The 72,089-nt window shown below is 41.2% G+C and overlaps 1 protein-coding gene across 1 annotated transcript; it reads left to right on the forward strand.

Annotated features, from left to right (window-relative positions):
* The first annotated feature begins 541 nt into the window (after nucleotides 1–541).
* Nucleotides 542–33,688, forward strand: LOC120063527 (immunoglobulin lambda-1 light chain-like). The gene is made up of 6 exons (XM_039013895.1): nucleotides 542–572; nucleotides 1,275–1,574; nucleotides 29,208–29,270; nucleotides 29,708–30,010; nucleotides 30,340–30,435; nucleotides 33,499–33,688. Exons 1-6 carry the CDS (start codon nucleotides 542–544, stop codon nucleotides 33,648–33,650), a joined length of 945 nt encoding a protein of 314 aa, XP_038869823.1. The 3' UTR covers nucleotides 33,651–33,688.
* The last annotated feature ends 38,401 nt before the right edge of the window (nucleotides 33,689–72,089 follow it).

A 72,089-nucleotide genomic window follows, 5' to 3' on the forward strand; every position in this document is an offset into this window, starting at 1 on the left:
TAGTACTATCTTATCTTATTTAATAATGCATTATTGGGTTTTACTGTCATCCATAGCTGTCTTTTACATTTAGTGGTCATTTCTCCAGGTTCTCCCCAGCTAGTTATCAAATATTGTTGGGATAATCATTCTTGGTTTATCGCAGATTGCCCTTTACAGGATAAAACAGGCATTCTTAGAGTTATCTATTAATTAGTTGTCATCTTTCATTAGTGCTGTAATAATCATGAAGCATCAGGTTAGGCAATATTTTAGGAGTGTACTACATTTTAGGATAGCAGTGTGTTGTTATTTGCTCAGATCACCTCGTCATTACTTATAACTTTGGAGAACTATAAACCTTAAATGGTATAGAAAAACGTTAATAACAGAAAATGAGTGATAGCAGATCGTCTAGCCAAAACCAACGGTTTCCATTCATAAGACTGAAAATATATTGCCATTGGTGTCTTACTTGAACCTTTTCTCTATTCAACCTTTTCAAACCTGAATTATAGGCTTATGTTTATCACCATCTTGTGGAGAAAGAGACAGGGGAGCAATGTCAGTATTAAAGGAGCAGTCTGGGATTGGTACATAGAGGTCAACAGCAAAAGTTAGCATGACTTAAAACAAGAAAACACCTAGAATGTATCACTAAGCTAGCAATGATACATCTGGTAGAAAGACTAGAATGGTTGAATTGACAGTGAATGTGTGCGTCCCAATAATATCTACTTTCTCCTTAAGTGTTCACTATTTCCCACAAGCATTGAATGAGTTGAGGCATGGGCCACCATATTTTGTTCAAAGCAGTGACGGGAAGTGAACAAGTGCCCTCTTTGGGAGGAAGGAGAAATAAGTAGATAATATAATTGGAACATACCCCTTGTCAACAACCACAGGAAATCACATCACATTGGAGGAGCAGTAAAAAACCACAAGGCCCAACTGAAAGTGTTTCGCCTCACATCATCTCTGCTCCAACTAAACACAATTATCTTCAGGTTCAATAGAGGACACATCCGAATCATCATAGACATGTTTCTAGGCTTTGTGGTCATTCTTTATTCACTTTATTTAAGTAAGTGTTTGTCCATCCATCACTTACAATATTTTTTTTATCCTTCAATGCACCCTGGCAATGGAGCAACTGGAAATGACTTGTGGAAAATGTTCTCTCTGTCTGAATTTAGTCTATGATTGATGCAAAGATTGTGGACACATAATTACTCATAACTTTTGCTAATGTATGTTTGTCTGAGTGTGTTGTTGTTGTCATTCTGTCATTGCAGTGTCAGTGGCAGGGCAGAAATTGGACCAGGAGATATCATGGACTAAGACACAGGGACAGGCTGTCTCCTTCAGCTGCAAAGACAATGACCAGTGTACAACGTTTGTCTACTGGTACCAGAAGAAAGAGGGAGAACCTTTTACCTTGATTCTCGACATCCAAAAGGGTAACTGCGCTGTCGATGCAAGTTACAACCATCCTCAAAAAAATGACTTCTCAGCAACGAGAATGAATAACAACTGTGATCTAAAAATCCAGTCAGTTAAAGTCTCCCATTCTGCCACCTACTACTGTGCCTGCTGGAACCCACAGTGACAACCAATCCATTCACCCTTTACAAAAACGCTGTGGTTTTAGTCAATCTGTGAATTACTTTAAAAAAAATACAAGTTTTTTTAACAACAAGAAGTGACATAATCAGAGGAACCTTTTTAGATGACACTCCCAGATGGTGTTTCACCTCTCATCTTCATATTCGACTATATCAGGTATTCCCAAACTGGGGCAATGCAGATGGTGGTACGCCAAATTAAAATGTGATTCAAATTTTCTTATTTTTATAATATTGTATTTATTTTTCTTCATATTTTCAAACAGTCCCTTTAGATTTTCCAACGGGGCTATACATTTGGGTGAGGTTTTTTTCTCGCCTGAGTAGCATTGTTTCACTGCCAAAAATAAAATGAATCCATCTAGTGTTCAACAAAATAACAACACATGTCACACTCTGGCCTTTGTTATATTGATTTTCTTTATTAGTTTAGTTAGGTCAGGGTGTGACATGGGATGTTTGTGTGTTTTTGTCTAGTTTAGGGTGTGTGTATTGTTTAGGGGGGTTTGTAGTATGTATGGGGTTGTGTTCAGTGTAGGTGTTTAGGAAAGTCTATGGTTGCCTGATAAGGTTTATTGTTGTCTCTGATTGGGAGCCATATTTAAGGCAGCCATAGGCTTTAGGTGTTTGTGGGAAATTGTCTATGTTGAACGTTTGTAGCTTGTGTGTGCACTAACGTTTGTAGCTTCACGGTCGTTTGTTGTTTTGTTTTGTAAAAGTGTTTGTTTCGTGTTTCGTCATCTCTAATAAAAGAAGATGTCCTCATATCCCGCTGCGCCTTGGTCCGCTTATTATGACGATCGTGACAACACAATGTCAAATACAGGTAGCCTAGTAAAATAATTAACATCCAATCACATTAACCGTTACACTCTGGTGGGAATTCCACTAACGGTTCGAATGTGGCCAAATGTAGCTGCAGCTCATTCCGTTTACTCAAAAATTGATAAATGGTTAAAAAATGTAGGGCCCGCATCCATAGACACACACCAGCTCTACTGGTAGTTCTGCTACTACCAGCAGTACAACACGTGCACCTGTTGATGAAGACACAATTTGTTCTGCTTCCACGAGCACATCCAAGGCTAGCATTAGTAATTCTACATTTGTTGTTAGCCCAGCTAGTACGGACACAGACTGTTGTGAATCTGATGCTACCGAAGAGCCCCCTTACCCAGGAAAGCACAGAACAACAGACAGGGATGTTGGACCATCGAAGAGGTGCAAATATGATGAGAACTAAATTGATTTGGGGTTCACTTGTATTGGGAGTAGTGCCTTTCCTCAGCCACAGTGTGTTATTCGTGCAAAAGTACTATCTCACAACTCGATGAAACCTTCACTGTTGCGCAGACATTTAGAAACAAAACATGCCAATTTGAAAAATAAGCCACGGGAGTTTTTTGAGCGAGAATTAAAACAACTTTCGAGTAGTAAGACATGTATAAAAGCAACAGATACCATTAATAATACGGAGCTAGACGCGTATTATATGGTGACCTACTGAGTGGCTGGGACAAGCAAGCCCCATACTATTGTGGAGGACTTACATCTTCCTGCTGCCACGGATTTGTGCTGCGGGAAAAGACCAAAAAACTACACAGACAATGCCTTCATCAAACAACACTGTTTCCCGACGCATCAGTGACATGGCAGGAGATGTTTTTGAAACAATTACTGCTTTGCATACAAGCCAGTGAATTGTATGCGTTACATCTGGATGAGTCAACAGACGTGGCGGGCATAGCACAGCTCCTGGTATATGTCCGTTACGTTCATGGGGGGTCAATTAAGGAAGATGTCCTCTTCTGCAAACCACTGGAAACCAGGACAACAGGAGAGGATATTTTTTATGTACTGGACAGCTTTGTGACATCAAATGCACTTTGGTGGTCAAGATGTGTTGGTATCTGAACTGATGGCTCAAAAGCAATGACAGGGAGCCATAGTGGAGTGGTAACGTGCGTTCAAGCAGTTGCTCCCGATGCCACTTGGGTACACTACAGCATCCACTGAGAGGCTCTTGCTGCCAAGGGAATGCGTGACAGCTTGAAAGACGTTTTGGACACTATAGTGAAAATGGTTAACTTTGTTAACTTCTTATGGCTGCAGGGGCAGTATTTAGTAGCTTGGATAAAAGGTGCCCATTTCAAACGGCCTCGTACTCAATTCTTGCTCGTACAATATGCATATTATTATTACTATTGGATAGAAAACACTCAAGTTTCTAAAACCGTTTGAATTATATCTGTGAGTAAAACAGAACTCATTTTGCAGCAAACTTCCTGTCAGAAAGTGAAAAATCTGAAATCGAGGCTCTGTTCCAAGGCCTCCCTAATCGTTTGCTTGAAATCTATTAGTATACATGCACTTCATACGCCTTCTACTAGATGTCAATAGGCAGTGAGAGGTGAAATGGGGTCTCTAGCTCTTTCTATGGTCAAAAGAGAGAGCTTGTAATGACAGGACCCCAATTTCCTTTGCTCAGGAAGACGCGGAAAGGACTTCCGCATTGGCTTCTGAAAAGCTTTTGTTATAGACGGCTAAAATCTCCGCCTTTGTTTGTATTTGATAAATGTGACAATATCATCGTAAAGTTTTTCAATATAGTTTAATCAGATTATTGAAATTTTTTCGGGAGTTTTGGCGTGTTCCGTTCTCTGCGTTTGTTGACGAAGGAGAGCTTAGCGCCACTTGGCTAGTTTTGCTTGCTCATTCGAGAGGGAAAAAGGACATTCTAAATCCAAACAACGATTGTTCTGGACAAAGGACCACTTGTCCAAGATTCTGATGGAAGCTCAACAAAAGTAGGACCCATTTATGATGTTATTTCCTATTTCTGTCGAAAATGTGTTGTTGTGTTTTCCGCCTTGAGTTTTGGCGCTGTCTCGCTATAACGTAAGCTGTATGTCGTAATGAAGTTATTTTTAGAATTCTAACACGGCGATTGCATTAAGAACTAGTGTATCTATCATTTCCTATACAACATGTATTTTTTAGTAACATTTATGATTAGTTATTTGGTCAGAATAGGTGAGTGTCAGAAATATATCCGGACATTCTGGGAAAAAGATGCTAAGTTTTCACAATGTATAACCATGGATTTCAGCTCTAAATATGCACATTTTCAAACAAAACATAAGTGTATTGTATAACCTGATGTTATAGGACTGTCATCTGAGGAAGTTTGTCCAGGTTAGTGAAAAAATATATATCTTTTGCTGTTTTTTTGCTATCGCTAACTTTTGCTGCTGATAAATGGGTTGTGTTTTTGGCTATTGTGGTAAGCTAATATAATGCTATATTGTGTTTTCGCTATCGCTAACTTTTGCTGCTGATAAATGGGTTGTGTTTTTGGCTATTGTGGTAAGCTAATATAATGCTATATTGTGTCTTCGCTGTAAAACACTTAAAGAATCGGAAATATTGGCTGGATTCACAAGATGTTTGTCTTTCATTTGCTGTACACCATGTATTTTTCATAAATGTTTTATGATGAGTATTTAGGTATTTCAATTTGGTCTCTGTAATTGTTCTAGCTGCTTCGGTGCTATTTCCGATTGTAGCTGCAATGTAAAACTATGATTTATACCTCAAATATGCACATTTTTCGAACAAAACATAGATTTATTGTATAACATGTTATAAGACTGTCATCTGATGAAGTTGTTTCTTGGTTAGTTTGGTTGGTTCTTGGTTAGTTTGGTTGGTTTTGTGCATGCTACCTGTGCTGTGAAAAATGTCTGTGCTTTTTTGTATTTGGTGGTGAGCTAACATAAATATACGTGGTGTTTTTGCTGTAAAACATTTAAAAAATCGGACATGTTGGCTGGATTCACAAGATGTTTATCTTTCATTTGCTGTATTGGACTTGTTAATGTGTGGAAGTTAAATATTTCTAAAAAATATCTTTTGAATTTCACGCCCTGCACTTGGACGGGCTGTTGTCATATTGAGCCCGACACCGGCCTGCAGCCATAAAAGGTTAAAGCAAGGCCCCTGAACTCTTGTGTATTTTCTGCACTATTTAATGATATGGGCAGCAACTATGTAGTGCTTTTACAACATACAGAAGTGCACTGGTTATCAAGGGGCAAAGTATTGACACATATTTTTTAATTGAGAGACGAGCTTAAAGTTTTCGTAACTGACCAAAATTTCGCCTTGTCTGACCGCATGAATGATCTGAATCTAGGATTACAGGGACCCTCCGCACCTATATTCAATGTGCGGGACAAAATTGAGGCTATGATTAAGAAGTTGGAGCTCTTCTCTGTCTGCATTAACAAGGACAACACACAGGTCTTTCCATCATTGTATGATTTTTTGTGTGCAAATGAACTCAAGCTTACTGTAACGGTAGTCCTCCTCCTCTTCAACCGAAAAGGAGGAGTAGTGATGGAACCAAGGCGCAGCGGGTTGTGAACACATAATTTATTTAAAGACAAGACGAAAAAACACGAACTTCACAATAACTAACAAAACAACTAACGGAGTAGACAGACCTGGACGACGAACTTACATAAACACGAAGAACGCACGAACAGGGAAAATAGACTACACAAAATGACGATGTACAAAACAAACCGAACAGTCCCGTATGGTGCGACAAACACTGACACAGGAGACAACCACCCACAACTAACACTGTGAAACAACCTACCTAAATATGACTCTCAATTAGAGGAACGCCAAACACCTGCCTCTAATTAAGAGCCATACCAGGCAACCCTTAAACCAACATAGAAACAGAAAACATAGAATGCCCACCCAAACTCACGTCCTGACCAACTAACACATACAACAAACTAACAGAAATAGGTCAGGAACGTGACATAACCCCCCCCATAAGGTGCGAACTCCGGGCGCACCAGCACAAAGTCTAGGGGAGGGTCTGGGTGGGCATCTGACCACGGTGGTGGCTCAGGCTCAGGGCGAGGTCCCCACCCCACCATAGTCAATCCCAGCTTACATCTCCCCCTTAGAATGACCACCCTCATATTACACCCACTAAAACTTTTGGGTAACATCGACACAAGGGGCAGCACCGGGATAGAGGGATAGCTCAGGACAGAGGGATAGCTCAGGACAGAGGGATAGCTCAGGATAGAGAGGTAGCTCAGGATAGAGAGGTAGCTCAGGATAGAGGGGCAACTCCGGACTGAAAGGCAGCTCCGGACAGAGAGACAGCTCTGGACTGAGGGGCAGTTCTGGATAAATAGCCGCTCTGGGCTGAGGGACAGCTCATGACTGGCTGACGACTCTGGACGCTCATGGCTGGCTGACGGCTCTGGACGCTCATGGCTGGCTGACGGCTCTGGACGCTCATGGCTGGCTGACGGCTCTGGTCGCTCATGGCTGGCTGACGGCTCTGGACGCTCATGGCTGGCTGACGGCTCTGGACGCTCATGGCTGGCTGACGGCTCTGGACGCTCATGGCTGGCTGACGGCTCTGGACGCTCATGGCTGGCTGACGGCTCTAGACGCTCATGGCTGGCTGACGGCTCTGGACGCTCATGGCTGGCTGACGGCTCTGGACGCTCATGGCTCACTGACGGCTCTGGCAGATCCTGTCTGGTTGGCGGCTCTGGCAGATCCTGTCTGGTTGGCGGCTCTGGCAGATCCTGTCTGGTTGGCGGCTCTGGCAGATCCTGTCTGGTTGGCGGCTCTGGCAGATCCTGACTGACGAATGGCTCTAGCGGCTCCTGACTGACTAACGGCTCTGACGGCTCGGGACAGACGGGCGGCTCTAATGGCTCGGGACAGACGGATGGCTCAGACGGCGCTGGGGAGACGGATGGCTCAGATGGCGCTGGTGAGACGGATGGCTCAGATGGCGCTGCGGAGACGGATGGCTCAGACTGATCCTGTCTGGCGGAAGGCTTTGGCTGCTCCTGTCTGGCGGAAGGCTCTGTAGGCTCATGGCAGACGAGCAGTTCATGCGGCGCTTGGCAGACGGACAGTTCAGGCGCCGTTGGGCAGACGGCAGACTCCGGCCGGCTGATACGCACTGTAGGCCTGGTGCGTGGTACCGGAACTGGAGGCACCGGACTGGAGACACGCACTTCAAGCCTAGTGCGGGGAGCAGGGACAGGGCACACTGGATTCTCAAAGCGTACTATATGCCTGGTGCGTGGTACCGGCACTGGTGGCACCGGACTGAGTGCACGCACCTCAGGACGAGTACGGGGAGAAGGAACAGTGTGTACAGGGCTCCGGAGACGCACAGGTGGCTTAGTGCGTGGTGCCGGAACTGGAGGCACCGGGCTGGAGACACGCACCATAGAGAGAGTGCGTGGAGGAGGAGCAGGGCTCTGGAAACGCACTGGAAGCCTGGTGCGTGGTGTAGGCACTGGTGGTACTGGGCTGGGGTCACGCACCTCAGGGCGAGTGCGGGGAGGAGGAACAGGGCTCTGGAGATGCACTGGAAGCCTGGTGCGTGGTGTAGGCACTGGTGGTACTGGGCTGGGGCGGGAAGGTGGCGCCGGATATACCGGACCGTGAAGGAGGACACGCGCTCTTGAGCACCGAGCCTCTCCAACCTTACCAGGTTGAATGGTCCCCGTAGCCCTGCCAGTGCGGCGAGGTGGAATAGCCCGCACTGGGCTATGCAGGCGAACCGGGGACACCACCTGTAAGGCTGGTGCCATGTACGCCGGCCCGAGGAGACGTACTGGAGGCCAGATACGTTGGGCCGGCTTCATGACATCCGGCTCGATGCCCAACCTAGCCCTCCCAGTGCGGCAAGGTGGAATAGCCCGCACTGGGCTAAGCACGCGTACTGGGGACACCGTGCGCTTTACCGCATAACACGGTGTCTGACCAGTACGACGCCCTCTCACTCCACGGTAAGCCCGGGGAGTTGGCTCAGGTATCCAACCCGGCTTCGCCACACTCCCCTTTAGCCCCCCCCCCCCCCCCCAAGAAATTTTTGGGTGAGCCTCTCGGGTTTCCAGCCACTCTGCCTTGCAAGCGCCTCATAATGCCGCCTCTCCGCTTTTGATGCCTCCAGCTCCGCTTTGGGACGGCGACACTCCTCTGGCTCTGCCCAGGGTCCTTCTCCGTCCAGAATCTCCTCCCATGTCCATTCCTCCTTGTACTGCTGCTGCTGTTGCTGCTGCCCGTTGCCACGCTGCTTGGTCCGGGTTTGGTGGGTGTTTCTGTGACGGTTTTCTTCCAGGGGTGAAGGAGAGGACCAAAGTGCAGCGCGGCTAGTGTTAAACATGTTTAATAACGAACAAGTGAAACACTACAAACAACAATACAAAATAACAAATGTGCAAAAACCGACACAGACCTATCTGGTGCAGACAATCACAGAGACAGGAAACAACCACCCACAACGAACACTGTGAAACAACCTACCTAAATATGACTCTCAATTAGAGGAACGCCAAACACCTGCCTCTAATTAAGAGCCATACCAGGCAACCCTTAAACCAACATAGAAACAGAAAACATAGAATGCCCACCCAAACTCACGTCCTGACCAACTAACACATACAACAAACTAACAGAAATAGGTCAGGAACGTGACACTTACGGACAACGTCAAATGTGACATAGCTAAGCACCCGAGTGAGTTGGGTGCGCAATTACGCAGGTACTTTCCTGAAAGGGATGACACAAACAACTGGATTCGTTATCCCAACTGAATTCGTTACCCTGGTCAGGGGGGGACGCCCTGACCATAGTTTCCTTTGTATGTTTCTATGTTTTGTTTGGTCAGGGTGTGATCTGAGTGGGCATTCTATGTTGTATGTCTAGTTTGTCTATTTCTATGTGTTTGGCCTGATATGGTTCTCAATCAGAGGCAGATTTTTGTTGCTGTCTCTGATTGGGAGCCATATTTAGGTAGCCTGTTTTGTCATTGTGGGTTGTGGGTGATTGTCTATGTTAGTTGATGTTGCATGTCTGCACTCGGTTTCATTAGCGTCACGGTCGTTTGTTATTTTGTATAGTTTGTTTAAGTGTTCTTCGTTTAATAAGTAGAAGAATGGATTCACATCACGCTGCGTTTTGTGGAGAAAGACACAGGGGAGCAGAGTCAGTATTAAAAGAGCAGTATGGAACTGGTACATAGAGGTCTCCATCAAACGTTAGGAGGACCTTGAACAAGGATACACCTAGAATTAATCACTTAGCTGGGAAGTATTCATAAATCTGGTACGAAGACTATAATGGTTGAATTTACACAGTGAATGGGTGCGTGCATAATATAAACTTTCTCCCTTCATTGAATACGTGGAGGCATTGGCTAGTGGCCTTTCCACCATATTTCTTTCAAAGCAGTGAAGGGAAGTAAACAAGTGCATACTTTGGGAGGAAGGAGAGATACTATAATTGTAACATAGCCCTTGTCAATGACCACAGGAATGACATCAGATTGGAGGAGCAGTTAGTGACAGTGTTTCACTCCAACTAAACACAATTATTTTCAAGTTCAATAGAAGACATCTCAGAATCATCATAGAAATGTCTCTGGGCTCTGTGGTCATTCTTTACTCACTTTATTGATGAACTGAATCTTTTCTTCTTACAATGCACCCTAGTCGTGGAGCAACTGGAAATGACTGGCAGAACATAGTTTCTCTGTCTAAATTTATGTCTATGACTGATGCATAGATTGTGGACACATGTAATTGCTTTTAAGTTTTGCTAATATATTTTTGTCTTAGTGTGTTGTTGTCAATTGTCATTGCGGTGTCAGTGGCAGATATCATGGATTAGGACAGGCTGTCTCCTTCAGCTGCAAAGACAATGATCAGTGTACAACGCATGTCTACTGGTACCAGAAGGAGGGAGAACCTTTTACCTTGATTCTTGAGCTGCGAAATAATCAAGCTGTGAATTAATGAAAAAGGTATTTTGCATGACAGGAAGTGACATTGTCAGAGGAAATGTTTGAGACGACACACTCCAGCTGGTTTTTCACCTCTCATCTTCATAATCGACTATATGATCCAAACCAAACTTCAGTAAAGATCTGTTAAATCAGTCTGATGTTCAGTGTTATATGTAACGTGTAGCGTTTCACTTCCCCAATTCTTAAACACATATTCACTGAACATGGACTGTGGTATAATAATATTCTCTCTTTTTCTGGGTAAGTGGTTAACCAACCGGTGTCCATATATTTGAATGTAGTAACTCTACTATAATTTTTTTAGTGATCCACTTCTGTTTTACAGTGGCTGCTTCAGGACAGCGGCTGCAACAGGACCAGATATCAAAGACTAGGAAAGAGAAACAGAGTGTCTCCTTCGGCTGCAAAGTTACTGGTCGGTGTGCGGGTAACCTGGTCCACTGGTATCAGAAGAGAGATGGTGAACCCTTTACTTGGATTCTATACTTTGATTTTGATTACAATTCCGTCACTTCAGATACTTCTCATCCTCAGAGAGCAGATTTCTCTGCCGTGGGTAAGTCTGACTCCATTGAGCTGAAGATCCAGTCAGTTAAAGTGTCCCATTCTGCCACCTACTTCTGTGCCTGCTGGGACTCGTCATCCCACAGTGAGAACTGATCCACACAGCCTGTACAAAAACTCTGTGGTTTTAATCAGGCTTTGTATTCATGAAAAGGTTTCTATTCCAGAGTAAGTGACATAATAAGAGGTGAGAGTGTAGTGTCTTCTTCAAATCCAAAGTGAAATGCAATTATAAAAGGAATTGTAAATAAATAATAAGCAAGATGTCTTGCCAATGAGCAAACAGTGTCTAAACTGCATCTTCTTGATGTGTCCTGTATACATACATTGTGTTCAGAGGTTGGACAGAGGTTTGTATGCTTTTTAGGTATATATGGGTATAGCGGTCTGAATAACTTGTTTACATAAATATTAGGATCGTTTGCTATGAGACTCAAAATTGATCTCAGGTGCATCCAAGTTTCCATTTATCATCCTTGAGATGCTTCTACAACTTGATTGGAGTCCACCTGTGCAGAATTCAATTGAATGGACATGATATTGAAAGGCACACCCCTGTCTATATAAGATCCCACAGTTGACAGTGCATGTCAGAGCAAAAAACTAAGCCATGAGGTCGGAGGAATCCATAGAGCTCTGAGACAGGATTGTGTTGAGGCACAGATCTGGGGAAGGGTACCAAAAATTGTCTGCAGCATTGAACGTCCCCAAAAACACAGTGGCCTTCATCATTCTATCGTGACATTATTTATATGCATGCGGAAAGCCTCTGTTGTGAAACCATTGGATTCAGTTTTCCATTCAGCAATATGTTTTATTACTGGGGAAGGTTTTAGAACTCATCATTGTATTCTTTACAAACATGTGGGATGGACCTCTCTGTCAGTAAGAAGAGAGCTGCACAACCTTTTAATGATTTACAATGCCGTTTTGCAACCCTTTGGTCTCCACAGAATTGGGAAAATCTGCTTTTAGTTTTTTTGCTCCTTGTGTCGAACAAAATGCAGAATTCCTTGCAATTAGATATTCTGGTGCCTTTCAGGCAAATAAAAGGATTGATTGGAGACATTTACGTTACAGAATGCGATTGCTTTTCTTAAATATATTTAATGTTGTGTTATGTGTTTTATTATAGTGTTTTGTAGGGCTGTTGTGTTATGTATTCGGTTTTATTTGTAAAGGTCAACAGGGCTCTCATGTAAAATAGTTTTACCTCAGTGTGACTCCCTGTTTAAATAAAGGTTCATTAAATTCTTAAATGGAAGAAGTTTGGAGCCATCAAGTCAATGTCCTTGAGTGGCCTAGCCAGAGCCTGGACTTGAACCCGATCGAACATCTCTGTCGAGACCTGAAAATAGCTGTGCAACGACGCTCCCCATCCAACTTCACAGTGCTTGAGAGGATCTGCAAAGAAGAAACTCCCCAAATACAGGTGTGCCAAGCTTGTAGAATCATACCCAAGAGGACGTTAAGCTTTAATCGCTGCCAATGGTGCTTCAACAAAGTACTGACTAAAGGGTCTGAATACTTATGTAAATATGATATTTTTAAAAACATTTTCAAAATGTCTAAACTTGTTTTTGCTTTGTCATTATTGGGTATTGTGTGTAGATTGACGAGGAAAAAAAACGATTAATTCAATTTTAGAATAAGAATGTAACGTAACAAAATCTGAAAAAGTCAAGGGGTCTGAATACTTTCCGAATACACTGTATACATCTGTTGGTCACAGATACCTTTTAAAAAACTGGAGTTGCGTGGATCAGTAAACCAGTCAGTATCTTGTATGACCACCATTTACCTCATGCAGCGTGACACATCTCCTTCGCATAGAGTTGATCAGGCTGTTAATTGTGGCTGTGGAATGTTGTCCGACTCCTCTTGAAAGGCTGTGTTAATTACCTGGATATTGGAGGAACTGGAACAGAGGTCGTACAGGTCATTCCAGAGCATCCCAAACATGCTCAATGGGTGACATGTCTGGTGAGTATGTGGGCCATGGAATAACTGAGACATTTTCAGCTTCCAGGAATTGGGTACAGATCATTGCTGAAACGTGGGGTGGCAGGTAGCCTAGTGGTTAGTGCGTTGGGCCAGTAGCCGAAAGGTTGCTAGATCGAATCTGTGAGCTGACAAGGTAAAAATCTGTCTTTCTGCACATGAACAAGGCAGTTAAGCCACTGTTCCCTGGAAGGCTGTCTTCGTAAATAAGTATGTGTTCTTAATTAACTGACTTGCCCAGTTAAAAAAAAAATAATAATTGAGAAATAAAACACACAAAAAACAAACAGGTGGTGATGGTGGTGTATGAATGGCACGACAATGGGCATCGGGATCTTGTCATGGTATCTCTGTGCATTTAAATTGTCATCGATAAAATGCAATTATGATGGTTGTCTGTAGCTTATGCCTGCCCAAACATAGCCTCACCGCCACCAACGTTCACAACGTTAACATCAGCAAACAACTCGCCCACAGGACACCATACACTCTGTCTGCCATCTGCCTGGTACAGTTGAAACGGGGATTAATCCGTGAAGAGCACACTTCTCCAGCCTTCCAGTGCCCATAGAAGGTCAACATTTGCCCACTGAAGTCAGTTTCGTCACCGAACTACAGTCAGGTCATGACCCTGGTGAGGACAACGATCACGCAGATGAGATTCCCTGAGTTTCTAACAGTTTTTGCAGAAATTATTCTCTTGTGAAAACCCACAGTTTCATCAGCTGTCCAGCTGTCCGGTCTCAGACGATCCTGCAGGTGAAAAAGCCAGATGTAGAAGTTCTGGGCTGGTGTGGTTACACGTAGTTCATGTGGCTCAGTTGGTAGAGCATGTTGCTTGCAATGCCAGGGTTGTGAGTATGAGTACAGAAATGTATGCACAACCCTTCTGTGAGTCGCTCTGGATAAGAGTGCCTGCTAAATTACTAAAATGTAAAAAATGACAATGTCTGCAGTTGTTAGGCCGGTTGACATACCGCCAAATTCTCTAAAAGAATGTTCTATTTGGCTTATGGTAGATAAATGAACATTCAATTCTCTGGCAACAGCTCTGGTGGACATTCATGCAGTCAACATGCCAAATGCAGCCTGCCTCAAAACTTGTGGTGTTGTGTTGTGTGACAAAACTGCACATTTTAGAGTTGCCTTTTATTGTCCCAAGCACAAGGTGCAACTGTGTCATGATCATGCTGTTTAATCAGCTTCTTCAAATCAAATGTTATTAGTCACGAATACAACACGTGTAGACCTTACAGTGAAATGCTTACTTACAACAATGCAGTTTTAAAAAATTAAAGTAACAAGTAATTAACGAGCAGCAGTATTATAACAATAGCGAGAATATGTACAGAGGGGTACCAGTACAGAGTTAATGTGAAGGAGCAACGGTTAGTTGAGGTAATATGTATATGTAGGTGGAGTTATTAACCTTTACTGCTCCAACGTTCCGCCAGCGGAACTCCTCCCACATTCCACTGAAAAGGCAGAGCGCGAAATTCAAAATATATATTTTTTAAATATTTAACTTTCACACATTAACAAGTCCAATACAGCAAATGAAAGGTACACATCTTGTGAATCCAGCCAACATGTCCGATTTTTTTAATGTTTTACAGCGAAAACAGCACGTATATTTATGTTAGCTCACCACCAAATACAAAAAAGGACAGACATTTTTCACAGCACAGGTAGCATGCACAAAGCCAACCTAACTAACCAAGAACCAACCAAACTAACCAACAAACAACTTCATCAGATGACAGTCTTATAACATGTTATTCAATAAATCTATGTTTTGTTCGAAAAATGTGCATATTTCAGGTATAAATCATAGTTTACATTGCAGCTACAATCAGAAATTGCACCGAAAGCAGACAGAATAATTACAGACACCAACGCCAAATACCTAATTACTCATCATAAAACATTTCTGAAAATTACATAGTGTACAGCAATTGAAAGACAGGCATCTTGTGATTCCAGACAATATTTCCGATTTATCAAGTGTTTTACAGCGAAAACACAATATAGCGTTATATTAGCTTACCACAATAGCCAAAAATACAAGCAATTTCCCAGTAGCAAAAGTAAGCGATCGTAACAAACAAGCAAAAGATATATAATTTTTGACTAACCTTGATTTTCTTCCTCAGATGACAGTCCTATAACATCAGGTTATACATACACTTATGTTTTGTTCGAAAATTTGCATATTTAGAGCTGAAATCAATGGTTACACATTGTGCTAACTTAGCTACTTTTTCCCACTACGTCCGGATTTTTCCTGACACTTTTTCTGACACACATATTCTGACCAAATAGCTATTCATAAACATAACTAAAAAATACATGTTGTATAGGAAATGATAGATCCATTAGTTCTTAATGAAATCGCAGTGTTAAAATTCTAAAAATAACTTCATTACGATATGCAGCTTCGGTATAGCTAGAGTACCCAAACGTTGGGCGCCCACGACTAGTTCACATGTACGACAGATATATGAAATAGCATCATAAAATGTTTCTTACTTTTGCTGATCTTTCATCAGAATGTTGGACAAGGTGTCCTTTGTCCAGAACAATCGTTGTTTGGATTTAGAACGGCAACTTTCCCTCTTGATTTAGCACGCGCACTAGCCAAGTGGCACGGATCTCTCCATCGTCAACAAAGTCAGAGAACGGAACACGGCAAAACTCCCGAAAAAATTTCAATAATCTGATTAAACTATATTGAAAAAACATACTTTACGATGATATGGTCACATGTATCAAATAAAATCAAAGCCGGAGATAGTAGTCGCCTATAACGACAGCTTTTCAAAAGGCAAATCCATGTCCCTCTTCGCGCCTTCCTGAAAACAGGAAATGGGGGACACGTCATTCCAAGAGCTGTAATTCGAGTCCAGATCAAGTTACACACTCCATTTCTTCTCTCACTCCTTGTCGACATCTAGTGGAAGACGTATGAAGTGCATCTAAACTAATAAATAACAAGGACTTGAATAGGCAGCCCCTAGAACAGAGCCTCAATTTCAGACTTTCCACTTCCTGTCAGGAAGTTTGCTGCAAAATGAGTTCTGTTTTACTCACAGATATAATTCAAACGGTTTTAGAAACTAGAGAGTGTTTTCTATCCAATAGTAATAATAATATGCATATTGTACGAGCAAGAATTGAGTACGAGGCCGTTTGAAATGGGCACCTTTTATCTGGCTACTCAATACTGCCCCTGCAGCCCAAACAGGTTAATTCTGTGAATAACACTTTTATCTTTTATCAATGTTTATTATGAGTATTTCTGTAAATTGATGTGGCTCTGTGCAAATTAACGGGATGTTTTGGAGGCAAAGTCAAATGTAAACTGAGGTTTTTGGATATAAATATGAACTTGATCGAACAAAACATACATGTATTGTGTAACATGTTGTCCCGGGAGTGTCATCTGATGAAGAATATCAAAGGTTAGTGTTGATGGAATGTATAGATTTAAATGAATGACTAGAATATTCCACCCTGAACCCATATAATTGTATGAAATTGATTAATAGTCAGTAAAATTATAATAAATGATGTGTGTAGTTTTAGTCATAATTTGTGTAGTTTTAGTCAGAATTAGGGTAAAACAATATAAACTGTACAATATGTCTCTAAAGTGTCTTAAACACAGACTGTCTGAGCAAGATTCGGTGCCGACCTTGGCTAGGGGCCACTGAGAGATTTGGGAAAGGACAGGGAGTGATTCTCACGGTTCCTAATCTTTGTCGGCTGGGTAGCAGGACAGTGTGTGCGTAGGATACCTAATGTTTGTGTGCAAATGTATGTGCGTATGAATTCTGTTTGTGTGCAAGAGTATGTGCGTAAGGAGCTAGTATAAAATTAATGGTTTTGTACAACTAACCAGCGCTCTCGTAAAAAAAAATCTGACTGTCGTAGCTGGGCCTCCGTTTGATTCATTTCAACCAGTTTCTTACAAATTCTGGGTTTCAGACTGAGTAGTTAATTGAATTGGGTTTATGAACATTGAGAACATAATTCTCGTGACAATTTGGTCCTTTGAGCCGGATCTCAATACCTGCCTCTGTCGTCCCAAGGAACTGCTGAAAACTGTGCACGGGCGTATCCAGGAACCGTAAAACCTGACCTCTGAATTGAGGGATTATTTCAGGCCAGTGGTGAACTGGTACACGACAGAGGTGGTGTCGAGATCCAACCTACATTGCTTTTCCCAGTCTACGAGACAACGGTCAGTAAATCTTTATTCACGAATTCTGGGGAATTGACGCTCATGCTACATTCAGAAATATATTTGATTGTTTTTGTGTAGTTTAGGTGTTGATTTTAAAATTCTCATAGGGCACTCTGACCCGGTGACTTATCTTTAGAATTTTGTGTAGAGAAAAGTTTTAAAGGCAACAAAGTATTCTATGCAAATGGAAGGTAGGAATTGGGTGTAGAGCCACCTAGGCAGCAGTAGAAGGGGGTTCATAATGACACCGGGTATCTGCAGTACCAATATAAACTAGAGAATATTGAGATCTAACTGAGACCTGATTAACTTCTCTAGGGTAGGGGGCAGCATTTTCACGTTTGGATGAAAAGCATACCCAAATTCAACTTCCAGCTACTCATCCCCAGGAGATAAGATATGTATATTATTAGTAAATTTGGATGGAAAACACTCTGAAGTTTCTAAAACTGTTTGAATCATGTCTGTGAGTATAACAGAACTTATTTAGCAGGCGAAACCCAGAGGATAAACCATTCAGACATTCAGATGTCAACAGTCCTGAGAAATAGGTTGAGGTTATTCCTTTGTGTAATGAAGAAATACGGCATTCTTGAAGTCGAGTCACTCCAGGTGTCCTGGACATGCGCTTCAATCAAACAGAAGACATGATACATTTCGTTTCAATCCTGTATTGAACACAGATCATCCCGTCTTCAATTTTATCGATTATTAACGTAAAAAAAAACAAAGTTGTATTACAAAAGTAGTTGGAAATTTTTTGGCAAAGTTTACAGGTAACCTTTGAGATATTTTGTAGTCACGTTTGAGCAATTTGGAAGCTGTGTTTTTCTGGTTCAAATGCGCCAAATAAATGGACATTTTGGATATATATCGACGGAATTAATCGAACAGAAGGACCATTTGTGATGTTTATGGGACATATTGGAGTGCCAACAACAGAAGCTCGTCAAAGGTAAGGCATGAATTATATTTGTATTCTCATTTTGTGTCGTGCCTGCAGGGTTGAAATGTTTTCTCTCTTTTGTTTACTATGGTGCTATCTTCAGATAATAGCATCGTATGCTTTCGCTGAAAAGCCTATTTGAATTCTGACATGTTGGCTGGATTCACAACCAGTGTAGCTTTAATTTGGTATCTTTCATGTGTGATTTAACTTCTACTTCATCACAATCCCGGATCCGGGAGCACCCCCATCAGTAAAAAAGCTGACTAGCATAGCCTAGCATAGCGTCACAAGTAAATACTAGCATCTAAATATCATTACATCACAAGTCCAAGACACCAGATGAAAGATACACATCTTGTGAATCCAGCCATCATTTCTGATTTTTAAAATGTTTTACAGGGAAGACACAATATGTAAATCTATTAGCTAACCACGATAGCAAAAGACACAACTTTTTTTTCCCACCATTTTTTTCCTGCATAGGTAGCTATCACAATTTCGACCAAATAAAGATATAAATAGCCACTAACCAAGAAAAGAACTTCATCAGATGACAGTCTGATAACATATTTATTGTATAGCATATGTTTTGTTAGAAAACTGTGCATATTTCAGGTATAAATCATAGTTTACCATTGCAGCCACCATCACAACTCTCACCAAAGCAACTAGAATAACTACAGAGACCATCGTGTATTACCTAAATACTCATCATAAAACATTTCTGAAAAATACACAGCATACAGCAAATGAAAGACAAAGATCTTGTGAATCCAGCCAATATTTCAGATTTTTTAAGTGTTTTACAGCGAAAACACAATATAGCATTATATTAGCTTACTACAATAGCCTACCACACTACCGCATTCATTCATCAAGGCACGTTAGCGATAGCAATAGGCACGTTAGCGTTTGCGAATAAACCAGCAAAAGATATTAATTTTCACTAAACTTCATAAACCTTCCTCAGATGACATTCCTATAACATCAGGTTATACATACACTTATGTTTTGTTCGAAAATGTGCATATTTAGAGCTGAAATCAGTGGTTATCCATTATGCTAACGTAGCTTCTTTTTCCCAGAATGTGCGGATATTTCTATTAGACTCTCACCTATTCTGACCAAATAGCTATTCATAAACATTACAAAAAAATACATGTTGTATAGGAAATGATAGATACACTAGTTCTTAATGCAATCGCAGTGTTAGAATTCTAAAAATGTCTTCATTACGACATAAGGCTTATGTTATAGCGAGAGAGTGGCCAAAACCTGGGCGCAAAACTACTAGTACACAGTTCGACAGATATATGAAATAGCATCACAAAATGGGTCCTACTTTTGGTGATCTTCCATCAGAATGTTGGACAAGGGGTCCTTTGTCCAGAACAGTCCTTGTTTGAATTTAGAACATCGTTTTTCCCTCTTGAATTAGCAAGCACACTGGCCAAGTGGCGCGAAGCTCTCCTTTCTGAACAAAGGCACACAACGCAACACGCCTAACGTCCCGAATAAATGTCTAAAATCTAATAAAACTATATTGAAAAAACATGTATCAAATAAAATCAAAGCCGGAGATAGTAGTCGCCTATAACGACAGCTATTCAGAAGGCAAATCCATGTCCAACTTTGCGCCTTCCTGAAAACATGAAATGGGTGACACGTCATTCCAAGAGGACGTATTCCATCTCAGACCAAGATAAACACTCCATTTCTTCTCTCACTGCATCTTGACATCCAGGGGAAGGTGTATGACGTGCATGTATACTAATAGGTATCATGCCCATTTATAGGCAGGACCCAGAAGAGAGCATCGATTTCAGATTTTCCACTTCCTGGTCAGGAAGTTTGTGCCAAATGAGTTCTGTTTCACTCACAGATATAATTCAAACGGTTTTAGAAACTAGAGAGTGTTTTCTATCCAATAGTAATAATAACATGCATATTGTACGAGCAAGAATTGAGTACGAGGCCGTTTAAATTGGGCACGTTTTTCCCCCAAAGTGACAACAGCGCCCTCTGTCCTCATCAGGTTAAAGTGACAATGCATAGATGATAACAACAGAGAGTAGCAGCGGTGTAAAAGAGGTGGGGGATCTAGACCTGGAACTCCGGTACTGCTTTCCGTGCGTTAGCAGAGAGAACAGTCTATGACTAGGGTGGAGAGAGTCTTCGACAATTTTTAGGGCCTTCCTCTGACACCACCTGGTATAGAGGTCCTGGATGGCAGGAGGCTTGGCCACAGTGATGTACAGGGCTGTACGCAGTACCCTCTGTAGTGCCTTGCTGTCGGAGGCCGAGCAGTTGACATACCAGGCAGTGATGCAACCCGTCAGAATGCTCTCAATGGTGCAGCTGTAGAACCTTCTGAGGACCGATGCCAAATATTTTCAGTCTCCTGAGGGGAAATAGGTTTTGTCATGCCCTATTCACAAATGCCTAGGTGTGCATGGACCATGTTAGTTTGATAGTGATGTGGACACCAAGGAACTTGAAGCTCTCAACCTGCTCCACTACAGCCCCGTCGATGAGATTGAGGGTGTGCTCGGTCCTCCTTTTCCTGTTGTCCACAATCATCTCCTTTGTCTTGATCACGCTGAGTGAGAGGTTGTTGTTCTTGCCCCACACGGGCATGTCTTTGACCTCCTCCCTATAGGCTGTCTCGTCACAGTCGGTGATCAGGCCGATCAGGCAAACTTAATGATGGTGTTGGAGTCCTGCCTGGCCGTGGGGTCATGAGTGAACAGGGAGTACAGGAGGGGACTGAGTAAGCACCCCTAAGGGGACCCGTGTTGAGGATCAGGGTGGCTGATGTGTTGTTACCTAACCTTACCACCTGGGGGCGGCACGTCAGGAAGTCCAGGATCCAGTTGCAGAGGGAGGTGTTTAGTCTCAGGGTCCTTAGCTCAGTGATGAGCTTTGAGGGCACTATGGTGTTGAACGCTGAGCTGTGGTCAATAAATAGTATTCTCACAAGTTGACTTCCTTTTGTCCAGGTGCAAAAGGGCAGTGTGGAGTGCAATAGAGATTGCATCATCTGTGGATCTGCTGGTGCAATATGCAAATTGGAGTGGGTCTAGGGTTTCTGGGATAATGGTGTTGATGTGAGCCATGACCAGCCTTTCAAAACGTTTCATGGCTACAGACGTGAGCGCTACGGGTCGGTAGTAATTTAGGCAGGTTACCTTAGTGTTCTTGGACACAGGGACTATGGTGGTCTGCTTGAAACATGTTGGTATTACAGACACAGACAGGAAGAGGTTGAACATTTCAGTGAAGACACTTGTCAGTTGGTCAGCGCATTCTCGCAGTACACTTATTGGTAATCCGTCTGGCCTGGGGCCTTGTGAATTTGACCTGTTTAAAACCTGTTTGGGCTAGGGGGCAGCATTTTCATGTTTGGATGAAAAGCGTGCCCAGAGTAAACTGCGTGCTACTCAGTCCCAGTTGCTAATATATGCATATTATTAGTATGGATAGAAAACACTCTGAAGTTTCTAAAACTGTTAGAATGATGTCTGTGAGTACAACAGTACTCATATGGCAGGCAAAAACATGAGAAAAATCCAACCAGGAAGTGGGAAATCTGAGGTTTGTAGTTTTTCAACTCTTGGCCTATCGAATACACAGTGTCTATGGGGTCATTTTGCACTTCCTAAGGCTTCCACTAGATGTCAACAGTGTTTAGAACCTTGTTTGATGCTTCTACTGTGAAGTGGGGGCGAATGAGAGGGGATTGAGTAAGGTCTCTCCCAGAGAGCCACGAGCTGAGCATGCACGTTCACGTGAGAGCGAGCTCTGTTCCATTGCATTTCTGAAAACAAAGGAATTCTCCGGTTGGAACATTATTGAGGATTTATGTTAAAAACATCCTAAAGATTGATTCTATACTTCGTTTCACATGTTTCTACGAACTGTAATATGACTTTTTGTCTGACCTTTTGCCTGGACCTGCCCGCGCGTCGTGAGTTTAGATTGTGTACTGAACGCGCTAACCAAAAGGAGTTATGTGGACATAAATGATGGACTTTATGGAACAAATCAAACATTTATTGTGGAACTGGTATTCCTGGGAGTGCATTCTCATGAAGATCATCAAAGGTAAGTGAATATTTATAATGCTATTTCTGACTTCTGTTGACTCCAACATGGTGGATATCTTTTTGGGATGTGTTGGTCTCCGAGCGCCGTACTCAGATTATTGCTTGGTTTGCTTTTTACGCAAAGTTTTTTTGAAATCTGACACAGCGGTTGCATTAAGGAGAAGTATATCTTTAACTTCTTATGGCTGCAGGGCGGTGCCGGTACACTTATGACAACAGCCACTTCAAGTGCAGGGCGCGAAATTCAAAATATATATATATTTTTTAAATATTTAACTTTCACACATTAACAAGTCCAATACAGCAAATGAAAGGTACACATCTTGTGAATCCAGCCAACATGTCCGATTTTTAAAATGTTTTACAGCGAAAACAGCACGTATATTTATGTTAGCTCACCACCAAATACAAAAAAGGACAGACATTTTTCACAGCACAGGTAGCATGCACAAAGCCAACCTAACTAACCAAGAACCAACCAAACTAACCAAGAAACAACTTCATCAGATGACAGTCTTATAACATGTTATTCAATAAATCTATGTTTTGTTCGAAAAATGTGCATATTTCAGGTATAAATCATAGTTTACATTGCAGCTACAATCAGAAATTGCACTGAAAGCAGCCATAATAATTACAGACACCAACGTCAAATACCTAATTACTCATCATGAAACATTTCTGAAAAATACATAGTGTACAGCAAATGAAAGACAGGCATCTTGTGATTCCAGCCAATATTTCCGATTTATTAAGTGTTTTACAGCGAAAACACAATATAGCGTTATATTAGCTTACCACAATAGCCAGAAACACAAGCAATTTCCCAGCAGTAAAAGTTAGCGATCGTGACAAACCAGTAAAAGATATATAATTTTTGACTAACCTTGATATTCTTCATCAGATGACAGTCCTATAACATCAGGTTATACATACACTTATGTTTTGTTCGAAAATTTGCATATTTAGAGCTGAAATCAGTGGTTATACATTGTGCTAACTTAGCTACTTTTTCCCACAACGTCCGGATTATTTTCTGACACTTTTTCTGACACACATATTCTGACCAAATAGCTATTCATAAACATAACTAAAAAATACATGTTGTATAGGAAATGATAGATCCATTAGTTCTTAATGAAATCGCCGTGTTAGAATTCTAAAAAATAACTTCATTTCGACATACAGCTTCGGTATAGCTAGAGTACCCAAAAGCTGGGCGCCGACGACTAGTTCACATGTACGACAGATATATGAAATAGCATCATAAAATGTTTCCTACTTTTGCTGATCTTCCATCAGAATGTTGTACAAGGTGTCCTTTGTCAAGAACAATCGTTGTTTGGATTTAGAACGGCCTCTTTCCCTCTCGATTTAGCAAGCACACTAGCCAAGTGGCACGAATCTCTCCATGTCAACAAACGGAAGAGAACGGAACACGGCAAAACTCCCGAAAAAATTTCAATAATCTGATTAAACTATATTGAAAAAACATACTTTACGATGATATGGTCACATGTTTCAAATAAAATCAAAGCCGGAGATAGTAGTCGCCTATAACGACAGCTTTTCAAAAGGCAAATCCATGTCCCTCTTCGCGCCTTCCTGAAAACAGGAAATGGGGGACACGTCATTCCAAGAGCTGTAATTCGAGTCCAGATCAAGTTGCACACTCCATTTCTTCTCTCACTCCTTGTCGACATCTAGTGGAAGACGTATGAAGTGCATCTAAACTAATAAATAACAAGGACTTGAATAGGCAGCCCCTAGAACAGAGCCTCAATTTCAGACTTTCCACTTCCTGTCAGGAATTTGCTGCAAAATGAGTTCTGTTTTACTCACAGATATAATTCAAACGGTTTTAGAAACTAGAGAGTGTTTTCTATCCAATAGTAATAATAATATGCATATTGTACGAGCAAGAATTGAGTACGAGGCCGTTTGAAATGGGCACCTTTTATCTGGCTACTCAATACTGCCCCTGCAGCCCAAACAGGTTAATTCTGTGAATAACACTTTTATCTTTTATCAATGTTTATTATGAGTATTTCTGTAAATTGATGTGGCTCTGTGCAAATTAACGGGATGTTTTGGAGGCAAAGTCAAATGTAAACTGAGGTTTTTGGATATAAATATGAACTTGATCGAACAAAACATACATGTATTGTGTAACATGTTGTCCCGGGAGTGTCATCTGATGAAGAATATCAAAGGTTAGTGTTGATGGAATGTATAGATTTAAATGAATGACTAGAATATTCCACCCTGAACCCATATAATTGTATGAAATTGATTAATAGTCAGTAAAATTATAATAAATTATGTGTGTAGTTTTAGTCATAATTTGTGTAGTTTTAGTCAGAATTAGGGTAAAACAATATAAACTGTACAATATGTCTCTAAAGTGTCTTAAACACAGACTGTCTGAGCAAGATTCGGTGCCGACCTTGGCTAGGGGCCACAGAGATTTGGGAAAGGACAGGGAGTGATTCTCACGGTTCCTAATCTTTGTCGGCTGGGTAGCAGGACAGTGTGTGCGTAGGATACCTAATGTTTGTGTGCAAATGTATGTGCGTATGAATTCTGTTTGTGTGCAAGAGTATGTGCGTAAGGAGCTAGTATAAAATTAATGGTTTTGTACAACTAACCAGCGCTCTCGTAAAAAAAAATCTGACTGTCGTAGCTGGGCCTCCGTTTGATTCATTTCAACCAGTTTCTTACAAATTCTGGGTTTCAGACTGAGTAGTTAATTGAATTGGGTTTATGAACATTGAGAACATAATTCTCGTGACAATTTGGTCCTTTGAGCCGGATCTCAATACCTGCCTCTGTCGTCCCAAGGAACTGCTGAAAACTGTGCACGGGCGTATCCAGGAACCGTAAAACCTGACCTCTGAATTGAGGGATTATTTCAGGCCAGTGGTGAACTGGTACACGACAGAGGTGGTGTCGAGATCCAACCTACATTGCTTTTCCCAGTCTACGAGACAACGGTCAGTAAATCTTTATTCACGAATTCTGGGGAATTGACGCTCATGCTACATTCAGAAATATATTTGATTGTTTTTGTGTAGTTTAGGTGTTGATTTTAAAATTCTCATAGGGCACTCTGACCCGGTGACTTATCTTTAGAATTTTGTGTAGAGAAAAGTTTTAAAGGCAACAAAGTATTCTATGCTTTGTATGGAAGGTAGGAATTGGGTGTAGAGCCACCTAGGCAGCAGTAGAAGGGGGTTCATAATGACACCGGGTATCTGCAGTACCAATATAAACTAGAGAATATTGAGATCTAACTGAGACCTGATTAACTTCTCTAGGGTAGGGGGCAGCATTTTCACGTTTGGATGAAAAGCATACCCAAATTCAACTTCCAGCTACTCATCCCCAGAAGATAAGATATGTATATTATTAGTAAATTTGGATGGAAAACACTCTGAAGTTTCTAAAACTGTTTGAATCATGTCTGTGAGTATAACAGAACTTATTTAGCAGGCGAAACCCAGAGGATAAACCATTCAGACATTCAGATGTCAACAGTCCTGAGAAATAGGTTGAGGTTATTCCTTTGTGTAATGAAGAAATACGGCATTCTTGAAGTCGAGTCACTCCAGGTGTCCTGGACATGCGCTTCAATCAAACAGAAGACATGCTACATTTCGTTTCAATCCTGTATTGAACACAGATCATCCCGTCTTCAATTTTATCGATTATTAACGTAAAAAAAAACAAAGTTGTATTACAAAAGTAGTTGGAAATTTTTTGGCAAAGTTTACAGGTAACCTTTGAGATATTTTGTAGTCACGTTTGAGCAATTTGGAAGCTGTGTTTTTCTGGTTCAAATGCGCCAAATAAATGGACATTTTGGATATATATCGACGGAATTAATCGAACAAAAGGACCATTTGTGATGTTTATGGGACATATTGGAGTGCCAACAACAGAAGCTCGTCAAAGGTAAGGCATGAATTATATTTGTATTCTCATTTTGTGTCGTGCCTGCAGGGTTGAAATGTTTTCTCTCTTTTGTTTACTATGGTGCTATCTTCAGATAATAGCATCGTATGCTTTCGCTGAAAAGCCTATTTGAATTCTGACATGTTGGCTGGATTCACAACCAGTGTAGCTTTAATTTGGTATCTTTCATGTGTGATTTAACTTCTACTTCATCACAATCCCGGATCCGGGAGCACCCCCATCAGTAAAAAAGCTGACTAGCATAGCCTAGCATAGCGTCACAAGTAAATACTAGCATCTAAATATCATTAAATCACAAGTCCAAGACACCAGATGAAAGATACACATCTTGTGAATCCAGCCATCATTTCTGATTTTTAAAATGTTTTACAGGGAAGACACAATATGTAAATCTATTAGCTAACCACGATAGCAAAAGACACAACTTTTTTTTCCCACCATTTTTTTCCTGCATAGGTAGCTATCACAATTTCGACCAAATAAAGATATAAATAGCCACTAACCAAGAAACAACTTCATCAGATGACAGTCTGATAACATATTTATTGTATAGCATATGTTTTGTTAGAAAAATGTGCATATTTCAGGTATAAATCATAGTTTACCATTGCAGCCACCATCACAACTCTCACCAAAGCAACTAGAATAACTACAGAGACCATCGTGTATTACCTAAATACTCATCATAAAACATTTCTGAAAAATACACAGCATACAGCAAATGAAAGACAAAGATCTTGTGAATCCAGCCAATATTTCAGATTTTTTAAGTGTTTTACAGCGAAAACACAATATAGCATTATATTAGCTTACTACAATAGCCAACCACACAACAGCATTGATTCAGGCCAACAATAGCGATAACGAATAAACCAGCAAAAGATATTAATTTTTTCACTAACCTTCTCAAACTTCTTCAGATGACAGTCCTATAACATCATATTACACAATACATATAGAGTTTGTTCGAAAATGTGCATATTTAGCGGCACAAATCATGGTTATACAATGAGAAAAGTAGCCAAGCTGCCAACAATATGTCGGGAGAAATCTTGGGAGAGGCACCTAATCTAATCAGTAACTAATCCTAAACTTGACTAAAAAATACAGGTTGGACAGCAAATGAAAGATACATTAGTTCTTAATGCAATCGCTGTGTTAGATTTTTAAAATTAACGTTACTACGACATACAGCGTGCGTTAACTTCTTGACACTAGGGGGGCGCCATTTCGACTTTGTAAAAATTCGTTCCCAAATTAAACTGCCTCGTACTCAATTCTTGCTCGTACAATATGCATATTATTATTACTATTGGATAGAAAACACTCTCTAGTTTCTAAAACCGTTTGAATTATTTCTCTGAGTGAAAGAGAACTCATTCTGCAGCACATTTCCTGTCAGGGAGTGAGATTTCAGAAATCGAGGTCCCTGTTCTGAGGTCAGTTTATAAGTCCCCATGTAAGCCATCGGGCTACATGCACTGCATACGCCTTCCTCTAGATGTCAGTAAGCGGGGAGAATTTGAATGGAGTGGATTGCGCAATCTGGTGCCCTATATAAGACCGTGGAACGGAAGTACCGTTCTTTTCAACGGGGCGCCTGGCGCATCAGGGACATCACAATGGCCTCCTGCAAAGCTTTCGTTTTAGCAGTTCTGTATCTCCGGTCATGTTTTTATTTGTTATAGTTGTTAAAGACATCATAAGGTAGTTAATTTAAACCGACTTATAGCAGTTTATATCAGTTTATTGCGATTTTCCTGGATTTCTTTGTGATTCGCTTTCACGAGTTGGACACCTCTCCAGTGGGTGGCTATCGTTAGCTGCCATTTCAACATGAGAAGAGGACAACTTTCAACCAAAAGACGATTGTTCTGGAGAAAGGACACCTTGCCCAAGATTCTGATGGAAGCTCGGCAAATAGTAAGCAATCTTTATGTTGTTAATTCGTATTTATGTTGACAAATGTCAAATAATAATTCCGCCATGAATTTCGGTGCGGTCTCGCTTTAGCGCACGCTGTATGCTGAAGTAACGTTAATTTTAAAAATGTAACACAGCGATTGCATTAAGAACTAATTTGTCTTTCATTTGCTGTCCAACTTGTATTTTTTAGTCAAGTTTATGAATAGTTTTCGATTAGAATAGGTGCCTCTCCAAGATGGCGCCGGACAGATTGCTTGAAGTTTTGATGATTTAAAAAATCATCTGCCTCCCGTGTCTGCATCGGGGTCTAGCCTGGTGCCCTTATAGGGCCAACTTCTTGGAATCAAATGTAAATAAGGACTCTTGTTTCCTACCCCAAGTCGGTGATAATTTGCATCATACATTTTCATTATCTTCACAGAAATTAACATACTTAATTATTGGAAATTTGCTGTAGCATGTGACAGCACAGCAGTAAGCCTAAGCTGGTTTGTAAAGTGTTTTTATACAATGTAGAAACCTAATATTCTACAAATGACTTATTTCAATAACAGGCATTTGTATCAACATTTTAACTTTTTACAATAAACATGTCTTTACAGTGTTATATTAGTTTTTAAATTGCACGTGTGCTTCAGAAGTAGCTAATACAGGCTACACCTCAATCGATAAAAAAAATCTTCATTTCTGGTGCTCCTAATGTTTATGTTGTGCTCTTAACTTTAAGTTGGGAGCACCAGTGCTACCAATAAAAAAAGTTCAAATAACTTTGTCAGTTGGCTTCATGTTCCAACTCATTCTTTGTGTGTGCGCCTGTGTGCGTCATTTTTTTACATACTGTAGAATTAAGCATGTTTTTAGTGTGCCCCCTCAGATATTTGTGCCCCCTCAGATATTTGGGGTGCATGAGGCCACAACCTTTGTATAGCTAACACAAGTTCTGCCAAGACAAAGTGAAGACTACTTTTTGACAAGGGAATTTTCACTGTGTATGGTTATGTATTTGGCTCTGGTACGAGACTGTTTGTGACAGGTAAGAGATCCATTCCTCTGATTTTCGGGCAGGAAAAACTAAGCAGTAGTCATTAATAATTAATTTGTCTAATCAGAACAAAATAATTGATCTAACATCCTGCAGTATTGCTACCCAAATATGCACACACTATTTATGATCAACCCATGTTAAAAAAAGTATTGTGTTTACTGAGCTAACAATCTGATCTAAATTATATTGAATGTTATAATTGACTTTATATTGAAATAAGATATTCCCTAAAGTATTGCTAAGAAAAATATCAGTTGGTTTATGTAAGTAATTGTTTACTTGACTATAGACAGTAAAGCTGGATATAAAACAAATGGTCTGGGATATCACGATTCATTTTGACAACAGAATACATCTGAAGTCTGAACTTGTGTGATGGTCCTTTAAAGAAGTCTGTAAATGTTATTATTTCTCTTGAAAACCAGACAATACCGTACGAAAACCCAAAGTGACTGTCTACTCAGAGTCCAACCCTGAGTCGAATGTGAACACCCTGATATGTCTGGCTGGAGACATGTTTCCAGACTTGGTCAAGATCTCATGGAAGATGGAGGATGAAAACGGCAGAGCAGTCGAGGTGCCTAAAGCAGAGGGGGAACAGCTGGAGCAGAGGGAGGAAGGAGAGACGACCAGTATGATCATCATTGATAAAGAGAAAATGTACAGGAACAAATACATCTGTTCTGTGGAGCATGAAGGGGGCCCTCAAGATGTTTACATGCTGAAAGGTAAAGCCAGTCATTGAAATAGTTTTACATTAGTATGTAGGCCTATTACGTTTTATATACATCGTTATTTATTTAATATGTATGTAATATAATGAGTAGGTTATTGTGTATTCAACCTTGTAAAATTGACATGCCTATTACCTTTCAAAGTAAAAAAGAAAGTATATAAAAATTGGACTCACACTTGATAATTGTATTGGAATGTATAGTTAGTCTCCCAAGATTTTAAACAAAATTGCCTTTTTTTCTTAACAATTATCCTCGACAGTAGTCTACATAATGCTCTGAAAAAAAATATTTAATATGATCTTTTTCCATTTCATTGTCAGATAAACCAACTGAAGCTCCGCCAACCACTGTGGCTGCACCAACCTGTCCGTTCAGAAATGACACGCAGCAGTCTCAGACTCTACATCTTACCGATGGTAAAATTGATGTGTATTTCGTTTAGGTCAATTCAAAAATATGGGGTGGGGAAGGAAAGTGTAAGTGGTTGGATAAATTAACCAATTTAGACATGTATTAAATTCGATTGCACTTTGTCAAAAGTGAGGGCGCTTTCACATGCAGTGCATTCGGGAAGTATTCAGACCACTTGACATTTTCCAAAATATATTACATTAAAATGTTCTCGGATTAACACAATGTAAACGCAAAAACAGGTTTACAGGTTTTGCTATGAGACTCAAAATTGAGCTCAGGTGCATCCTGTTTCCATTGATTATCCTTGACATGTTTTTACAACCTGATTGGAGTCCACATGTGGTAAATTCAATTGATTGGACATGATTTGGAAAGGCAACTCATCTCTATATAAGGTCCCACAGTTGACAGTGCATATCAGAGCAAAAACCAAGCCATGAGGTCGATGGAATTGTCCGTAGTGCTCCGAAACAGGATTGTGTTGAGGCACAGATCTGGGGAACATTTCTGCAGCCTTGAAGGTCCCCAAGAACAGTGGCCTCCATTATTCTTAAATGAAAGTAGTTTGGAAACACCAATACTCTTCATAGAGTTGGCTGCCCAGCCAAAATGAGCAATTGGGGGAGAAGGGCCTTGGTCAATGAGGTGACCAAGAACCTAATGGTCACTCTGACAGAGCTCCAGAGTTCCTCCTCAGTCAGACACATGACAACCTGCTTGGAATTTGCCAAAAGGCACCTAAAGGACTCAGAACATGAGATACAAGATTCTCTGGTCTGATGAAACCAAGATTGAACTCTTTGGCCTGAATGCCAACTGTCACGTCTGGAGGAAACCTGGCACCATCCCTACGGAGAAGCATGGGGGTTGCAGCATCATGCTGTGGGGATGTTTTTCAGCGGCAGGGACTGGGAGACTAGTTAGGGTCGAGGGAAAGATGAATTGAACAAAGTACAGAGATCCTTGGTGAAAACCTGTTCCATAATGCTCAAGACCTCAGACTGGGGGCAAAGGTTCACCTTCCAACAGGACAACGACCCTAAGCACACAGGCAAGTCAATGCAGGGGTGGCTTTGGGACAAGTCTCTGAATGTCCTTGAGTTGCCCAGCCAGATCGAACATGTCTGGAGAGACAAGAAAATAGCTGAGCAGCAACGCTCCCCATCCAACCTGACAGAGCTTAAGAGGATCTGCAGAGAAGAATGGGAGAAACTCCCCAATTACAGGTGTGCGACGCTTGTAGCATTTTACCCAAGAAGACTCGAGGCTGTAATCGCTGCCAAAGGTGCATCAACAAAGTACTGAGTAAAGGGTCTGAATACTTATGCAAATGTAATATTTCAGTTAAATTTTTTAATAGCAACTTGTATTTGCTTTGTCATTATAGGGTATTGTGTGTAGATGGAAGAAAGAAAAGGCCGTAACGTAACAAAATACGGAAAGTCAAGGGGTCTGAATACTTTCCGAATGCGCTGTATCCTCTTATGATCCTGGAGTGTTTAGTAGCCTACCCTCATCCGCGCTATAAAGCAAAGCCCCCCCCCAAAATGTCATATTACAACTTAGGTGTTGTGATAATTGCGTTGTTAGCCCTGTAACCTGTTCGTTCATATGCCTTGCAAGCGTGATATAAAGGCCGAGACAATAATAAGATTGTGGTTGTTTTATTACAAAACCGTGTAGTAACCTCAAAGCAGTCCACAAAGCATATTGCATGTACAGTAGCAGACAGTTACATGACCTACAGCATGGTCAAGCAAGTTAATGTTTCTGAAATTTGCTGACCACTAAACAACTATTGACTTACAGCAGAACCACAGTTACCGCAAGTCGCAAAGAAAACGGGAGCTACCTCTATTCCAGCACCATTTCAACTTCAACATTTTCAACATCATCAAATCACCTCTGCTTAGTCTGATAGTGAGGACTAAAAGTTACAAAAAACTATTTAGTCCAATTAACGTGAGCTAAATATGTGGCTGTCATGGTTCTGATTTCTGTGTGCATGTATCCGTGTGTGTGCTCATGCTCGTTCGCGCAAGAAGAAAAACATGTTGGCTCACCCTACTTGTACAGAAATGCCAATGCCACTCTCTCATGTTGAGGAACGGTCTATCACGCTGTCATATACTACATGCTTTTATTTTTTGCTTACTCGCTAGCCTAACTTCCATTCATGGTCAATGTTAGCTAGGTAACATTAGTCCAAATCCCTATATCCATCCATGGCTAATTTAGGAAATAGCCAATTTTAGCTAGCTGGCTAGCTAGCCACCGTTAGGGCAACAACAAAACAAGATGCAACAATTCAAGTTTTTCTGTCAATGGGATTTGAGTGATGCAAATCCAAGCTGGCTTCTCTTAACTTTTTGGGGGAATACCCAGGACCATTCGCTGAGCTCGATCAGTTTAGCTCAACGCTGATTGGCACATTCTTTTATACTTTTTTTTGTTGTCAAGGGAGTCCAGATGCACGCTGGCTTCCCTTGCCTTTAATGCTACGGGCGGCAACAATGTCATACTCGTTTGGACCAGACCGCATCAGATGGCCCACACTTAGAGACAGAGGGGCGCTGTTTCGCTCGCTCTGGTGCGTTGTCCTGTGAGATACATTGTCAATTGCAAATTGAAAATTAAGAAACAGACGAAATATGTATTAAAACAAAATATTGGTCATTTTTGGGGGAAGCTTGGCCAATGCTGAAACGACTACAGGAACTGCATGAGTAGCGGCTCCAAGATCCAGGACCAGAGTACTAGCTATTGTGATAAAGCAGCGCGAGTCCCATGGAACATTTTTGCCTGTTGTACTCGTAAAATGTTCATATTGCTAAAACGCCCTAAATAGAGTGGTGCCAACAAAATGCGATTGGATCGCTAATCTGATCATGGTGAATAGGCAAAGTGTCTTTTAAAGGCATGTTTCCTGTGTTTGCCGAGATGCCATCCACGGTGCCATCCAAATGTTGCATATGTCGGCTTAAAAGGAGAATGTCTTTAAAAACCGCAATGCCTGTAACCAGCAATCAGACTGAATCCCGGCCTTACTCTTTTCTCTTCTCCAGATTCCTTCCCGTCAACGTTTAGTCTGAACCTGGCCTCTGTGGTCTACACAGTGATGATAGTGAAGAGCATGGTGTACTGCTGTGGGCTCTCTATCCTGCTGCACCACAGGCGCTTGGGAAGAGGACCCAGCACCTGTAGACACATTTATTGAAAGGATACCCCCCCCCCCCCATGTATGGATGGAGTTGTAGTGGGCTGAGTAACATGGATTTTACATCCCATTGAGGTTTAACATTTAATTTGTATTGCTTTTATTTTTCCTGCTTTATTTTTTAGATGCTACAATAATATGAGCCATAGATTTCCATGTCTTCTAATAGCTTCAACTGCCAAATATGACAATTGCAGCACATTTAATTTTGTATATGGTGTATTGTTTCCCTCATGTGGGAGCTACCCACTGCAGACACATGAATAATGGTTAAGGTTTTCTGAAAAATAAGCAGAGCAAATCTTGAATGTAAATAAATTATGATTTTAATTTAGACTTTTTTTGTTAGTTTCCCTGCAAAATGTAGGTAGGCCTAAATTATACAAAATGTTCCTAAATATGTAGGCCCATGAGTTCTAAATCATTATCCAATATAATATTTAGCAACTTGTCTTGTATTGAAGTGTAATTGTTCTAACATAGTATTTCACATCTTAATTAATGAATAAGAGAATCAATTTTTTCTTTAAATATCTAAATGCTGAGTGCTTATTGAGCATAAAAATTGGGCTATGCGCAAAATCATTTGGTGCTTTTTACATGAATACATTGCTTTTATAAAGAGTAACACAGCCTGCTCAAAATAATATCCTTTCAGATGAGGATGGGTTTAATAAACGCTGCTTTTGTGAACGAAAAGTTACAATGGTTCTTCCAATTATTGTAAATAACTTTTTTTTACAGTTCCTTGCTGCTTTGTATGAATAAAGGCTACTTAACCCCCCCCCCCCAAAAAAAAACATGGCATTGCTTCACTATAAGATCATCTATTCATATTTGAATGTTATTTGATTGAATCTCATCAGAAGCGGAACAATAAAATTGTAAGATCCACTATTCTGTCTTACTTGTTTGCTTCAATGTGCATGTTCCAACACAGATGTTGAGCCTAGACTCAATAGTGGTGGGAAAATGTGGTTAATGTATATTTGGTTTTCTGAAGAAATGTGAAACGGTAGTTACTGGAAACAAGATATAGCTAGCTGCATAACCACAGCTCGAGTGTGTGTTGGTTATCCAAAGCTGCTGGATGATTCATTTTTATCTTGGTCCGTTTTCAGCTCTTTGTGGGTTTGGCTCCTGCCATCAAATTGAAGAATATGACAGCGATGGCTGACAAAACGAGTCAACGGTAGCTTATGGTTCTTGCATTTGTGGAATTATAGCCCTATGACAAAACAAGCTCTTACTTCTGTGTACTTTTTACCTTGAAACAATCAAATGAAATCAGGGTTAAGTGTTTAGTTTGTTTCTAACATCTTTGGAAAGGAAATTAACATTATTATCCAAAGAAGTAGTAAATACAGTAGAATTACGTTTCTGTTATGTTATTACCATTTATTCTGTTTTAATGTAACGTCCTACCAAAATGTTGTATTAATTGCTTTCTTTTCTCTACACTTCCCAAAGACGAACAATATGTTCAAGTGTTACATTTCATTCAAATCTAAAGAAATGCAAAACAAAACTTATATAGGCCTATAATACTATCAATAACATAAATAAATCATAGAATTGTAACTTTCATTTATACACATTATTGAATTGACAACCAATGTAATTCATGATCAAATGTGGTAGGGTTAGGCTACTTTATAAACACACAGGCTTGTCACTGAAAATTAACTTGGTGTCTTAAAAGGTGAACCTAATGAATTTACTGTATTGAATAGAGAATACTCTGTTTAGTGGGTCTTCAATATAGAACACTAAGGCCAGGATTAAATCTGATTAGGCTTTGACAGCGTGCACCTTTAAAAGGCAACCCAAAAGGTCGATGTTCGCACCCCTACGGAAATATTACCATTAAAAAAAAATCCCCGTAACCAGTCAGTTTGAGATATCTGGGTTGCATTGAATGCGTCTCAATCCACCGCATCTGACAATGTTGCACTTCCGCATCTGCGGTGAAAGGTGACAGAGCTAGAGCGGTGTTTGTCAAATCATGAGACATCCCCATAATCAGTCTTCTCACAAAAGTCGTCTGTAGCATCCGAACGGTTTGGCCTACACCCTATTATGAACACTCTATGGAAAGATGACACTCTCACGAACACAATGGTGTTCTGTGTCTTGTGGTGTCTGAACAGTTTCGGCTACATACCCCTCTGTGGAAAGGTGAGACTCTCACAGGACCTTTAAGACTCGATTGAAGGTCCCTGTTTAAAAAAATGAATGGAAGTACAGTATATATGGTCACTGTGCAGTGCCAAAAAAAGTGTCTAAAACGTTTCCTGAACTTTATTACATCTCTCAGATATAGACATTTCAGTACAAACTTCTTTAGATTTTTTTTGGGGGGGGGGGACTATGTTGTTCCATGTATTGAATCTGTAATTCAATGACTTTCTATTGGCTAATAGCAGTAAGTCAAATATTTTTTTAAAGAATTTTGTTGATACTTCAAGGGGTCTTAAAATAAAAAATCTAATAGCTAAATGATCCTTCGTATAACCTCAAAACAATTCCATATAGCTTAGGGTTCCAGGTCATCTCACGGGGAATAAGGGGGTGTGGTATATGGCCAATATACCATGGCCAAGGTCTGTTCTTAAGCACGACGCATCGCGGAATGCCTGGATACAGCACTTAGCATTGGTATATTGGCCATATACCACAAACTCCCGAGGTGCCTTATTGCTATTATAAACTGGTTACCAACATAATTAGAACAGTAAAAATAAATGTTTGTCAGACCCGTGGTATACAGGATGATATACCACGGATGTCAGCCAATCAGCATTCAGGGCTCGAACAACCCAGTTTATAAGTATCATTTTGTCACGTGTAACTATGACAATTTTAATTGGCTGATGCGCATTTTGATACATTTCAACTCTTTCAAATGTTTGCAAGTATGGACCACAGAAGTTTTATTACCATTGCCACTTTCATACTCTTGTCATGGTGGATAGAAATGGGGGTGGGAGTCATTCTATTTAATTCAAACACAGCTTCTGTAAACCACTACAGGTGGCTGTTAGACACCAGTGTGAACTCCAAAATCAGTTCAGAAAAAGTATTCTGTCCTGTCCAACAAGGAAGACATGTTGAATTTGTATATTGATGCATTTTGCAAAGCTAAATGCAAAGTTTATCAAGTACATTCCACGCTAATGCCCTTCTTCCAAAATGTCAGTTTAGCAAACAAATAGTATAACACTGCCTAGTGGTTTTAATGGTTGTACTGTATGATTCCACAATTTGTTCACTTCCTACAATGAAGAGATGGCAGCCATTTAAAAAAACATTATGTCATTGAGTTCCCAAATGCATGCATTTGGACATATTGTATGAACTTGTTACATTATAATAATATGCATATGTAGGCACAGTTGTGTTGGTTATGCAGCCTATTCTATTTTTCCCTCTTGATAGTATTCCAAAGGAGATTACTCTGAACATATTTTTTATTGATATTAGGCAATCTATTGATATTCAAGTGCCATCATTAAGGACTCAATTGGCACACACTGCCCATGCTGACTTCTCAGTCTTCAACTCTGAACTGATTTTGGAGCCATGATTTACCAATATAAAGTTACCAATATAAACACATCAGGATCTAGTTTTATCTGAAAGAATATGGTTTCCAAAAATGTTAGCTGTATTCACAAAGTCAAGTAAAAATTTACCAGTATCTTCATCTTTAAATACAACTGTTTGGAAGCTTGAGTGACGAGGCGAAGAGAAATGAAGCAGGTGTGTAGACGATGAGTCGGCTGAGGAATGTGGATCTCTGTGGAGGAATACAGAACATGCGGTGGTTGTAAGGCAAAGTCTTCCTTCACAGTTAGATGGGGCAGCTGCTGTGAGAACTTGGGTAACTTTGGGTTCTATCGCTCAAAGTTGTGATATTCAAACATTGCAATTTCCAGGATGACCACTAAAACTGGTACTTCTAAAAAAATAAATGAAGCATGTTGTAAGCAAGCAAAACACAAATTATATTATAACCTTGTATTCTCAAAAACTGATCAGTGAACCACATAATTAATCAAACCAGAAATAGTGTCCTAAAAATACAGTAATGTGGAAGTATTTTCATGTCAACATTATCAAAAGGACATTTTGACAATAGAGCCATACAACTTTTATATGTTCTTATATGAATACATTTATTATACCTATGGTACACACCATATCAACCTTAAATGTGAAAAAATATTGTGATATGATATTTTGTCCGTATCGCCCAGCCCAACTCAACCCAAGTGTCAGAACAGCCTTCGCTTTAGCTATCCAGCCTTCGCCCTCCTATCCAGCTCAGGTGTTCGGCGTCGCCAGCCTTCCAGCTTCTGCCGAACCTACTGGTGGCAAACGTCCTTCACTCATCAACCCCGGACTTGTCTAATCATCATTACACACACCTGGTTCCAATCCCCACTATCACTGTATATATACTCCCTTTGTTGGTCATTGTAAATGTTCCTGAGAGGAATCTCTCCTACTATTTCCTGAGTACTTTATTTTTTGTACTTTGGGTTCGCCCTGTGCCTTTTTTTATGAAGACATGTTTTGAGCACAACAGCGTTTTGGTTTTGTACTGCTTTGATCTATGCTGCTTAAATACATTCAGTATTTCTTAACCTGTGACTTCCTCCTCCACTGTTACGTCAGTGACAGAATGACCGACCCAAGAAAACAGGAAGCAGCCGGACATTCCGCTGTAGGAGCGAAGCTCCGCAACCACGACTCGTGCCCGGAACGCCTCGGGACTGCCATGAACGAAGTGCTCCGGGCCATACTCCAACTGCAGGCTACACCACCACCTTCCCAGCTCCACGCGGTCGTTTCAGCCACCCCACCACCATCTACATCACCCGGACCGATCAGCAACGTCCACCTGCCCCTCCCGGAGCGGTTTGAAGGCATCCCAGCTCATTGTATGTTTTGTCCTGCAGTGTGACCTCCACCTGGCCCGTCATGCCGGGTTGGCCTCTGAGAGGGAAAAGGTGGCCTTGGTTATCTCGGTGCTGACAGGCCGGGCTCTGGAGTGGGCGCACGCCGTTTGGGAGAGGGACAGACCAGAAGTGCACTCCTATGACAGCTTCACCCAACTCTTCCGTGCCATCTTCGACCAACCTACAGAGGGCCGAGAGGGAGGTGAGCATCTCCTCCATCTACGCCACGGGTCCAGGACAGCGTTGGAGCACGCTCTGGATTTCCGAACGGTGGCTGCGTCCACTGGCTGGAACGACCAGGCCTTGTTGTCTGCAGCGGGCTACAGGCGGATGTCCAGACCGAGCTGGCCTGTCACAATGAGGACCTCACACTGGACAAGCTCATTGCCATGGCCATCCGCTTGAATAATCTCCTGCGTGCCTGTCGTCGCCCATCCCAGGGTTTCGGGTCTATCCATGGAACCTCCAACGAGACAGTATTTTATAAAAATTCCAGAAACATCTTATTTATTTATTATTTTATTTTGGTCAATCTGTTATTATAGTGCAGATGGTCTTGCTTGCAAGGCATTTTACATCATGCCTAGGAAGCTGAACAAGGCATCTCTCGTCGATGTGCCCTTTTTGCGTCCAAACTGTCTTGGGTCAAGCTTGTGACCGTTGTCTTCCAGCATCCAATTGGTGGCATGGGCTCATTCACACTGTTGATAAAATGGAGTAAGGAGACAAACTGATTGAGGCTTGATGTATGATCCGGTCTGTAGCAGCTGAGTGTATGAATGCTTTTGAAAACATAGTTTGATTGGCCTACCACCTGCTTCGGATACGCAAAGGAGATGAGTGGAAGACAGCCTTTAACTTCTTGGCGCACAGATCCCTTTAACGGGATCATTTTCCTGAACAACCGCTGAATTGCAGAGCGCCATATTCAAAAATAATACAAAAAATATTTATAATCATGCAATCACAAGTGAAATATACCAAAACACAGCTTAGCTTGTTGTTAATAATCCACCTATCGTGTCAGATTTTGCGTTTGTGAGTGTATCAATCAATGCTAGAACAGCTAGCCTTAAATTAGCTTGGTCACGAAAGTCAGAAAAGCAATAAAATGAATCGCTTACCTTTGATAATCTTTGGATGTTTGTACTCACGAGACTCCCAGTTACACAATAAATGTTCGTTTTGTTCGATAGATATTCGTTTTATAACAAAAAAAACGCCATTTGGGTTGCGCGTTATGTTCAGAAAACCACAGCCTCGTTCCGTTCCTGAAAGGCAGACAAATTCCAAAAAGTATCCGTAATGTTCGTAGAAACAGGTCAAACGTTTTTTATAATCAATCCTTAGGTTGTTTTTAACATACATAATTGATAATATTTCAACCGGACGGTAACCTATTCAATAGAAGAGAGAAAGAAAATGTCGAGCCACCCCTCTCGCGCGCAGGAACTAATCAAAGGACATCTGACTCGTTTTGAAAAATCTCGCTCATTTTTCAAAATAAAAGCCTGAAACTATGTCTAAAGCCTGGTCACAGACTGAGGAAGCCATTGGAAAAGGAATCTGGTTGATACCCCTTTGAATGGAAGAGGGGCAGGCAATGAAACAGGGATTTAAAAAAAGAAAATCCTCAGGTTTTTGCCTGCAAAATCAGTTTTGTTATACTCACAGACAATATTTTGACAGTTTTGGAAACCTTGGAGTGTTTTCTATCCTAATCTGTAAATTATATGCATATTCTACGATCTGGGCCTGAGAAATAGTCCGTTTACCTTGGGAACGTTATTAAAAAAAAAAAAATTGCGTCAAGAAGTTAATACAGCCAGTGGACATTATGAGTACCAGGTCATGCCATTTGGACTCACCAACGCCCCCACTGTTTTTCAGGCTCTGGTAAACGATGTGCTCCGGGATATGCTAAATGGTTTCGTGTTCTGGACGACATCCTGTTTTTTTCCCGGTGTGCCCAAGAACATGTTCTTCATGTCAGACAAGTTCTTCAGTGTCTCCTGGAGAACCAACCGAGAAATGTGAGTTTCACCACCCAACAATCTCCTTTCTGGAATATGTTATCGCTGATCGAAATGTACAAATAGATCCAGAAAAAAAGTGAAAGCAGTGGAAGAGTGGCCTCAACCTACATCCAGAGTGCAGTTACAATGTTTCCTGGGGTTCGCCAATTTCTACTGCCATTTCATTTGGGGCTACAGCACCCTGCAGCCCCCCTCTCGGCACTCACCTCTCCCAAAGTACTGTTCACATGGTCTCCAGCGGTCAACAAAGCCCTCGTGGACCTGAAACATCGGTTCCCCACAGCACACATCCTCGTCCATCCGGATCCATCCCGTCAATTTGTGAAAGAGGTTGATGCTTCTGATGTTGGAGTGGGGGCCATCCTGTCCCAGCGATCTGCCCAGGATCAGAATCTCCATCCTTGTGCCTTCCTGTCCCATCGTCTCAGTCCGGCAGACAGGAACTATGACGTTGGCAACAGAGAATTCCTGGCTGTCAAGATGGTGCTGGAGGAGTGGAGGCATTGGCTGGAAGGAGCAGAACAGCCCTTCGTGGTCTGGACCGACCATAAAAAATTGGAATATCTCCGTACAACCAAGCGCCTTAACTCCAGGCAGGCCAGGTGGGCTTTATTGTTCACAAGATTCAACGTCACCATTTCCTACTGCCCAGGGTCCAAAAATGTGAAGACGGACGCCCTCTCCCGCATATACAGTTCCTCTGCCACACCCTCTGTCTCCGAAACCATTCAGCCTACCTCATGCCTTGCAGCTTCAGTGGATTGGGGTATTTAAACCTTGGTTCACAGGGCACAATGTTCCCAGCCTGAACCTGAAGGAGGCCCGGGCTAACCGGTTATTTGTTCCGAACTCAGTCCGGTCCTTGGTCCTGGAATGGGCTCATTCCTCCAGGCTGACCCGTCATCCAGGTTCCCGTCGTACCCTAGCCTTCATTTGACAACGTTTCTGGTGGCCCACAATGGTTCCTGACATCTCTGCCTTTGTCGCCGCATGCACAGTGTGTGCTCAGAACAAGACTCCACGGCAAGCTCCTTCTGGCCTCCTACAGCCACTACCTGTCCATCATCGTCCCTGGTGCCATATCTCTCGACGTTGTCACTGGGCTCCCTCTGTCTGATGGCAACACTGTCATTCTGACGGTAGTGGATCAATTCTCCAAGGCCACCCATTTCATCCCTCTCCCCAAACTACCCTCTGCCAAGGAAATGGCCCAGCTTATGGTGCAGCACGTATTCCGGATCCATGGACTCCTGGTGGACATGGTCTTTGACCGGGGTCCTCAGTTCTCGTCTCAGATCTGGAAGGCATTCTGCACCCTTATTGGGTCGTCGGCCAGCCTGTCCTCCGGATTCCATCCCCAATCCAATGGCCAGTCGGCGCAAGCCAACCAGGACTTAGAAACCACACTGAGATGCCTGGTCTCAACCTACCCCACTACCTGGAGCTGACAACTGGTCTGGGTGGAGTATGCCCGGAACACCCTTCCCTGTTCGGCCACAGGAGTCTCTCTTTTTGAGTGCTCTTTGGGGTATCAACCTCCACTCTTCCCGGAACAAAAGCAGGAGGTCAGCGTACCCTCGGCCCAGATGTTTGTCCGCCGCTATCGACATACCTGGAGAAGAGCTTGGGCGGCACTTCTCAAGACCAACTCCAGGTATCGTCGACAAGTGGACAGTCGCCGGACTCCAGCTCCCCGCTACCGCATTGGGCAGAGGATATGGCTTTCCACTCGGGACCTGCCCCTCCGGGTGGAGTCCCGCAAACTGTCCCCCCATTTTATCGGTCCTTTTCCCGTCCTTAATTCCACTGCTGTCTGTCTTGTGTTACCCCGTACCCTCCGTATTCACCCTACTTTCCATGTGTCTAGCATTAAGCCCGTGTCTCACAGTCCTTTGTCTTCTGTTTCTAGGCCCATCCCTCCCCCCCCGGGTTATCGATGGTCAGCCAGCGTATACGATGAGACGCCTCCTGAGGGTTCGACCACGGGTTTCCAGTACCTGGTTGACTGGGAGGGTTATGGCCCAGAGGAGAGGTGCTGGGTCCCTGCTAAAGACATCCTGGATCCAGCCCTCATTGCCGTTTTCTTTTTACCTCCGACAGCCAGGTATGCCTCCAGGTAGGATGCCAGGTGGCACCCATAGGAGAGCGGGGGCGGAGAGGGGGTAAAGTCACACTCTGATCTGTTTCACCTGTCCATGTGATTGTCTCCACCCACTCCAGGTGTTGCTTATTTTCCCCAGTGTATTTATCCCTGTGTTTCTTGTTTCTCTGTGCCAGTTCATCTTGTATGTTTGTCAAGTCAACCGGCGTACTTTTTTCCCGTACTCCTCACACACAGGAGGCAGATGGTTGGAGCCTTAGATGTTTATTAATCAAAAAAGGGGTAAGCAAGAGAATGGTCGTGTACAGGCAAAAAGTCAAAACTAGTTCAGAGTCCAGTAGGTACCGAAGGGCAGGCAGGCAGAATGGTCAGGTTTTCTCTTCTCTTTGCTAGTCCTCTAAGGTTTTGACCCTTGCCTGTTTTCTGGGACTCCATTCCCGCCTGCCTGACCATTCTGCCTGCCTGCCCTTCGGTACCTACTGGACTCTGAACTAGTTTTGACTTTTTGCCTGTACACGACCATTCTCTTGCTTACCCCTTTTTTGATTAATAAACATCTAAGGCTCCAACCATCTGCCTCCTGTGTCTGCATCTGGGCCTCGCCTTGTGCCCTTATACATATACGCCTTGTGCCCTTATATCACTCTGCCGCGGATACCAATATATTGTAGTGATCCATAAAGCTCACATAACCATGGTAAATTAACCTTCGTTCTGCCATACAAAGGCATTGAGCAGTAACTACGCAAACAGGGAAACTGAGAAAAATGTCTTAAGTCTATTTGCTGTCCAGCCAAACATGTCGTAGGTACTGTAGATAAGTGATGATGCACTGATGTATTAACTTACTATGAAGTACTTTTTTATGCATACCTAGCATGACCATTGATTTGACCTGTGACCCCGAAGTCAAATAAATGACCGTGCAAAGTAAAATAGAAAAACTACAAGAAATATGGATAAACACATTTAGATTGTAGATACTCACAAAGTCAAAAAATTTGTTTATCTATAAACGTTCTACGTCATGAAATAGACCTTATCTTTGTCGGGAAAATGCTTGTGGGTAACTACAATATAACATTCAAAACATGAAAAGATAACTACATAAAATCATTAAATATAGAATGTAGTTAAAACTCTCAATCTGTTTCCATCAAACAGAAAAACAACCAAAAAGTTGGATGAAAACATTTAGATTGTAGATACTGCACTTTGCCTTTGTATTACCCGTATAGTTTAAGTTCATGCAAAGGCCGAGTGCAGTATCTGCGTTTAGGGGTCATATGTTAAATCAGAGGTCATGGTTGATATGCATAAAAATGACTTCATAATAAGATCATACATCCATGCATTATCACTTAACTACCTACAGCATATTTGGCTGGATATCAAATAAAACTTTGAAGCCATTTTTCTCAATTCACAGTTGGGGTAGTTAATGCATTTTGCCTTTGTAGGGTAGTATAAACCTTAAATGGTATATGAAAATGTTATTAATAATAACAGAACATCAGTGATCAAAATCAATGGTTCCCATTTATAGAATTGAAAATATATAGCCATTGGTCTGTTATGTGAACCATTTCTCTATTCAACTTGATTTATCAAACATGATTTATAGGCTTATGTTTTATCACCATCTTGTGGAGAAAGAGACAGGGGAGCAATGTCAGCATTAAAGAAGCAATCTGGGATTGGTACACCGAGGTCTACATCAAGTCTTTTTTTTAGGAGGACGTTGAACAAGTTCATGTATACATCAGGAATTAATCACTTAGCTGAGTAGTATTGATAAATTTGGTAAAAATACATTTTTTCTTTATTTAGACAGTGAATGGGTGCGTCCCAATATTACATCCTTTCTCCTGAAGTGTTCACTACTTCCCACAAGCATTAGATCGGTCGAGGCATGGGCTACTGGCATTCCCACCATGTTTCTTTCAAATCAGTGAATTGAAATAAACAAGTGCACACTTTGGGAGGAAGGAGCGATAAGTAGATAATATAATTGGAACATAGCCCTTGTCAAGGACAGCAGGAAGTGACATCAGATTGGAGGAGAAGTTAGAAACCACAAGGCCCAAGTGACAGTGTTTCACTTCACATCATCTCTCTCAACTGAACACAATTATCTTCAGGTTCAAAAGAGGACACATCAGAATCATCATAGAAATGTCTCTAGGCTCTGTTGTCATTCTTTACTCACTTTATTTAAGTAAGTGTGTCCATCACTTAGAATAGTTCATGGAGCAACTGGAAATTACTAGAGGAAAATAGGAAAATTGTGTCTATGTCTGAATTTAAGTCTATGATTGATGCAAATATTGTTGACATGTGAATGCTTTTAACTTCTGCTAATGTATTTTTGTTTGTGTGTTGATTTTGTCATTGCAGTGTCAGTGTCAGGGCAGAAATTGGACCAGGAGATTTCATGGACTAGGAAAAAGGGAGAGGTTGTCTCCTTCAGCTGCAAAGACAATGACCGGTGTCGAACGTATGTCTACTGGTACCAGAAGAAAGAGGGAGAAACTTTTACCTTGATTCTTATCATTGAAAAGGATGGCTGCGGAGTCTATGGAAATTTCGACCATCCTCAAGAAGATGATTTCTCAGCCATGAGAAAGAAGAACACCTGTGATCTGAAGATCCAGTCAGTTAAAGTGTCCCATTCTGCCACCTACTACTGTGCCTGCCGGAACCCACAGTGAAAACTGATCCACACACCCTGTACAAAAACTCTGTGGTTTTAATCAAGCTAATAACGAAAAAAATATTTTAATTTTTTTGCACCCCAGGAAGTTACATAACTGTTTGAAATGACACTCCCAGCTGGTGTATCACCTCTCATCTTCATTCTCGACTGTATGATACAAACCATACTTCAGTAAAGATCTGTGAAATCAATTTGATTTTCAGTGATTATTTATTTTTCATATTCATATTGTTCAATGTTATAGTGTTATACAGCTTTTGATTTTCTCAATTCTTAAGCCCATATTCACTGAACATGGACTGTGGTTTAACAATATACTCTCTTTTAAGTGGTTCATCCAACCTGTATCCAGATATTTCAGTAAAGTAACTTTACTGTGTGTTTTTTAGTATTCCACTTCTGTTTTTCAGTGGCTGCTTCAGAACAGTGGTTGCAACAGGACCAAATATCAGAGACTAGGAGAGAGAGACATATTGTCTCCTTCGACTGCAAAGTACTGGTCGGTGTGCGGGTAACTTCATCGACTGGTACCGGAAGAGAGAGGGTGAACCCTTCACTTGGATTCTAGACATTGATTTTGATGAAAATTCTGTCACCCCTGATACCACTCATCCTCAAAGACTGTACAGCAGAGTGGCTATGCATTTAGAGGTGAAGTGTCCGTGTTCACCCCCGGCGCAGAAGTGATCAAGGTTCAGTGGAAAGAACTTGGCCCCTGTGGCTCCCACAGTCAACCTACCTCTGTTTTCGGATTTCATCAAAGAATTTACAACAACCTGGCCCAACCCGCATACAGCTAAGGTGATGCTGCATGGGCGTGCCCCCTTCTTGAAGCTGGAAGGGAGTGAAGAGGCGAAGGTATATGAAGCAGGTGTGTAGATGGTGAATAGGCTGAGGAACATGGATCTCTCAGTGGAGGAATACAGAACATGCGGTAGTTGTAAGGCCAAGTCTTGCTCCACAGTTAGCTGGGGCAGCTACTGCGAGAACTTGGGTAACTTCAAATGGGTTCCACATTCCAGGATGACCACTAAAGGTGGTACTTATAAAAAAAAAAGCATGCTATAAGAAAGCAAAACACAAATTCTATTATTATCTTGTGATCTCCAAAACAGATTGAGCCACATAATTAATCAAACCAAAAATTTCATGTTGTATTATGGAAGTATTTTGGTATCAAAATTACCTTTTGACAATAGAGCCATACAGCTTTTATATTTTACTTAGATAAATCATACCTATGATATACACCATTCTACACACAGAAATAATTTTGAGATTTTTTATTTTATTACCCTCGACAGATAGCTCATTAGTTTGAGAGGTACAGACAGTATATCTACCTGCTAAATAAGACCCTTCTTCAGGTCGTATTTATCATCCAGCACTTCCTCCTCAGAATCTACAAACGGAGCAAGCACAACAAAATCAAATAGATTATCTAAGAAAATACAAAAACCCACACAGAGACAGGAAATAGCAACAAAAAAAAGCTATGCAATAACTCGATTTGAAAACGACATGCGTCACTACCAATGATTTAGGCTACACCAGATGTCTACCCAGGGGGAGGACCCACGGAGCCTCCTTGGCAATCCTCCACCAGTGTGAAAAATGTCTACATTCGTTTTGTCCACATTTATTGTATTACAGACAACTTAATGCGTACTTTTAAATTATATTATGTAAGCTAAACATAAAAAAAACGAATAAAAAAATATAGAACAACATTTTACAAAGTATTCATGTAATTATGTCCTTGAAATACTGTATAATTCCATTAATTCTGACTGCTGTTCTGCTTTTCTGAGGAGTGCCAATATGGCCGACCGGTGGCTTCAAAGCCTCTCCATGGCCTAAACATAGCATCAGCAATCCAGGGATTATATACATCATTGATCACTATGTGGTGATACAGTATCAGAGTATACATATATGAAATAAAATATTATTCTGAATATATCTCTTATCTTGTCTTGGTTTCCAGAGAGCGTCTCTAATAATTGTCATATCAGTCCTTGGTACCAAAACAAAATGTAGCATTTACAGTGCCTTCAGAAAGTATTCACAGGGCCTCCCGAGTGGCGCAACAGTCAAAGGCACTGCATCTCAGTGCTTGAGACATCACTACAGACCCGGTTTCGATCCTAGGCTGTGCCGCAGCCGGCCATGACAGGGAGGCCCATGAGGCGGCGCACAATTGGCCCAGCGTCATCTGAGATAGGGGAGGGTTTGGCCGGCATGTCCTTGTCCCATTGCCCTCTAGCAACTCCTTGTGGCGGGCCGGGTGCATGCATGCTGACTTCGGTCACCAGTTGTACGGTGTTTCCTCCGACACATTGGTGCGGCTGGTTTCCAGGTTAAGCGAGCAGTGCGGCTTGGCAGGGTCATGTTTCGGAGGACGCATGGCTCTCGAACGAGTCCATACGGGAGTTGCAGCGCGGGGACAAGACTGTAACTACCAATTTGATATCATGAAAAAGGGGTAAAAAGTACACAAAAAAAAACATATTTCACATTTTCTTGTATTACAGCCTGATTTCAAAGTGGATTCAATGTATTTATTTGTCTCACGCATCTACACACAATATCCCATAATGTCAAAGTAAAAACATGTATTTTGATATTTTAATGAAATGCATTGAAAATGAAATACAGAAAAAACGAATTTACGTAGGTATTCATACCCCTGGGTCAATACTTTGTAGAAACACCTTTGGCAGCGATTACAACTGTGAGTCTTTCTGGGTAAGTCTCTAAGCGCTTTCCACACCCAGATTATGCAACATTTGCTCATTATTATTTTTTTAATTCTTAAAGCTCTGTCAAATTGGTTGTTGATCATTGCTAGACAACTATTTTCAGATCTTGCCATAGATTTTCAAGTAGATTTAAGTCAAAACTTTAACTCTACCACTCAGGAACTTTCACTGTCTTGGTAAGCAACTCCTGTTATCACGGTGCAGGCTAAGTAGTACGAGTCTCGAGTTTATTATCCTTTCTGAACCACCCATCCCGGATCCGGGATAATTGTCATCAGAAACGCTGACTAGCCTAGCGCCACAGGTATATAATATAATATCATGAAATCACAAGTGCAATATTGCAAAACACAGCTTAGCCTTTTGTTAATCCATCTGTCGTTTCAGATTTTGAAATTATGCTTTACAGCGAAAGCAATACAAGCGTTTGTGTAAGTTTATCGATCGCTCGACAAAACAATAAGTACACCTAGCATCAGGTAACTTGGTCACGAAAATCAGAAAAGCAATCAAATTAATTGTTTACCTTTGATGATCTTCGGATGTTTTCACTCACGAGACTCCCAGTTAGACAACAAATGTTCCTTTTGTTCCATAAAGATATTTTTTATATCCAAATACCTCCGTTAGTTTGATGCGTTATGCCCAGGAATCCACCGGAAAGAGCGCTCGCGACAACGCCGACAAAAATCCCAAATTATATCCATAATGTCCACAGAAACATGTCAAACGTTTTTTATAATCCATCTTCAGGGTGTTTTTCAAATATCTATTCGATAATATATCAACCGAGACAGTTGCTTTTTCACTAGGACAGGGAGGAACAATGGCCGCCTTTCTCTGTTACGCAGAACTCACTCTGAGAGCCCCCACCTATCCACTTACGCAATGTGCCCTTTCATGCTCATTCTTCAAAATAAAAGCCTTAAACTATGTCTAAAGGCTGTTGACACCTTAGGGAAGCCATAGAAAAGAAGTCTGATTGATATCCCTTTCAATGGGCAATAGGGATGCTTAGGAACAGAGATGTTTCAAAAACAGGGTCACTTCCTGATTGGATTTTCCCCAGGTTTTAGCCTGCAATATCAGTTCTGTTTAACCTTTCTCGCCCCGGGGTTCCGCTAGCGGAACACCCACAACATTCCGCTGCCTTCGCAGAGCGCGAAATTCAAAAAATATTTTTTTGAAATATTTAACTTCCACACATTAACAAGTCCAATACAGCAAATGAAAGATAAACATCTTGTGAATCCAGCCAACATGTCCGATTTTTAAAATGTTTTACAGCGAAAACACAATATATATTTATGTTAGCTTACCACAATAGCCAAACACACAACGCTATTTATCCACCGCATAGGTAGCTTTCAAACAACCGACAAAATATAGATATAATTAGTCACTAACCAAGAAACAACTTCATCAGATGACAGTCTTATAACATGTTACACAATACATTTATGTTTTGTTCGAAAAATGTGCATATTTGAGGTATAAATCATAGTTTTACATTGCAGCTACAATCACAAATAGCACCGAAGCAGCCAGAATAATTACAGAGAGCAACGTGAAATAAATAAATACTCATCATAAAACATTTATGAAAAATACATGGTGTACAGCAAATGAAAGATAAACATCTTGTGAATCCAGCCAATATTTCCGATTTTTTAAGTGTTTTACAGCGAAAACACAATATATAAATATATTAGCTTACCACAAAAGCCAAACACACAACCGCATTTATTCACCGCAAAGATAGCTTTAGCAAAAACCAGCAATAAATATAAAATAAATCACTAACCTTTGGACAACTACATCAGATGACAGTCTTATAACATCATGTTACACAAAATATTTATGTTTTGTTCGAAAATGTGCATATTTAGAGCTGAAAACCGTGGTTATACATTGTGAAAATGTTGCAACTTTTTCCCAGAATGTCCGAAATAACATCATAAATTGTTCTTACTTTTGCTGAGCTTCCATCAGAATCTTGTACAAGGAGTCCTTGGTCTAGAATAAATCGTTGTTTGGTTTTAGAATGTCCTTTTCTCCTGTCGAATTAGCAACCTTAGCTAGCCAAGTGGCGCGAACATGTCCATCTTCTCTCGACGCAAACAACGGAAAACTCCAAAAGTCCCGATAAACGTTGAATAATCTGATAAAACTCGGTTGAAAAAACATACTTTACGATGATATTATCACATGTATCAAATAAAATCAGAGCCGGAGATATTAGCCGTGTATACCGAACGCTTTTCAGAAGGCAATCTGGGGTTCCTTCTCGCGCCTTCGAAGACAATGAAATTTCCAGACCTGTCACTCCAAAAGCTCTTGTTCGACCTCAGATCAAGCTAGACACCCCATTTCACCTCCCACTGCCTGTTGACATCTAGTGGAAGGCGTATGAAGTGCATGTATATCGATAGATATAAGCCAGTTGAATAGGCAGGCCCTGGAACAGAGCCTCGATTTCAGATTTTTCACTTCCTGTCAGGAAGTTTGCTGCAAAATGAGTTCTGTTTTACTCACAGATATAATTCAAACAGTTTTAGAAACTTGAGTGTTTTCTATCCAATAGTAATAATAATATGCATATTGTACGATCTAGAACAGAGTACAAGGCCGTTTCATTTGGGCACGATTTTTTCCCAAAGTGAAAACAGCGCCCCCTACACACTAACAGGTTAACTCACAGACAAAAAAATTACAGTTTTGGAAACTTCAGAGTGTTTTCTATCCTAATCTGACACTTATATGCATATTCTAGTTTCGGGGGCTGAGAAATAGGCAGTTTCAAATGGGTACGTTTTTTAGCCAAAAACGAAAATGTCGCCCCCTAGTCTTAAGAAGTTATAGTAGTTCGAGGGGAAGGCAAAAGCTGCAGCAATTCGCTGCTTGAGGTCTGAGAATGCCCGTTCAGCTGCTGGAGACCATATGAACGAAACCTTGGGAGAGGTGAGTACAAAGATGGGGGAAGCAAAGGTGCTGTAACCCCGGACGAAACAACGGTAGAAATTGGCAAACCCCAGGAAACGTTACAACTGCACTCTGGATGTGGGTTGAGGCCAATCCAACACAGCTCTCACATGGTCAGGATCCATCTGAATATTCCCTGCAGCGATGATGTATCCTAGAAAGGAGATGGTGGAGTGAAGTAACTCACATTTCTCAGCCTTCACAAAAAGCTGGTTCTCCAGGAGACGCTGGAGGACCTGTCGGACATGGAGGACATGCTGAGGGAGCGTTGGTCAGTCCGAACAGCATCATCAGGTACTCGTAGTGCCTGCTAGCTGTGTTCAAGGCAGTCTTCCACTCATCTCCTTCCTGTATCCAAACCAGATGGTAGGCGTTCCAAAGGTCCAACTTGGAGAAGATGATTGCCCCCTGGAGAGGCTCAAAAGCTGAGGAGATGAGTGGTAACGTTTTTTAACGGTAATGTCATTGAGACCCCAGTAGTCGATACATGGATGCAGGGTATTGTCCTTCTTCTACACAAAGAAGAGTAAGTTGGACACATAATCTCTGCAGTGAGTCCTCAATATACTCTTCCATCGCTTTGGTCTCCGGACCCAACAGGGAATAAAGTCTCCCCCAAGGCGATGCAGTGACCTGTAGAAGGTCGGTAGCACAGTCATATGGCCAATGCGGCAGAAGAGATGTGGCTCGGGCAGAGTTTAAAACCTCCCATAAGTCCTGGTACTCCGCGGGAACGGCGGAGAGATCCAAGGTTTTTCCCAAGCCAGCAGGGAGACGTCCCGGAGCAGGCTGTGCCGACTTCCGACAATGAGCATGGCAAAATGGGTTCCAACCCATGATGGACTCCTTAGCCCGGTCAATAAGGGGATTGTGCCTCTGGAGCCAAAACCATGGGTATATGAGGAGACTCCAGGAGCAGAAACTGCATGGAATCACTGTGGTTGCCTGATACTTGCAGGTGGATAGGAACCGTACTGTGGTTGATTCTGCCAACAGAGCGCCCATCCAGCGCTCTGACGTCCATCAGAATGGAAAGGGGTTGAGTGGAGATTCCCAGCTTCGACACCAGGGTAGTATTCATAAAGCTCTCATCGGCCCCAGAGTCAATGAGCACCATGATGGATTAAGGACTGGCATCCCCACAACAGGGTAGCATAGAGGGGGTTACGAGTAGTAAAGGCTCACCAGTGTACTCGTTCCTACTGATAAGCCTGGTCTTTTAATGGGCAGGTAGATAAGAAATGTCCTGTAGCTTCACAATACAGACAGCTGTTGGTGTAGTCTGCATAAGCGATCAGCAGGAGACAATCTAGCCCAGCCCAGTTACATGGTCTCCGTAGTGTAGTTTTCCACACTACGGGAGTCTTGATGTAGCTGGAGCAGCTTACAAGTAACCTCTCTCCCAGACAATGGAGAATTGAACACCTTACGTATCTCCGCCACAAACCCCTCCAGACTGAGGCAAATGGCGAACTGTTGCTCCCACACCGTCGTAGTTCAGGCGAGTGCCATCCCGGACATCAGCGTTATGAGGTATGCCATCTTCGAGCGGTCCATGGGGAACGAAGAAGGCTGCAGCTTGAAGATGAGGGAGCACTGGGAGAGAAAGGCCAGGCAGGTCCCAGACTCTCCAGAGGAGGTAAGCGAGGTTCTCGGGACAGAGGGGTAGGCTGGGAAGAAGCGCCGCTGGTGGCGGGGTTGCTGAGAATCTGGGGGATTACTGGTGTGGCTTGTATCGAATGCATGCTCATGGCCTTCTGCCAGGGAGTGGAGTCCCTGTAAATAGTTATAATACATTTAGAAGTCTATGGGAAAGTTTTCCAACCATAACACAGTGAGCTATGAGTTTTTCCAACTTGAGACCCTAGGGAGCATGAATGAATTGCCGAACCACAGCAACCTTGTACAGTACTTGTACAATTGGACAACAAAACAAATATGGCTGAGCTTGCTTTATGCAGGGTGCATCGTTATGCACCTGTCATTCAAAAGTTATTTGCTAAGTGTATGTCATCACTATGTTGGTAAGTTAACTACTTTCAGTCACAAATTCTGAATGAAAACGTGTAGGTAGCCTAGCCAGCCAGTGCATTTGTGGCACACGTTATATGTCAGTGGCAGATGCTGGCTTGGGTCTCTGAGCTTATTTATCTCAAATGTAGAGCACACAAGATAATCCATCCCCCTGACAGGTGTGGCATTTCAATAAACTGATTAAACAGCATGATAATGACACAGGTGCACCTTGTGCTGGGGACAATAAAAGGCCTCTCTAAATTGTGCAGTTTTTTCACACAACACAATGCCTCAGATGTATCAAGTTTTGAGGGAGTATGCAATTGGTATGCTGACTGCATTTGTCATTATGGGGTTTTATTTTTTTTATATAATCCATTTTAGAATAAGGCTGTAACGTAACAAAATGTGGAAAAAGTCAAGGTGTCTGAGTCCTTAAAATCTATTGCTGGTATATCTTTGTTCCATTTTGAATAGATTGGTAGTTGGTGATATGTTGGTTCGATTAAGAATCTGTGACATTTTGAGAATAGCCTTGCTGTCATTATATTCTGGATAGAATTAGATACTAGATGTGAATCTTAGGGTACTCCATTATTATAAAAGAAATATATATATATATATATGTATTTAACATTTATTTAACTAGGCAAGTCAGTTAAGAACAAATTCTTATTTACAATGACGGCCTACCCCGGCCAAACCCGGTCGACGCTGGGCCAATTATGCGCCGCCCTATGGGACTCCATAATCACGTAGAGTAGAACAAAGCTGCTAATGAAAGAAAAATGAAGAACCAGGCAGATCCTTTTGCTTTTTCAAGTCTTGGAAAGCACGTAGGCTACAACTGTCCACAATTTCAGAGAGAGTATGAATTCCCCTCTCAATCCAAGCTGGGAAATATATTTGCTGGTCACCCAAGAGGAGACTGTGATTATTAAACAATGTAAAATGGGAGTGATGATTAATAATATACAGTATTTGCAATGGCTCCCCATTTAACACCATATTGTAAGCATTTGCGTCATGCCAGGGCCAAAGGTAAGTTTGGCTTTTTTGACATAGATCATGGAGCCTGTAAGATTAGTGAAGGTGCTGGAGGCAAAATACAAAGCTGAAAAAGCAGGAAAAAGTTTCTGCACACTTCCAATCAGATGCAAATGTATTTTAATAGTAACTGAGCTTTTGGCCAGTCAACCTTCATCAGAGCCCAACACAGTAAAGACTAGGAGTGAGGGAAAGAATGTCTCCTTCAACTACAGAGTTGTCAGCCAATGTAAGGCTTACATATTCTACTGGTACCAGAGGAGAGAAGTGAAAGAGACATGACAGAAAATGGATGCTGTTTCTTATACCTATCCAGTTGTCTCAGATCTGCAAGGATGAGTAAAAGAGGGCCAACCTATTGGAATGAATTGTAGGTCAGGACTCTTGTTTCCTACCCCATTATAGTGATAATTTACATCATACATTTTCATTATTATCTTCACATAAATTAACATACGTTTTGTTGTTGTTGACAGCAGTAAGCCTAAGCTTTTTTGAAAAAAGTGATTTTATACAAAGTAGAAACCTAATATTCCACAAATAATTTTGTAATTTAAATAACAGGTATTTGTATCAACATTTTAGCATTTTATAATAAACACGGATTTACAGTGTTACATATTAGTTTCAATGGCACAACGTGTGCTTCAGAAGTAGCTAAATTAGGCTCAAACGATTTTAAAAAATCTTCATTTCTGGTACTCCTAATGTTTGTGTTGTGCTCCTAACTTTTTTAAGTTGGAAGCACCAGTGCAACCAATGAAAAAACGTAATTTAAAACTTTGTCAGTAGAGGCCTCCCGAGTGCCGCAGCCGTCTAAGTCACTGCATCGCAGTGCTAGCTGCGTTACTACAGATCCTGGTTCGATACCAGGCTGTGTCGCAGCCGGCCGCGACCGGGAGACCCATGAGGCGATGCACAATTAGCCCAGCATCATCCTGGTTAGGGGAGGGTTTAGCCTGCCGGGATGTCCTTGTCCCATTGCACTCTAGTGACTCCTGTGGCAGGCCTAGGTTCTTGCACGCTGACACGGTTGCCAGGTGTACGGTGTTTCTCTGACACATTGGTGTGGCTGGCTTCCGGGTTAAGCGTGCATTGTGTCAAGAAGCAGTGCGGCGGGGTTGTGTTTTTATAATAATAATAAAAAATATATATAAAAAATATAAAAACATTATAATAATACTTTGGCAGTAGGCTTCATGTTCCAACTCATTCTATGTGTGTATATATATATTTTAGCTCAAGAGGTATATTTAGATATGTATAAATATATACATATTTTTGTGCATACTGTAGAATTAAATATGTTTTGAATGTGCCCCCTCAGATATTTGAACCCCCTATGATATTTGGGGTGCATGATGCCGCTGAACCTTTGTATTGTTAACACAAGCTGATCCAGTGAAGTGAAGTGAAGACTACTTTTTGACAAGGGAATTTTCACTGTGTAGTATTTGGCTCTGGTACGAGACTTTATGTGACAGGTAAGAGATCCATTCCTCGGGTTTTCGAACAGAAAAAAAACTAAGCAGTAGTCATTAATAATTCATAATTAATCTATGTCTAATCAGTCCAAAATAATTGACAAAACTTCCTGCAGTATTGCTCCAAATATGCACGCACTATTTACGATCAACCCATGTTAAAAAAATCTCTATATTATGAATTTGAACGTGTGTCATTAGCCTGTATAATTGATTATTCAGATTTTCGAGGAAGCCATACGCACAATTTGCAGTATATTGCGTGTCCTTTATCATATAGATATACACCCTCAGTTAAATGTGTGATATAAATGTAAAGTAGTCTGATATAGGGCAAGAATGTCGAATTGTTTACTGAGCTAAGAATCTTATGATTAAAATAATATTGAACGTTATAATTGACTTTATATTGAAATATGATATTCCATAAAGTAAAGTTGTTATGACAAAATAGACGAGTTGGTACATTAAAATTATTGATGTATGTAATTAATTGTTTACTTGAATATAGGCAGTAAAGCTGGATATAAAACAAATGGTGTGGGACATCACGATGAATCTTGACACCATAATACATCTGAAGTCTGAAAACGTGTGTGTGACGGTCCTTTCAAGAAGACTGTAAATGTTATTGTTTCTCTTGAAAATCAGACAATCACGTACGTAAACCCAAAGTGACGGTCTACCCAGCGTCCAACCCTGAGTCGAATGGGAAGACCACACTGCTATGTCTGGCTAGAGACATGTTTCCAGACTTGGTCAAGATCTCATGGAAGATGGAGGATGAAAACGGCCAAACAGTGGAGGTGTCCAAAGCAGAGACGGAACAGCTGGAGCAGAGGGAGGAAGGACAGACGACCAGTATGATCATCATTGATCAAGAGAATGCGTGCAAGAACAAATACAGATGTTATGTGGAGCATGAAGGGGACACTCACGATGTTGACATGCTAAAAGGTAAAGCCAGTCATCGAAATAGTTTTACATTCGTGTGTATTGTTTTGTATACATCATTATTCATGTATATTTATTCATGTAATATATTTATATGAGTCGGCTATCATGTAGGCTATTCAACCATGTAAAAAGTGCATACGTGACATATTCAGTCGCTTTTGGGCCCCTCAGTCGTGTTCTCAACTTACTGTTGAGAGTTAGAATAGTAGAATACACAAGGCGTAAATTCGAAATGAGCATGTGCATCAGCAGTGTTTATCTTGTTTTGTCAGTCACTGACAGGCATTTAACTGGCCATGTCAGCAAACCATTTTTGGATTGGTAAATTATACCCTTTACAGGCAGACTTTACGGCGTGTTGCCCGTATAAAAAAATAATCTGGAAATGTTTTTTAGAGACCAATTCATGCAGTCCTATTTTTACCACATTCTGGGATAAGCCTTTTATATCTCTCAGCAAGTTTAGGAGTGGGACTAGACCTGTGCAGATGTGGGTGGACATCAATCTTAATAATATACACCATCACAAAGAAATCCATTATTAATTCGTTTTAGGTAGGTCCTAAGAAACATAAGACACATTTAGAAAAAATCTCAAAATAATATAATGGCATATTTAGAGTTTAATTTGGCTACTGGTCTGTGCAGCCTATCAGCCTATATGCGCTCTCATATATAAAAGTGATATTTTGAAGACAAGCCCATGCTATTTTTTAATCCACCTTTCATCTCTTTTCTACCCTCACTCCGCTTTGTTAGGGAGCAGGTGTAGGGTCTTACATTGAGAGTATCTTCATCATGATACCGATAAAAAAAAATCGCAATCTAATGTCAAAAGCATGTGAGTCTCATGTTCATATTTCGCGTGCTTTGGGAGTTGACTTTTGGCGATCGAGCAAAAAATAATACACTTAACATAGGCTACATTTTTGCAAACTAAATGTTTCTGAACAGTGTTAGATGAGCATGTGAATAGATGAGCTATAAGTTATATTTTACCATGGTACCTCCGCTTACCATGGTACTGCCATTAGGCCTATACCTAAATAGTACCATGGTATTGCATCATTTATACCATGGTATAGATCTGAACAATGATCTGAACAATGGTTTTAGCTCCGCTTACCATGGTACCCCCTCCGCTTACCGTGGTACTGCCATTAGGCCTATACCTAAATATTACCATGGTATTGCATCATTTATACCATGGTATAGATCTGAACAATGGTTTTAACTTTGAAGTATGATGGTACTGCGATGCACCAAAATAATACTATGGTATTGCCTCATTTATACTATGGTATAGATGTGGATCATGGAAATACCATTGGTTTTATACTGCATTATACATTCTACCATGGTAACACACGATCAGGATAAATGGTTCCAAAAATTATCATATGGTACCATATTTATTAATTGAAAATGTATTTTATCTTAATGAGAAAAACCTGTATAAATAAAGGATACATAAACATTTTAAAAAGTGTGTGTGTTACCATAGCACAGTGGCAGTATAATGCATTAAATAAATAAACACCACAAGGTCAAAAGAGGTTGCTTGGTATTATATTGATTAATTTATATACCAGTATGGGCAAGTTTCTCATCAAATCAGAGGCAGGATGCTATTGTTGGTCCTAGTTTGTCTGTAACATCAATGAAAAAGGGGTAATACATTCTGTATTAATAGTACCGTTTTAATTTCAGGTTGGCAACACAGGGAACCCAAACATGAGCAAAAAACTGTACGATTGATAAAGATACTTAAGTAGCTTAATCTTTGGCATTTTGTAATCATTTAGAGTATTTATAGTCAAGGGTGTTGTGGTTGTTTCGCCCCGCAGATTGAGCCGCTCGCTCAAAGTGGTTGCTTCACGCGCTCTCACTTTACAGTGGCTCTCGCGCTAGCATCCTAATAGTCAGTAAGTCAGTTGCAGTGTTGCCATGTTCTCAGTTCCCGCAAATTAGGCTATTTTGCAAATCATTTCGCGGGTGAAAATGTATTGGCCGCCGGTTGCCGGTTTTTGGCCTATTTCTAAGTTGCACCGCGGTCGCGGTGGCTTTTCTCTTTAAAAAGATTGTAACGACCCTGGTTTTATAAGCGCGGATATCGACTCTGCCGCTTGAGCATGCTTTTGGGGCACAGTCGATAGCGCGCTGTGACCTGCTGCTTACTGTCAGGTGTGTGTGTGTGTTGAGAGAGCACTACAGTTATAGGCTGAGTCACTTGAGCGAGGTGGTTTAAACTGCATTATTATGTTGACTGCTTAAAGAAAACTGGTATCAAGCTAAGTGCTTTATGCATCTTGCGTCTCAGGGGCTTATGTACATTTGTGTACATTTGAAATGGAAGTTTTGGAACTCCCTCGCGTGGTTCTTTTTATGGGGAAAAGTCTTCAATGAAACTGACATTAGGCGAAATGTGGAGAATTATACATTTGCCTCTGTTGGCCATCAAGTAGCCTATGAATGTATAAACCATTGTAGGCTACCATTTGATACAATTCATATGTTGAAATGACGATATCACTGGAGTCATTGCAAATCCATTCGTGTCACTTGTGTAGCCTACCTGGAGCTCGTAAACCAATTTAATAAATAGCCTATGACTTCAGTTTGTTGTTGTAGCCTTGTGTTATTTTGAACGCATTAGATAGACGGTAACACTAGTCAGATTAGGCTACAGGTAAAACAAATTTTAAAAAAAATAAACACTGACTGTTGTTGACAAGCATATTCAGTTCATATACATATTATTCATATTTAATTCAGTGATTGAAATTATGACCCCACCCCCCCATCCTCAGTAGTTTATTCCAGCATGCTACTGGGAAACACAAGCACTTCTTATTGCGAAATCGCCTTGCTATTCATTAATAAATTAGTCTGTTAATTTGAACTAAGCAAGCTTGTCTAGGCTACTGTTGACTATGTGAAAAGAGATGTAGGCCTATCAGTAGCTTATGCCTATTGAAATGACAAGTCAATCTCGCAATTGGGCCCTTTATAACGGTTTGTAGTATGGCACATAATAACAGCACAATTGCCGTTTTTTATTTTTTTTATTTTATCCCCTTTTCTCCCCAATTTTCGTGGTATCCAGTAATTACTATCTTGTCTCATCGCTACAACTCCCGTACGGGCTCGGGAGAGACGAAGGTCGAAAGCCATGCGTCCTCCGAAATACAACCCAACCAAGCCGCACTGCTTCTTAACACAGCGCGCCTCCAACCCGGAAGCCAGCCGCACCAATGTCTCGGAGGAAACACCGTGCACCTGGCCCCCTTGGTTAGCGCGCACTGCGCCCGGCCCGCCACAGGAGTCGCTGGAGCGCGGCCAAACCCTCCCTAACCCGGACGACGCTAGGCCAATTGTGCGTCACCCCATGGACCTCCCGGTCGCGGCCGGCTGTGACAGAGCCTGGGCGCGAACCCAGAGACTCTGGTGGCGCAGCTAGTACTGCGATGCAGTGCCCTAGACCACTGCACCACCCGGGAGGCCCCACAATTGCCGTTTTTTTATGTTCATCCAAATGTTTCTTGCTCAGAGACTTCGAGATCCTCTGTCCAACTTTCATCACTCAAACTCTTCTGTCAGATTTATCTATAAACCTGGTTCAGCCCTGAATGCTGATTTGTCATATACCACAGGTATGACAAAACATTACTTTTTACTGTTCCAATTACAGTTTTAACCACTTGAAAATAGCTTTAAGCCACACTGGAGGTTTGTGGAATATGACCAATATACCACGGCTAATGGCTGTATCCAGGCAGTCCACGTTGCGTCATGGTTAAGAACATTCCTTAGCCGTGGCATATACCATACCCCTTGATGACGTAATCAATTAATTTGAATATGTGGCAAGAGAAAGATAATTTGCCTTTATTAAACTCGCCAGATAATTTTCTGTCAATAGATGTCGATTTAACTCGTTTGACTGCTATGACTAAGCAATGTCATAGCTTGCAATAATAATTATTTTGAGGAAACACGAAATTTGCTTCTAACGTTATTATGATATTCCTTATTAATTGGCTCAATAACGTTATGGAAAAAGGGACTATTATATAGATATGGCAACTCCTCTCTTGTTGTGAAAGAAAAATGGGGATAGTTTTCAGGCCTTTTGGGCAGGTTTTGATTCGTCATTGGGCTAGAAATTTTTTGATTGACCTGGCTTGAATTTGTAGTGTTTTCATGCGCGTGGATGAGAACTCGTTCTTTGTTGTTTATCTCCGGTAAAGACAATAATGATTCTCCGTCTTAAATTTTATAGTTTATTTACGTATTAGTGTACCTGAGGTTTGATTATAAACGTTGTTTGACTTGTTTGGAGAAGTTTGTTGGTAACGTTTGGGATTCATTTTGAAGGAGGGAAGCCGGTGGATTATTGAATGAAGCGCGCCAGCTAAACTGAGTTTTTGGGAACATAATGAAGGACTTTATCGAACAAAAGGACCATTTGTGTTGTAGCTGGTACCTTTTGGAGTGCCAACAGAAGAAGATCTTCAAAGGTAAGGCATTTATTATATCGCTATTTCTGACTTTCGTGGCGCACCTGCCTGGTTGAAAAATGTGGTTTTGTATGAGGGGCGCTGTCCTCAGATAATTGTATGGTGTGCTTTCACCTTAAATCCTTTTTTAAATCGGACACAGCGGCTGGATTAACAATAAGTTAAGCTTTATTTTGAGGTATGACACTTGTATTTTCATGAATGTTAAATATTTATATTTCTGTCATTTGAATTTCGCGCTCTGCAATTTCACTGGAAGTTGTCGAGATGGGACGCTACCGTCCCACCTGCCCGTAATAAGTTAATTATTTATTTACTAACTATCTAAATAATCACAGAAATACTTCAAACAAACAGTAGATATTGGTTACTAGCAATGATACAAAGAAAAGGTCCCTAGTAGATGAAGCCGATATGACGGCTTGATAGACAAAGGAAAGGGGTGGTGACAGAGAGCAGAAAAGACTAAATTGATTCACTACACACAGTGGATAATTATACTAATTGAAATGCTAATCCTTTGCACATGAACAGCCGCTCATTCAAGAATAATTGCAATATATATATTTACGCCCGTATGTCGTTGTTGTCTCGCCGTTGAGAGTTCATCTGAGTCTCTGGTTAACTTCCCCAGAAGTCACAATGTCTTTCGTGGTTATAGGTGGATAGAATCGATACTTCAGAGTACCATTCAGAAATGTTCTCATAGAATAGATGCTTTGGCGGGTGTCAGTATTCTCGTACTAGGTTTACGTCATTTCTAGCTGCAGACTAGTAATTTGTGTTATCTAGAATTTGCTCCTTCTTCTGCAGTGATCGATAGTCTCCGATTTTAACCATTTCTATCCCTGTAGCCAAAGCTACAGGTGTATGGTCTCTGTGGACTATAGAATTGTAGCCATTCCAACGTGGGGACTCTGTCCCGGTGTTCTCTGACTTCTTAACCATTTGAGACGTCCGGCTTACCGTGGATCTCTTTGGCATGAAATGTAAATTTCGTCACGGGTGGTTTTATACTCTGGAGTAGAAAAGGGCGGTTCCATAACGCCGACATAATGTCTACGCTCACGTGGGCGTGGCCACTGACAAGTTAATCTTTATATGAAAATCCATAGTCTCATTTAGAAGGAAAACATCACATTACATCTTAGTTTCATGTTTAATCACATATGTTTCACAATATCTAGATGTAAACCTGACAGCTGGGAAATGTACACTTTATTAAGAGATATGTGTTTCCTGTCCTTCATGAGATCACCAAATGAAACACACTCGACTTGACTGTCCCTTAAGTGTCCACGGACCATTCCCACATTCTCAAAAGTATAAATAATATTTAGTTTTCCCATTTTGGGGATTAGGAGTTTTGAACTAAGAGAAGCTCTTTGTTCTGGTAGACTTTCTCCCTCAATACTGCATGGCAGTTTCTACCAGGTATTTATGACCTGTCGTAAAGTCATAAAGCTGTGGAGAGAGAGAGAGGGGGGAGGCAATGATCCTCCCCCCAGGGCACATCATGACAGTCCCCCTCTGGTGGGTTGAATCTTGTGATTATCCTGCAAGTTGCAAACCAACATAAAAACAATGACCACATGATGTCCATGTTGTGGATCATTGTTGCGGTCCCCCTCTGGTGGTTGACCTTGTTGAGCTCTCTGAAAGCGGAGCAGTCCACCACAAGAATAGGCAGTGGATGTCCGGTTGGTGATTGCAGTTGCGGTCCCCCTTTAGTGGTTTACCTTGGTAGGTTTCCTGGAAGCCGCAAAGTACCACAGGAATGGCCAGGGGATGTCCGGTTGGTGATCCCTGTTGTAGTCCCCCTCTGGTGGTCGATCCGGGTAGGATTTCTGCAAATGGAACAGGCCGACACAAGGATGGGCAGTGGGTGTCTGGATTGGGATTGCTGTTCCCGACCCATCGTCTGGTCGTCCAGACTGGAAGATCTGGGCAGTAACTTAGGCAGATGTTAACAACGCACACACACTCAAAAAATATATAACTCAATATCTTCCCAAATAAGTGGTGTTGTTGCACTAAGTGATGGTTGTATGGGGCTTTGGTTATGGCTCTATCACTTCCTAAGTGTCAAAGGAACTGAAACGAAATTAAATGAAAGCATAAACAAAAGATAACCATATTTTGTATATCACACCAAAGTCATCTAATTGAACTGTAATCTATATACGTCTAAGGTCCTGGCAAAGTGACCCTATAATGGCATTGTCTAGTGTCATATCTAGGGTTCCTAATTTGCGGTGTGTTGCTTAGGGCACTATCCCAAGTTGATAACTGCATGATTAGTCTACAGCTTGAAGGCACCAGCTTTGGGCAGTCTACAGGGATCACCTATGGACCTCAGTGGAGAAACTGGTGAGTACTGTAGCTGTCGAAAAGGCCTAAGAGTAAATGTTCAACTTCACTAAGGCTGGTATTTCGTTCAACCCCTTAAGTGATTCGAGTATAAATTCTCATTAAAAGTTCCGTTGTTCGCGTGCGTATATGCGTACATAAGCGCACATGCCAAGGGAAAGAACCAAGTATCTTGGTAGGTTGCAACCTGTTCAGATTGAGTCTGACGTCATCAGATCATTTCCAGGTCGTTGCCTGGAGGTCAGTAAGAATTGATGTCGACCTCCAGACGTGTTAAGGGGACCTGTAGTAGGTTTACTACACGTCAATGTGTCTTACACCATTGTAGCGGTGATAGGTATGAAGGAGTCTATTTCATAGCAATGTTATCCATGGAGGAGCTAACCTCATGACGGAAGTACTCTCTAAGCACTGAACCAGTCATACGCGGTGTGATCATGGTTCATGACTTCTAATAACTTTCCTCCTGAATAGAGGGTTCTATTTATTAGTGGCATGTGTGTTGCTCATCAGAAGAGTGTTCTGGAGATTCCCTTACACATATTGCAATCTGAGTGACTACTAACTCCTCTGTGACTATTATCAATAGCAATTTGACTTGTGAGGTTTCTAATCCTCTTACTGATTGTTGCTGGAATGACTGTGGTAGCATTGGTACTGGTACTCAAAGGGACCAGTTATCCTACCGATTTATTCTGAAATATTATCCTACCGGAACACATGATTAGAGCATTCTACTAGTTGAACCTACACATGGCAAGGCATGATTATTTTTGCCATTTGTTTTGGAGGTGGAAGTCTGGACTTCTTTTACGACCAGTGTGGTACACCTCAGTAATATCTTAGATGTGTTCTAAGATTATCCTCGTCTAGGGGCCTGTCTGCTCCTCAATGTTCTCATAGGGGAGTTTACAACTAGATGTGTTTTCTGCTCTGGCGGCCTCGTACGGTGTTGCACGTAGTCTCGACTGCCCCACCGGCCTCGATGAGGCTCATCATGGGTCTGGGCCCCACCAGAGGTTGGTGTTGGTATCCGAGGCACAAACGAAAAGGTCGGACCCTATGAATGAGTTGTCAGCGGCCGCGTTGTTATGAGAATGGCTGTAACCTTTCAACCAAATCTCCCGGTGTTTATGCTTCAAAATGCTCAGTGGCTGTTAAGGCCTGTCAGTCACCACAGTGTCCGCGTGTGGCAACCTCTTCAGTACCTGCGAACTGAGATGAGGATATCTGTCTGTGATATCGCAAAGTGTTTCACCAGTGGGAGTCATCGAGTCAGTTGCTAGACTGACGCCATTAGTGTCATTGCAAGGGGTGACAGTCCCCCACAAAGTGGAAGATGTATTGTCGGAAGCAGAGTACACTCTGCTCATGTATGTTTTTCTTGCTGAGACAGCCGGAGTGCTTGCGGAAGTGTCCGAAGAGAAAGAGAAGTTCATCTCAACTACAGTATTGCACGACTTCAAGGAGGAGGGAAATTGCTCATTCAGAGACTGCTGGCTCGTAATCCTGAAAATAATGGTCAATCAGGTTTGCTGTTGGAATGTGTTGAGATATCGTAATATCTCCTTGAATCGGATTCTGCTCCAAGAGGTTTTGAAACGTATTTTTCCCAAGGGTTGCTTTTGACAGATACCCTTTGTGGATGATTGCGTTGCAGCTAGTGTTAGGAGAAGACAGTGTGGTCAATGGAGAAGGCACTGAGACCTGTGACCATACATGGTTGGTTCTCCAATCCATCAGTGGGAGTTGCAGGGGTTCACATTCGAGGCTGGTAACATACACAGGGTGAACGAGCGATACGTCCTGGAAGTGTAGTTTCAGCATGACTCAATGTAAGAGGTGAGGTAGTCTGAGTGACCCCTCAAAGTGTAGTTTCGCGTCGTTCCACTTTTAACCAATGTTTAGTTGGCTTCAAAGCCCTTTTGAGATCATTGCACAATGTTTGAGAGATGAGCGATATTGTCGCGCCTGACTCAATTAGCGCATGACAAGATAAGCAGACCTTCAGGACTGTTTCCAGGTATGGCCGTTTCGAGTCGTGATTAGTGGAAATATTCCCCACAAAGTGGAGTGGTCGTTTGCAATGACGTGATGTGTCGAGGTGAAAACAGATCGACTTTTATGATTTTGAGTGGGCTTTGTTTTAGCAAAGCTTTTGACCTTTTCCTCGCAAACTTTGTATCAGAGTCTATAGACAAAGCCTGTGGGCTTGTTTCTTTATCAAGCAGGCCCTGGATAGGGTCTGGAGTGAGAGTGGGAGAAATTTGATTTTTAAGGGTGCTAAGGGTGTTAATTCCTGCGGACCTGGTATCCGGCAATTCCCTGTCTAGTCCTTGTGACTTATCTTTTACCCTTTTCTCAAATTATTCTCTCTTTCTAGAGAACATTGGTCAACGTTTTGATTGTCCTTTAACCCTTTGTTACCCTTGTGCTCTGACACTTTTTGTGGGTTGGGTGCAGGAACATAGCGAACAGGTCGATTGTAGAGCGGTAGTCGTTTTGATGGCGATGTACTTTACAGTTATTTCGACCGCAGAGGTTATTGTATTCGTGGTTTCATGGTAGAAACCGTTGTTGTGTGTCATCTCTCAACGCTCCAATACCTGATAATGCACCCTCTAACTGTAGTGAGTGCTCCTGGTCAAACTTCAAAACCAAGTTGTCAAGGCTCTTAGCGTTGCGAGCTTTTGATGCCTCAAAAGCTGCAAGCTCTCTGAGTTGTAAGATAGGCAAGCCAACGTGGGCTGTAGGGCCCAAGTAGGTAATGGTGGGATACATGTTCGACAGAAACATTTGTTTGAATGGTAAAAGCTCTTCCATTCCTCTTTCAGTGAGTAGGCAAAAGTAAGCTGAACAAAGCCTATGATAGTAAGCTTGTGGGTGTGTGAGCTATCGTGTTTGTAAGTTGCAGAACCACTGAATTCTAATTTCAAAGCTGAGGCAAGTTTAGCGTAGTCATTTAGCACGTGTTGCTGTTGTTGACGAATGAACCTCGTCACGTGTCTATTCGACGTTCACTTCAACAGGTAAACCCTGTCAGAACCCGTAGCGTTCGGGTAGCCATCCAATGCGTCCTCTGTCAGCTAGGAACGTCTCAGTATAGTTTGGCTGACCTGGAACGGGGTCAAAGGTGGGGAAATTCTTGACGAGTTTGTCAAGGTGTTCCGTGCCAAGCAGGCGGAAAGGGTTGGCTTCATCCTGTGGGGAAATTGAGGCCGAAAGGCCAAGTGGAGAAGCCAAACTTCGGCTTTGTTGGTGAAGAGGTGCCATATTACTCAGTGCCGAATGGCCAAGAGGAGAAGACTGAGGGACACATGAGGGAGGCAAAGTCTGAAATCATCTATCGTCTTCACTCCTTATAGTACCGGACTCCAGATGCTTGGTTGGGTAGTGTTAGGGTTCGTTCCTTACGTCCTTCTTTGTCAATCATTGGTTCATTGGTGAAATTAGCATTATGACAATATCTTTAATTAAATCATTCAAAAACCTTTATTAATGCAATTGCAGACAGAAGTTGACAAACAGGAACATAGCACGCATGTTTCTGAGTAAGTTCTGCATCAAACAAAAGGTCTCCAATGGTTTTATTAAACCCTAAGTCGCGCCCTGGTGATGTCACTGCCCTAAGTCGCACCCTGGTGATGTCACTGCCTATATCATCATCCTATACTCCTGGGACCAAAACCATGCCTACAAAGCTGTATAAACAGGGCCTTTATTGTTAGCTAAACACTTAGCAGTAAATGTCCCCTTCCCCCAAAGTTGACCTATTGTGGAATGTTTACCTAGTCTTATCTCCTTCACTCCCCTGCAGAGTTCTGTCTAAGGGCGTCTTTATAATGAGGCAGAGAGAGAGAACTAAAATACAAATGTAGAACAATACTAAACTTCTACAATGAATATATCTATTGTTAATCAGTAGTCTAAAACCCTATAACTGTAAGGAGGGAGGGGTATTTTATCCCCTCCCCTTCTATTAATAAAACATAAGCATAATACATTATTCTAATACACCAAACATTTGGGTACAACCCTTTTTATGACCCCTGGGTGAACCCGACAGTAGTCACGCTGTAGTGCATGACCATTCTGGAATTCCACCAGATTATACCTAAGGGTGATATTCTGCTGCATTGCAGAGTCAACTTTTTTATTTATTTTTACCTTTATTTAACCTGGCAAGTCAGTTAAGAACACTTTCTTATTTTCAATGATGGCCTAGGAACAGTGGGTTAATTGCCTTGTTCAGGGGCAGAATGACAGATCTGTACCTTGTCAGCTCGGGGATTTGAACTTGCAACCTTTCGGTTACTAGCCCAAAGCTCTAACCACTAGGCTACCCTGCCACCCTAGAGCACTTAGAGTACTGATTTTGGACACGTGAGTGTCGCACTTTCTACTTTTGGTCTCATACTTATCTGTCATGGTTTGCAGATAGAGGTCTTGAGTACTGAGCGAGAGATTCAGTGATGAGATTTCCTCCGCTTGCTTATAAATCAATATCTTCATCACATGAGTTCTCTCATCATTCATTTGGTCAGCAACTTCAATAAGTTTTGCCTACCTGTCATCCAACCTAGTCATTCTGTTCATTAATAACTGATTGTCTTTGGTCTGCAGCCTTTTGAGTAGAACATTGTTACTTTGAGTAACGTTCAACAAAACTGCATGCATGTTATCAAGCTGCTCGCTCCAGTTTGTAGATAACTCGTCAGATGTATCTAGTTTGGCGTGGACATCGTCGTATTTAGTTTTGGCTAAATCGAGTTGTTCCTGTAGAAGGCGATTTTGTTAAAGAGTTTCTGCTCGTTCGTCTTCATAAGTTTTTGCAATTACATTTAATTGTTCTGTTTTCAAACGCAGTTCCATAGCTAGCTAAATGTATCCCTTTTCTGCATTTGTCATCAGGTTCCCAGTTCTCTCCACCTGTCCCTTTATGTCTACCATTTCCTGCTTGTGTTTCAGCTGTGCGCTGCGGTATTGGACCGATGCCAGTCTCAGATGGCAAGACATCCGGGCTAAACTGTGCCCGAAGGATGATTTTGGAGAGTGTGTGTCGCGATTTCTACTGTTTTTCCGCTAATGGCAAAGTTAGGGTTGGTATTGCTGCTGAGGTCAGAGAACAATCATCTTATGAGTGAGGGTTCACTAATTAGCGGGGGAGTGTGGACCACTTGCTCTGATAGCTTGCACATTATTAGAACATTTTAGAGGAGAAAGAAAATATTAATAAAGTTCCTATTTTTCCAAAGTTTGGTTTTGGAATACGTTGGAAGCTTCAAATACAATTTTATTCTATTTATAGATGTTAATGAACCATCAGTACTGTATCAGTAATGTGGGAGTTGGACGTTAATGAATTTGCAAAAGCATATTGATTTGGTTAATCAATGATAATGATTAATCATACCTTTATATGCAACTGGTAATTCAACTTTAATTAACCTGAGAAGTTGGTTCATCTAGGTTATTATGGGAATGTTCAAAATGTCTAATTTAAATTGAAGAACCTGCAAATTTGACTTATTAATAACTTTTCATGTTCAAAATTGTGCACTCTCTTCAAACAATATCGTGGTATTATTTCATTGTAATAGCTACTGTAAATTGGACAGCGCAGTTAGATTAATGAGAATTTAAGCTTTCTGCCAATACCAGAAATGTCTATGTCCTGGGAAATGTTCTTGTAAGTTACAACCTCATGCTAATCGCATTAGCCTACGTTAGCCTACGTTAGGTCCCGCAATGGACCCACTAATCCTGAAGAAGTTTTTAAGAGTCTTCTATTGGTTTTGGAATTAATCCTCAATTGTGCGCCCCAATATGTCAGACATGCTTTTAAGTTATATACCCAGTAGGTCCCAATTTTTTTGAGGTCACTCTCTTTTCAATGAATTTTCATTGGGAATCCAGATTTCTAATTGACCTTCTTGCAGTTCCTACCGCTTCCACTGGATGTCCACAGTCTTGAGAAATTGATTGAGGGTTTTTCCTTTGTATAATGAAGAAGTAGCCCTGTTCAGAACGAGAGTCGAGTGTACTTTTTGTTTGAGGCGCGTAACCAGAAAGAATGCTACAGTTTGTTTTAATCCTGTATTGAACACAGATCATCCCGTCTTCAATTTTATCGATTATTTACGTAAAAAAAATACCTAAAGTTGTATTACAAAAGTAGTTTGAAATGTTTGGCAAAGTTTACAGGTAACCTTTGAGATATTTTATAGCCACGTTTGAGCAAGTTGGAAACGGTGTTTTTCTGGATGAAACGCGCCAAATAAATGGACATTTTGGATATATATCGACGGAATTAATCGAACAAAAGGACCATTTGTGATGTTTATAGGACATATTGGAGTGCCAACAACAGAAGCTCGTCAAAGGTAAGGCATTAATTATATTTTTATTTCTGCGTTTTGTGTCGTGCCTGCAGGACTGAAATATGCTCTCTCTCTTTGTTTACAATGTTGCTATCCTCAGAAAATAGCATCGTTTGCTTTCGCCGAAAAGCCTATTTGAATTCTGACATGTTGGCTGGATTCACAACCAGTGTAGCTTTAATTTGGTATCTTTCATGTGTGATTTAATGAAAGTTAGATTTTATTGTATTTTATTTGAATTTGGCGCGCTGCATTTTGTCTGGCTTTGGCCAAGTGAGACAGCAGCGTCCCGCCTAAACTCAGATTTTTGGATATAAATATGAACTTACATGTATTGTGTAACATGAAGTCCCATGAGTGTCATCTGATGAAGATCATCAAAGGTTAGTGATTAATTTTAAGTCTATTTAAGCTTTTTGTTACTCCTCTCTTTGGCTGGAAAAATGGCTGTGTTTTTCCGTGGCTATGTACTGACCTAACATAATCGCATGGCTGGCTTTCGCCGTAAATCCTTTTTGAAATCAGACATTTTGGCTGGATTAACGAGACGTGTATTTTTAAAATGGTGTATAATGTATGTTTGTGGAATTTTAATTATGAGATTTCTGTTGTTTTGAATTTGGCGCCCTGCAATTTCACTGGCTACCGGACGCTACCTTCCCACATATCCCAGAGAAGTTAACCATCCCAAAGCCAAAGACGAGGAGGTATGGAGAGGCAGCCTTTAGTTATTATGCCCCCAGTCGTTGGATTAGCCTGCGAGAGAACCTGAGGGGGGCTGAAACTGTGGACATATTTAAAATAGATTTTAAATCACACCTTTTTAGCTTGGGGGTGCTTTTTTAGTCGTTCAGTTTTTATTGTTATTCTTTTGTTTTTTATCCTCTTGTGTTTGTTGTGTAGTAAAGATTTCCGTTTTTATTTTCATTGTTTGTATTCGTTTTTTCCTGTGAAGCACATTTTGTTGCATTCCATGTCTGAAATGTGCTGTATAAATAAAGCTTGATTTGAAGAAGATGACGGCAAACAAAAACTAACTGAAAACAAGACTTTCACTGGCTAAAATCTCGGCCTATATACTCTTTTCTTTTCCCCAGATCCCTTCTCCTTCATGTGCAGTCTGAACCTGGCCTCTCTGGTTTATACAGTGATGATAGTGAAGAGCATGGTGTACTGCTGTGGGCTCTCTCTCCTGCTGCACCACAGGAAGATGGGGAAGTGGACACAACACCTGTAGAGAGGATACCCCCCAGTATGGATAAAGATGTAGTAGGCTGGGAATAACATGGATTTTACATCCCATTGAGGTCTAACATCTCAATTGTTGGCCTATTGCCTTAATTTTCGAAACTTTATTTTTAAGATGCTAAAATATTGTGAGCCATAGATTTCCATGTCTTCCAATAACTTAAACTGACAATTATGACATTAATTGCAGAACATTTTATGTAAATTGTGTTTCCCTGCTTAAAATAAAAATGAAGCCTAATATTGCATTTTTTTATGACTGTGGGAGCTACCCACTGCAGACACTTGAATTAAGGTTAAGTTAAGGTTGTCTGAAAAATAATGAAAGCAAATCTTGAAGGTAGATCCTTACGATTTAAATGTAGACTATTTTATGAAAGATGCCCTTGAATATCTGTCATAGCTTAAATTATTTTGTACAAAATCTGTATTTGATTTATATAAAAATATTTTTCCTAAATATTATGTTTACCAATACATTATTCAATATGTAGGCCCATGATTTCTAAATATCCTATGTCTCATTAGCCAATATAATATTTAGTAACTTGTTATGTGTGTAATGAAGTGTATTTTTCTCCCCAATAAATGAGTTAATTTTCTAACATATTTCATAAAATAATTCAATTACTTTGTTCATTAACATGAGTAATAGAAAATAAATATTTTATATTTTCTTTGAAGAACAAAAATTATTGCTTATTGAGCAGACAAATTGATCTGAGTGAAATTATTAATTGGTGTGTTTGTTTACATTAATACAGTTTTGTTGTTGTTTACACCGATAGGTTGGTATGAAGAGTCACATTTTCCTTGCATAACACATTAATCATGTCCTTTCAGATGGGGTAGGGTT

This window comes from Salvelinus namaycush, chromosome 18, assembly GCF_016432855.1.
Source record: "Salvelinus namaycush isolate Seneca chromosome 18, SaNama_1.0, whole genome shotgun sequence".
Taxonomy (NCBI): Eukaryota; Metazoa; Chordata; class Actinopteri; order Salmoniformes; family Salmonidae; genus Salvelinus; species Salvelinus namaycush.

Excerpts from the sequence above, each read along its gene's own strand:
- LOC120063527 (XM_039013895.1), top strand. The coding sequence starts at position 542 with ATGTCAGTATTAAAGGAGCAGTCTGGGATTG. Across the intron at positions 1,575-29,207 it reads CACCTACTACTGTGCCTGCT|ACAAGGGAATTTTCACTGTG; the intron begins GGAACCCACAGT and ends GACTACTTTTTG. Across the intron at positions 30,436-33,498 it reads GACTCTACATCTTACCGATG|ATTCCTTCCCGTCAACGTTT; the intron begins GTAAAATTGATG and ends TCTCTTCTCCAG.